General features: G+C 46.4%; 3 protein-coding genes across 3 annotated transcripts in view; all 3 read right to left on the bottom strand.

The window, feature by feature from the left end:
• LOC123429992 (peroxidase 7-like) overlaps positions 1 to 309 on the bottom strand; it is a 1,296-nt gene extending 987 nt beyond the window's left edge. The window contains exon 1 of the mRNA XM_045113949.1: positions 1 to 309. This exon is cut by the window's left edge and continues 58 nt beyond it. Coding sequence (XP_044969884.1) covers positions 1 to 212 — 212 coding nt within the window. The 5' untranslated portion in view covers positions 213 to 309.
• A 30,625-nt stretch (positions 310 to 30,934) lies between these two features.
• Positions 30,935 to 51,269, bottom strand: LOC123426029 (protein trichome birefringence-like 13). The gene is made up of 6 exons (XM_045109811.1): positions 50,829 to 51,269; positions 50,108 to 50,285; positions 49,580 to 49,720; positions 41,208 to 41,328; positions 34,178 to 34,312; positions 30,935 to 31,405 (listed from the first exon to the last, which is right to left on the bottom strand). The coding sequence occupies exons 1-6, from the start codon at positions 51,208 to 51,210 to the stop codon at positions 31,154 to 31,156; spliced, it is 1,209 nt and encodes a 402-aa protein (XP_044965746.1). The 5' UTR covers positions 51,211 to 51,269; the 3' UTR covers positions 30,935 to 31,153.
• LOC123426030 lies at positions 46,333 to 49,573 on the bottom strand. The gene is made up of 2 exons (XM_045109812.1): positions 46,762 to 49,573; positions 46,333 to 46,649 (listed from the first exon to the last, which is right to left on the bottom strand). The coding sequence occupies exon 1, from the start codon at positions 48,078 to 48,080 to the stop codon at positions 47,130 to 47,132; it is 951 nt and encodes a 316-aa protein (XP_044965747.1). The 5' UTR covers positions 48,081 to 49,573; the 3' UTR covers positions 46,333 to 46,649; positions 46,762 to 47,129.
• Positions 51,270 to 72,089: the final 20,820 nt, after the last annotated feature.

Genomic DNA, 72,089 nt, shown 5'->3' with positions numbered 1-72,089 from the left:
GCGGCGAAGGCCTTCTTGACGGCCCTCTGGACGATGCCCTCCATGTCGGGGCACGACTTGCCGTAGTATCCGGCGACAAGGCCGTCCGCGGGCTTCCTGTAGGCCGGCGGCTGGTAGTCTTGCGGCTGGCTGTAGCCGTCCGCCATCGCCATGGGGGGCAGGATAAACATTGAGACGGCGAGGAAGGAGAGAAGCGACGACGCCGTCCTCATCGTGCTAGGTAGCTCTTCGGAGAAATGAACTGTCGAGAGATGGATTGACCTGAGATTGGTTTCGGTGCTGGTTATATAGTGTTGCGCGGCAGGGAGCTGGTTTGATTTCTTTCGTCCTACACGCGAGCACGTTGCTTGAGACGACGTGAGGAGCAATACATGAAGGAGATTGTAAATGGGTTGCACGTAGGGGAAGGAAGGAGATGACTAACCAGGTCAGTGTCTGCTAATCATCAAATAATCCACTAGCAAAAAAAATTATCAAATAATTGCACTCGGACATGTAATATAATCAGCAAAAAGATCTCGTACCTTCCAATGTCTGAAATAAGTAAACAAATCTGGACTAGTTGTACCTTTTTTTAGAAAAGGAGGATTCCCTCCAGCCTCTGCATCGTAATGATGCATGCAGCCATTTTATTTATAAAACAAAGTAATGTTCAAAGGTTCCGACCAAGTTTTAAAAAGGCAGCAAAAAGATAAAAAGTACGGAGTATAAAAATATGCCACAACCGGCAAACATAGGCCTAGATGGCTAACCATCTATCATATTACTCGACCGCCATCCAAACCGGTTCCCGAGCTACCATCTCCCATCGGATAGACCCAGTAATCAAAGGCTCCCTGTTTTGCGCAGGAGTGGGTAACGACCACGTACGGATCAGCGCCGATGCCCTGTAGAGTGCCTGCAAGAAATTTATATTTGATAATTTGTTAAACGTGACATCATTCCTGCAGTTCCATATAGCCCAAATTAATGCACATACTCCTATACGAATATATCTCACAATAATTAGGTCAATCCCATTTAGCCACGTCCCAAACAACGTGTCAATGCTATCCGGTGGTGTAATGTTAAATGCTATACGGACTGTTTGCCATAAGATTTTTGCTAACGGGAAGTAGAGAAAAAGGTGTTTGATAGTCTCATCATGGTCACACAAAGAACATCGTTTACTTCCCTCCCAACTTCTCTTTGCCAAATTATCTCTGGTAAGGACCACCTTCTTGTGGACAAACCACATGAAGACTTTGATACGCAAAGGCACTTTCATCTTTTAGATATAATTGGACTTTGGCAATGTTCTTGTATCAATGAGACTCAAGTACATCGACTTGACAGTAAAGATGCTAGTAGACGTTAGCTTCCGCTCAAGCCTATCGGTCTCCTCCGATAGCTGGATATACATAAGTCTTGTGACTAAGTGCAACCATGCGTCTCGTCTATGCCCTACTAAAGCTCTCCGGAATTGAATATTTCGAGGGTTAGAATGCAATATTGTGGTAGTGTATGCCTCCTTACATTGAACAATATTATAGAGAGATGGATATTGTATGGCCAGAGGCGTCTCTCCGAGACATGTATCCTCCCAGAATCTCGTAGACTTACCATCTCCAGTGATAAATTTAGCTTTGTCGAAAAAGGTCGCTTTCATTTTCGTCAAGCCTTTCTAGAAAGGAGAATCATTGGGTATCACTGTTATCTCAGCCAAGGTTTTAGATTGTAGGTACTTATTACGCAGAATTTGTACCCACATGCCCGCCGTCTCCACGGATAGTCTGAACAGCCATTTTCTTAGCAAACATCTGTTCTTTACTCGAAATTTTCAATTCCCAAACCTCTCTGATCTTACGTCTACAAATAATGTCCCACCTAGTAAGCCGGTATTTCTGCTTAACTTCATCGCTCTGCCAGAAAAATCGAGATCTATAAAAGTCTAGTCTTTTCCGTACAGGTACCTCAAAGAAGGACAGAGGGAACACCGGCATGCTCGTGAGAACCGAGTTGATCAGTATGAGTCTTCCACCATATGACAATAGCTTACCCTTCCAGCAGCTAAGTTTTTTTCTCAAAACAGTCCTCAACACATTTCCATTCTTTGTTTGATAACTTAAGATGGTGAATCGGTATACCTAAATATCTAAACGGTAGGCTTCCGAGTTCACATCCAAACAGTTGTTTATACGTGTCTTGTTCATCTTTGGCTCTACCAAAGAAAAACAATTCACTCTTATGGAAATTAATCTTCAGTCCCGACAACTATTCGAATAAGCACAAAATAAGTTTCATGTTTCTGGCTTTTGCAAGATCATGTTCCATAAACAAGATAGTGTCATCAGCATATTGTAAGATAGACACACCACCATCCACTAGATGTGGTACTAGTCCACCGATCTAGCATTCCTCTTTGGCCCTCCATATTAGAATTGCCAACATGTCAGCAACTACTTTGAATAGGATGGGGGCATTGGGTCTCCCTGCCGGAGCCCTTTGTGCATTTGGAAGAAATGTATTATATCATCATTGACTTTAATTCCAACGCTACCTTTTTGTACGAATGATTCGACATTCTTCCTCCATACCTCATCAAATCCTTTCATACGTAAGAATTGTTGTAGGGAAGGCCATTAACATTGTCATACACTTTCTCAAAATCCACCTTGAAGATCACCCCATCTAGCTTCTTCGAGTGAATTTCATGCAGTGTTTCATGTAAGAAGACCACACCCTCTAGTATGTTTTTGTCCAGCATGAACACCGTCTGACTAGGCTGCACTACTCCATGCGCAATTTGTGACAATCTATTCGTCCCAACCTTTGTAAAAAAATCTTGAAACTCACATTGAGAAGGCAAATAGGATGAAACTGTTCAATACGCACTGCCCCCTCCTTCTTTGGCAACAACATAATTGTCCCAAAGTTAAGGTGAAAAAGCTGCAGGTGGCCATTAAACAAATTTTGAAACATTGGAAGTAAATCACCTTTAATAATATGCCAACATTTCATATAGAACTCAGCCGGAAATCCGTCCGGACCTGGTGCTTTATTGTTTTTCATTTGTGAAATTGCCTCAAACACCTCTTTCTCCGTAAATGGCACGGTTAATATCTCATTCTCATCATCCCCAAGCTGAGGTATATCACCGACCATCTGCTCATCCATGGACACAAAGTTGTCATCAGGCTCTCCGAATAAACGCTTATAATACTCAGAGATGTACAACTTTAGATTTTTGTGTCCAACGATCGTACCCTCATCTTGCTCAAGTTGGTAAATCTTTTTCTTTATATGTTTTCCATTCGCAATGAGATGGAAATACTGCGTATTGTCATCACCATAAACCACCTGACGCACTTTTGCTCTAAGTGCCCGTTTGAACTCCTCTTCTAGAAGAAGCTGCTTAAGACTTAATTCTCCATTTGCTCTAGATGTTCTCTCATTGTCATCTAACAACGTGAATTCGGCTTTTAAGAATATATCATTAATAATATTGAGAAGTCTTTCTTTCTCCTTCTTATATCTCCCGCTCTCATGTTTAGCCCGTCCCCTTAGGAACTGCCTCACGTGTCTAATTTTATTTTGCCAACGATCGACATTACATGCTCCCTGAGTGTCCTTAGCCCATTCTTTGTCTATTAGGTCCACAAATCCTTCTTTCTCAAACTAAGCTGATTCGAAAGAAAATAATTCGTGTTGCCTGCATCTGTAGCATCACCCGAGTCAACAAGCAAAGGGGTATGATCAAAAATCGCTCTCGGTAACACCTGTGCTATTACGAGAGGGAAATTCTGCTCCCACTCCACACTAGTGAGAATCCTATCCAACTTCTCCAAATTTAGGTTAGGCAAAGCATTATACCAAGTAAATTTTCTGCCGATAGCTCTATCTCTCGCAGATCTAAGCTTTCAATAATTGTGTTAAACATAAATGACCATATGCCATCAAAGTTGTGGTTATTCTTTTCCTCTCTTTGCCTAATGATGTTGAAGTCCCCCCCCCCCCAAACCAAAATCGGTAGCCGCTCATCCCCACAAATTCATACTAGATCAGCTAAGAAATCCATCTTTAACTCGGGTTGGGCAGCACCATACACAGCCACAAGTGCCTAAAGGAATCTGTCCTCCTTCGAGCGCACCCTAAATTTTACAGTGAAGTCCCTGAACACTACGTTCCGGACTTCGAGCGTCTCGCACCTCACCCCAAGTAAGATCCCACCGGATCTACCTCTCGGCGGTAGACAATGCCAATCAAACTCAATACCACCACAGAGAGTACTAAGAAATTGTGACGTGAAATTATCCCTTCCGATTTCCATTAGTGCAATAAAATCTAGTTTGTGATCTAATGTTGCTTCTGCTAGAAATCTTATTTTAGACAAGTCTGTTAGCCCTCTGCTCTTCCACAAGATTCCTTTCATTTGTCACCATAAAAAATTGCAGTCTTAACTCTCGGCGAACCGCAGATTCGGGATAAACCTTGCGCTTCCAGATGCATTTTGGTTTATCATGTTCATCCATTCGGTCCATATAACCGGTCTTAGACTGTGCGCAAGCAATGAGTTGCGAAGGGTCCACATAACCCTCCGAACATGTCTCTTAATCCTCTTCAGGCAATAGTGATGGTGGCCTAAGATCCTCACAGAGACCCTCTAAAGCCTCCGTCCCTAGTGCGTTAATTTTAGAATCATTCAAGGGTTTAACACCCGCAATATTCCTAAGCATCTCCATAGCCCTCTCAGCCTCTAAATCTAGGAGATCATTCACAGATTTTGGTACTTCCTTCCCACTATTATCCAAAGAAACCCCTATTTGGTTTGCACGTAATATAGTATCATCATCGGAAAAATGCAAGATGGAACAATCTGTATTAACCGACATACCTGTAGTTGTCTCAATGTCAGGAGTTGGGTCGTCCGCATGGCACGGCCCAACTGAAGATCGTCGACGTTCGGTTGAGCTTGGAGACGGCTACTCGACAGCCTCTCTCCTGCCGCCAGGTCAGGAATCCCTCCAAAGTTGATGATCTCCTCGGTGGTATGCCCATGTAGACTGTGGCCTCCCGCCTCCTGCCTCATGGGGCTCGAATACCCGCCGCCCGCAGACACACGATTGTCTATCATGTGCTCTGTCGAGCAGTCGTGCCCACCATGGTTGCACCTAGCAGACATGACCATGTCTATGCAATGGTCACTAGAGTCGCCATGAGCAGAGAATGTCGTCACCGAAGCCGTTGGTGTGTGGCCACCTGTCAGCTTCCCAACCACTTCCAAAGACCGGGAGTCCCTAATAGGGGTAGAAGTGACTGACATAGCTCCATGCTTCATGGATGCCTCCAACTCAGAAGCAGCTATCCGACGTGTCTCACTTCAGTCCCCAGATCTGAAGACCATCATCGGCGATGTCTCCTCCAAGAGGGCCCTCATAGGCGACACTGGCTTCTCCATGACCCCCAGTGTAACCAGTGGTGAAATTGGTGGCAGCTCCTGCTCCACCGGATCGTCCATCTCCACCCTAACACCCTAAAGTCTGCACGCATGGAAGAAGACTCGAATGACCCATATCTCAACTGATTCCTTGGGGTTGTTTTATGTGGCTGCTCCTTCGTAGAGCACATAACAACTTGCTTGGTGGTGGGTGTTTTACCGCTATGAGTATCCTCACCCATATTTGACCCACCATCTTGTTGCCCATCTTCATTGTTACCATTCTCCGTGTCCATATCAACGTGATCAGCCAGCTCCTGGAAATGATTACTCTCGTCTATCTCAATGTCCAAGTCAAAACTCCTGCCATCATAAGCCCATCTCACAGTATCTGGAATATGCTCAATGCTAGTCACACTAACCAGTAGCCGAGCTACCCCTTGTGCACGAGTGAAAGGCATATCCACCTTCTCTGTTTTACCAATCACAGAACCAAGAGTCCAAGCCACCAAAAAATCATCAATCGTTGTGCGCGGAGAACCCAAGAGACCTGACCCACAACTGAGACAAAGGAGTTCCCTCGGGCACCTTCTCGGTCCAAGCCTCAAACTCAAGAACACGGCTGTTGTTTGGGACCTTGCTCATCTCGAATTTCAGCAGCCTCGCAAGATCCTCCTTAGTAGGCAATCCACTCTGAAAAGATGCTGGTCAAGTATCACTGGATCCCACTGGAAGCTAGGTGAAACCAACTCACGCATGCGCTGCACCACCTGATCTGAAGTCAACGAACCACGAGTCACCCTTGATGACGAGTTAATGGATATACTTCTTGCCCCTCGTTGGTTACCCCAAGTGGAAGGTGGAGATGTAGTCAGCGGCAGATTTCCCTTACACGGGGACTGTAAGGTTTATCGAACAAGGAGGACTCCGAGGATCAACAAGTAGGTGTCCTCTACTCTGGCGCTAGCAGAAGACGTGGACATGCACACACAACAAATAACTTTTCTACCAACGATTACACAGAGGTTGTCAATCTCTCCGGCCTTGTAGTTTGCAAAGGATCAAAACACAAGCGCGAATAGTGATAATGATTGCAATGGAAAATTAAATGAAAGTAGTAAATGATGGAGGTTTAAGCAATGGTGGTAATATGGACCTGAGTCACATGATGTTCACTAGTGATGTCTCTCTTCCAAAAGATGATAAACAACTATGCATGGGTAAACAAATTACATCTAGCAATTGACAGAATTATAAACGCACCGCAATGCTAATCATGTTATTAGAAAGTTAGAGGCTCAATAGTAATGTGCAATACGGCAAGACAATTAGACCGTTTATTCATTAGCATCTACTTACTAATCATCCACCTTGAGATATCTATCCAGAACATCTCGCTGGTATTAAGTTGCGAGCCCCAGCCAAAGCGTAAACTCAAAGCAACGGACAACTGCATTAACGAACTTTGCGTAAATTGAAAAATCCTTGCAACTGCGGCCACAAGCACCGTTGTTTTCTCCCTGGTGGCAACATCACATCCCCTAGTCTCATGTTTCTGTCACTCAAGCTAGACATCACGGGGCATGAACCCACAATCATGAATAATGCTCCCTATTGGAGTTACAATCTACTACTCGGCCAAAGCAATAAAGAGCAACGGAGAACATGCATGAATCACTAAAGAACATAATATAAAAGAACAACCAAATACTCATCACAATATGAACATAATCTCATAATCCATCGGATCCCAGCAAACCGAGCATAGCAATAGTAGGAAAATTACATAGATGCCTTGATCATGTAGGGCAGCTCACAAGGGCTAATCATTGAAGCACAAGATTGGAGAGAATACATCACATAGCTACTGGTCATGGACTCATGGTCCAAGGAGGGCTACTCACGACACGTCCGGGAAGCGTCCATGACGGTGGAGAAGCTCCCGGAGATCAATCCTCCCTCCGTCAGGGTGCCGGGAAGAGGTCTACTCGTGCTCCCGATCTCGGGAGCGCTGCGGCGGCGGAACAATGGAGAAATTCGCGATTCTGGATATTCTTGAAGGGTTTCCGATCGGAGGGGTAAATATAGGCCAAAGGAGGGCGTCAGAGGAGGTGGGCCCCACCCAGGCGACCTGTGGGCGCGGCCAAGGGCCAGGCCACGCAGGGAGGCCGCCTGGGCAGGCCCTGGCTCCCCTCTCGCCCACCTTTGGTGCTCCGGAAGCTTCCGTCACGCTGATTTTTATATATTTTTCTCGTGATTTTTGGGGCTCCGGAAATTTGGGTAAAAGTCCCTGCAAAAAAATACATCATCAGACAAAAACTGGCACTGGGTGCACTAAGTTAGTACGTTAGTCCAAATATGTGTAAAAAGATATAGAAGTGTAGCAAAACATATAACAATGTCACCCAAAAGATCATGGAACAAGCAGAAATTATAGATACGTTTGGGACGTATCAACATCCCCAAGTTTAATTCATGCTCGTCCTCGAGTAGGTAAATGATAACAAAAATAATTTATGTGGTGACATGCTAACACACATATAAGAACTTCAAAGTAAAGCAAGTAAGATATGCAATTCAAGTCAAGACAATAGCAAGCAAGAGTCTATATTTAGTATTGAAATTAGCAAAGTAGGAACATAAAGGTGCAAGAGCTCTCGCTGTCCGTGACTCGAATGTCTCCAAATGGTGTTTGCGTGCAAGAAGTGGGAGATCCGTTTAGTGCATAAAAATATTTTTTTAATTGAGAACTCAATCTACTAAAACTTCACACTTGGTCTCCTTCGGAATCTTATTTTGACTCATCTCCAGACCACTAGTCAGGCACAAGTCAAAATGATCCTCTCCCTTTCGACTTTGAGAACTCATGCAATGGATGAGCGCAAGCAATATATGTTGGCACTTAGGATGGCAAAGAGAATAATGATGGGGAAGGAAGACAAAAAGGTGTGAAAGGCTCACATCAATGAGGACAACCATAGGCGAGAGAAAGCCAAATGATAGATATGGTGTGAGGAGTAGGGATTGCCATGCAACGGATGCACATATGAACTAAGGTAAGCTCTCCAATGGAACTAATGGGGGTGCATCCAACTTGCTTGCTCATGAAGACCTAGAGCTCATTTGAGGAGGCTCATCATTGGAATATACAAGCCAAGTTCTATAGTGTAAGGGCCCCCACATAGGTATGCATGAATGATAATCTATATGGAGTACAAATATAACAATGGAGTACGAGTGTAGATCTTTCAAAAGGAATAGTAGTGTTGCCCCCTTCTCTCTTTTTTTTATTTTTCTTTTTTTAAATTTTTTTGTGGCCTCTTTGGCTCTTTCTATTTATCTCTCATTTTCCCTCTTTGGGATCTTTTCATTTGTCCTCTTTAAGATCTTTTAATTTGTCCTCTTTGGGATCTTTTCCTCACTTAAGGGCAACACTCTATGTTTTACAAGAATAAAAAGAAGATCATCACACTTTATAAGAAGTACTCAACATAAAGACAAATGAAAACTATCATGATGTATGCAAATGTATGCCTCTGCCAGTGTAGCAGGATATGCAATGATACTAGCACGTCATGTAGCAATAATAAGGGCAAGGCCCAAATAGCATGCGCTCCTCGATCAAGGAAAAGCATGTATGACATGAAGATCAAGTCGTGAGATGGTGGATGTTGCATGGCAATGTATCTCGGAAAGGCTATGGAAATGCCTTAATAGGTAGGTATGGTGGCTTTTTTGAGGAAAGATATAATGAGGCTTATGATGACAGAGCGTATCATGACAAGGGTTTGGATGCACCGGGGAAGTTTGCACCAACTCTCAAGATGAGAAAGGGCAATGCATGGTACCGAAGAGGCTAGCAAAATATGGATGGTGGAAGTGCCAACAATCGAATACTCGCATTAGTCCGAAGAACTCATACACTTATTATCGGTAACTCTCTATCTAGTCAGGAAATTCACAAAGAGACAAGTACCCCGAGGAGGAGTGTTTGGGGGTTTGGTTATCCTTGCGCATCCTTGACCCATGGTAACGTGAGGGTACTCTATATATTCCAACCCCTCCAGAGGTTAGCGATCCATCTTGTAGCTAGAGTTCTCAACTATTTATTTTTTATTTTTGAAAAACACACGGATTTCCCAAAATATGACACATATCACTAATAGGCTCAAGCTCTTGGCACCAATAGTCCAAACATTACTCAAATCAATACTTCAAAACTATTGCAAGTTACTGCTATACTTAAATAGCAACCTCAATTACCTACTCATGCAAGACACACAACTCAGTGCAACAAGCAAACTCTCTAAACAAGATAAGCATGATAACTCAAGAGAGTTACAAAATCAACCTAAATAAAAGCTCTTAAAAAGATAAAGCATGAAAAATAAGAGCTAAGCATGACAGTAGCTATGAAAAAATAAAGAACACACAAAAAAGATATGCATGAAAACCTATGTTGTGTTCTAGGGTGGAGTGGAGCGTGTTTCTCTCCCAAACAAGGAAGGCTAGGTTCCAACATTTTATGAACAGCAAGCAAAACTAAAACAAACTAAAAGGTAAAGAGCGGGACGCTCCAAGCATAGCACATAACATATGAAGTGATAAAAATATAGCATGGAGATGGACGAACTGATGATTGTTGATGGAGAAGGGGATGCACGGCGCATCCCCAAGCTTAGACGCTTGAGTCTCCTTGAATATTTCTTGGGGGTGCATGGGGGCATCCCCAATCTTGAGTGCTTGACACTTCTAGATCTTCTTTCATCATCTTGCATCGCATACTTAAAAACTCCCTTCATACGAAACACATCATAAGCTAATTAGAGTGGTTAGTGCCCATAATAAAATAACTTATTCCCTACTGGAAATAAAGATTTTCATGAAAATCAATTGTTTATCATGATTGCCAAAATATTTTTGCAAAGGAAAAGCAAGCTTAAGATTTGCAAAACAATGAAAACGCAAAACGTGGCAGAATTTGTGAAAAACACAACAACAGGTAGTAAATAATTTTTTTGGGACACTTCTGCAACTCAAATCAAAAACCTCAGAACAGATGCCAAAAATAAAATTATATAGAGCATGCTGTCAAACAAATTTAGATCAAAAATATGATCTCGTGAGTTTTGGCGAATTTTTTCGTCAAGCAGACAGAATCTGTTTCTGGACAGCATGTCATAACTTTTGAACTTTCTTGCAATCGTAGGCTAAAACTTGGCACAAAGCTTGAAAATAAAGATACAATGATGTTACTACAGTAGTAACAAGCATCAAGACCACTAAAACTGAAAGTAAAAAACAAATTGGGTTGCCTCCCAACAAGCGCTTTCTTTTATGCCTTTGAGCTAGGCATGATGCAAAAAGATCAAGTATTATCAACTCCATAAGAATAACTTGCCCGAATAACGGACTCATAAGGTAACTTAATCTTCTTTCGAGGGAAGTGTTTCATTCCCTTTTTAAGGGGAAATTGGAATCTAATGGTCCCTTCTTTCATGTCAATGATAGCACCAACGGTGCAGAGAAAAGGACGTCCCAACATAATTGGGCATGAGGGATCACACTCAATGTCCATAATAAGAAAATCAACGGGGACATAATTATCATTGACAACAATAAGAACATCATCAATTCTCCCTAAAGGTTTCTTTATGAAAGAATCAACAAGACGAATACCAAAAGAACTTTGATCAAAAGGTTTCAAATCAAGCATATCATACATTCTTTTGGGCATAACGGAGGCACTAGCTCCAACATCACATAAAGCAAAGCAAGAGATATTATTCAATTTAATCTTGACCATAGGATCCCAACCATCTTCTAGTTTTCTAGGAATAGAAGTCTCTAGATTGAGCTTCTCCTCCCTAGCTTTGATAAGAGCATTGGTAATATGCTCGGTGAAGGCAATATTGAGTGTACTAGTGTGGGGGTCTTTAGCCATTCTTTGCAAAAAAAGTGATAACATCGGAAAGACTGCAATTATCGAAATCAAGATTACTACCATTAATTAAAGTGGTGGTGATTTCATCTAAGCTCATTCTTTTGGTAGTCTCTAAGTTCAAAGGACCTTCTTGTCCTAAAGTTGAGGTATTAGCATCACCATTAATAGGTCCATTGGGACTAGGGGTGCGATGGGTGCTAAAAGTTTTGAGATCCTCAACAACTTGTATAGTAGCAAGGGTTGTGTGTGTATGAAGGCTCCTAATCCTATCTTCCTCTTATTTTTCTCTAGCCCATCTATCCTTAAGTTTGGCTAGCATTCCTATGTTCTCATTAATTTGGACTTGGATAGCATTCATGGGTGTGGTTTTCCTTTCCTCAAGGGGGGGAGTTCTAATTTTAAGCATCTCTACATCATGAGCTATGTTGTCTACCTTCAAAGAGAGACTATCTATTTTTTCTAATTTCTCTTCTACACTCTTGTTGAAGGCTTTTTGAGAAGTTATAAAGTCCTTAAGCATGCTCTCTAATTCAGAAGTGGATTTTTTGGTGCTAGGATAAGTGTTGTTGTTCCCATAGTTGTTGGGTGGGAATGGTCTAGGATCGCTACCAAAATTACTCCTATAGGTATTATTATTAAAGTTGTTCCTGGAGATAAAATTAACATCAACATGCTCTCTTTCTTGAGCAACCAAAGAATTTAAAGGAACATCATGAGGATCAATAGGAGCTTGCTTAGTAAGTAAAGTCATGATCATGTCAACCTTATAATTAAGGGAGGAGATCTCCCCAACAGAGTTTACCTTCCTACCTGTTGGAGCTCTCGGTGTGCCATTGAGAATAATTTGTCATCATCTTTTCCAATAGCTTCGTGGCAGCACCAAGTGTAGTTGACATAAAGGTTCCTCCCGCGGCCGTGTCTAACAGATTCCGCGAGGTAAAGTTCAATCATGCATAGAAAGTTTGTATAACCATCCAAGTAGTCAAACCATGTGCAGGGCAATTCTTAACAAGAGATTTTATACGTTCCCAAGCTTGGGCAACATGTTCATTATCCAGTTGCCTAAAATTCATAATGTTACTTCTTAACTGGATAATCTTAACAGGCGGGTAATACTTCCCAATAAAAGCATATTTGCACTTCTCGCAAGAATCTATGCTATTCTTAGGCAAAGATTGAAGCCACACTTCAGCTCCTCCACTCAAGGAGAAGGGAAAAATCTTAAGTTTAACAATATCACCATCTACTTCCTTATATTTTTGCATAACACTAAGCTCAACAAAATTATTCAAGTGCAAAGCAGCAGCATCTCTAGCACCGGAGAATTGATCTTTCATAACAAGGTTCAGTAAAGCAGGTTTAATCTCATAGGAGGTCGCCTTAGTGGCGGAGCAGCAATAGGAGTGCAGATAAAGTCATTGTTGTTGTGACTAGTGAAGTCACACAACTTGGTGTTCTCAGTGGAACCCATAGCAACAGCAACAAGCAAGAACAAAGCAACTAATTTTTTTGTGGTTTTTCGTATAAGACTCTCAAGCAAAAACTAGAAAGCAAACTAACAAGACTAAAAAACAAAGGTAAAAGATAGTGTGCAACTCCCCTATCTTGAAGACTGGAGTCCCGGGCAACGGCGCCAGAAATTTTCTTGATGACGAGTTGATGGATATACTTCTCGCCCCTCGTTGGTTACCCCAAATGAAAGGTGGAGATGTAGTCAGCAACAGATTTCCCTTACACGGGAACTGTAAGGTTTATCCAACCAGGAGGACTCTGAGGATCAACAAGTAGGTGTCCGCTGCTCTGGCGCTAGCAAAAGACGTGGACCTGCACACATAACAAATAACTTTGCTCCCAACGAGTACATAGAGGTTCTCAATCTCTCCGGCCTTGTAGTTTGCAAAGGATCAAAACACAAGCGGGAATAGTGATAGTGATTGCAATGGAAAAGTAAATGAAAGCAGTAAATGATGGAGGTGTAAGCAATGGTTGCAACATGGACCTGAGCCACATGATGTTCACTAATGATGTCTCTCTCCCAAAAGACGATAAACAACTATGCATGGGTAAACAAATTACAGCTGGGCAATTGATAGAATTATAAACGCACCGCAATGCTAATCATGCTACTAGAAAGTTAGAGGCTCAATAGTAATGGGCAATACGCCAAGACAAGTAGACCGTTTATTCATTAGCATCTACTTACTAATCATCCACCTTGAGATATCTATCCAGAACATCTCGCTGGTATTAAGTTGCGAGCCCCAGCCAAAGTGTAAACTCAAAGCAACGGACAACTGCATTAACGAACTTTGCGTAAGTTGAAAAATCCTTGCAACCGCGGCCACAAGCACCGTTGTTTTCTCCCTGGTGGCAACATCACATCCCCTAGTCTCATGTTTCTGTCACTCAAGCTAGACATCATGGGGCATGAACCCACAATCATGAATAATGCTCCCTATTGGAGTTACAATCTACTACTCGGCCAAAGCAATAAAGAGCAACGGAGAACATGCATGAATCACTAAAGAACATAATATAAAAGAACAACCAAATATATAACTCATCACAATATGAACATAATCTCATAATCCATCGGATCCCAGCAAACCGAGCATAGCAATAGTAGGAAAATTACATAGATGCCTTGATCATGTAGGGCAGCTCACAAGGGCTAATCATTGAAGCACAAGATTGGAGAGAAGACATCACATAGCTACTGGTCATGGACTCATGGTCCAAGGAGGACTGCTCACGTCACGTCCGGGAAGCATCCATGGCGGTGGAGAAGCTCCCGTGGGTCAATCCTCCCTCCGGCAGGGTGCCGGGAAGAGGACTCCTGGTGCTCCCGATCTCAGAAGCGCTGCGGCGGCGGAACAATGGAGAAATTTGCGATTCTGGATTGCTTGAAGGGTTTCTGATCGGAGGGGTAAATGTAGGCCAAATGAGGGCGTCAGAGGAGGTGGTGTTGGAAATATGCCCTAGAGGCAATAATGAAATGGTTATTATCATATTTCCTTGTTCATGACAATTATCTATTGTTCATGCTATAATTGTATTAACAGGAAATAGTAATACATGTGTGAATAAATAGATCACAATGTGTCCCTAGCAAGCCTCTAGTTGGCTAGCTCGTTGATCAACAGATGATCATGGTTTTCTGATCATGGGCATTAGATGTCATTGATAACAGGATCACATCATTGGGAGAATGATGCGATGAACAAGACCCAATCCTAAGCATAGCGCTAGATCGTATTGTTCGTACGCTAAAGCTTTTCTAATGTCAAGTGTCTTTTCCTTCGACCGTGAGATTGTGCAACTCCCGGATACCGTAGGAGTGCTTTGGGTGTATCAAACGTCACAATGTAACTGGGTGACTATAAAGGTGCACTACGGGTACCTCCGAAAGTGTGTGTTGGGTTGGTACGAATCGAGATCGGGATTTGTCACTCCGTGTGACGGAGAGATATCTCTGGGCTCACTCGGTAGAACATCATCATGAGCTCAATGTCACTAAGGAGTTAGTCACAGGATGACATGCTACGGAACGAGTAAAAAGACTTACCGGTAACGAGATTGAACAAGGTATAGGCATACCGACAATCGAATCTCGGGCAAGTTCTATACCGACAAACAAAGGGAATTGTATACGGGATTGATTGAATCCTTGACATCGTGGTTCATCCGATGAGATCATCGTGGAACATGTGGGAGCCACCATGGGTATCCCGATCCTCCTGATGGTTATTGGCCGGAGAGTGTCTCGGTCATGTCTGCATGCCTCCCGAACCCGTAGGGTCTACACACTTAAGGTTCGATGATGCTAGGGTTATGGGGAAATGTTATACGAGGTTACCGAAGGATGTTCGGAGTCCCGTATGAGATCCCAGACATCACTAGGAGCTCCGGAATGGTCCGCAGGTAAATATTGATATATAGGATGGATGGTTTTCGACACCGGAAATGTTTCGGGCGTCGCCGGTAGCGTACCGGGACCACCGAAAATGGTCTCGGGGGTCCACCGGGAAGGGCCACCAGCCCCAAGAGGCATCATGGGCTAAAAGGTGGAGGGCAACCAGCCCAAAGTGGGCTGGTGCGCCTCCCACATAGAGGCCCAAGGCGCAGGAGGTGGAGCGGGGGCAAACCGTAGGCGCAGGGGAGGCCCAAGGCCCACCTAGGGCGCCCCCCCCCCCCTTTCCCTGCCCTGGCCGCCGCACCTCCCATCTGGGGCGGCTGCCGCACCACCTAGGGTGGGAACCCAGGGGTGACACCCCCCTCCCCTCCTCCTATATATAGAGAGGGTTTTGGGGCTGTTTTGCACACGGTTTTCTCACTCCCTCGACGCAGCCCTGCTCCCCTCCTTCCTCCTCTCCCACGGTGCTTGGCGAAGCCCTGCCGGGAGACCTCGTCTATCCATCGACACCACGTCGTCGTGATGCCGGAGATCTTCCCCAACCTCTCCCTCCTCCTTGCTGTATCATGGTGCGGGAGACGTCACCGGGATGCACGTGTGTTGAACGCGGAGGTGCCATAGTTCGGCACTAGATCGGAATCACACCGCGATCTGAATCGCCGCGAGTACGACTACATCAACCGCGTTCTAGCAACGCTTCCGCTTAGCGATCTTCAAACGTATGAAGATGCTCTCACCCCTCTCTCGTTGCTGGTCTCTCCATAGGAAGATCTGAATATGGCATAGGAAAATTTTTGAATTTATGCTACGTTACCCAACAGTGGCATCCGAGCCAGGTTTTCTATGCGTAGTTCTATGCACGAGTAGAACACAAAAGGTTGTGGGCGATGATTTATCAATTGCTTGCCGCTACTAGTCTTATTCTTTTCCGGCGGTATTGTGGGATGAAGCGGCCCGGATCGACCTTACACGTACGCTTACGTGAGACTGGTTCCACCGACAGACATGCACACCGTGCATAAAGGTGGCTAGCGATCTGTCTCTCCTACTCTAGTCGGATTGGATTTGATGGAAAGGGTCCTTATGAAGGGTAAATAGCTTTGGCATATCATCGTTGTGGCTGTCACGTAGGTAAGAAGGCGTTCTTGCTAGAAACCCAAATCAGCCACGTAAAACTTGCAACAACAATTAGAGGACGTCTAACTTGTTTTTGCAGGGTTTGACATGTGATGTGATATGGCCAAAGTTGTGATGTTGCATGTGTGATGTATGAGATGATCATGTTATTTTAATAGGATTCACGACTTGCATGTCGATGAGTATGACAACCGGCAGGAGCCATAGGAGTTGTCTTAATTTATTGTATGAGATGCAACGCCATGTGTTTACTACGTTTACTTCATTGCTAACGGTTAGCTATAGTAGTAGTGGTAGTAGTAGTTGGCGTGACGACTTCACGGAGACACGATGATGGAGATCATGGTGTCACGCTGGTGACAATGATGATCATGCGATGCCTGAAGATGGAGATCGAAAGAGAAAAGATAATAATGGCCATATCATGTTACTATATGATTGCATGTGATGTTTATCATGTTTTTCATCTTATTGCTTAGAACAACGGTAGCATAATAAGATGATCCCTCTTAAAAATTTCGAGAACGTATTCCCCTAAGTGTGCACCGTTGCGAAGGATCGTTGTCTCGAAGCACCACATGATGATCGGGTGTGATAGATTCTAACGTTCGCATACAACGGGTGTAAGCCAGATTTACACACGCGAAACACTTAGGTTGACTCGGCGAGCTTAGCATGTACACACATGACCTAGAATACAAGAGACCGAAAGGTCGAACATGAGTCATATGGTTGAAAACGATCAGCATGAAGTTGCTCACCATGACGACTAGTCCATCTCACGTGATGATCGGACACGGGTTAGTCAACATGGATCATGTATCACTTAGATGACTAGAGGGATGTCGATTTAAGTGGGAGTTCATACTTAATTTGATTAAATGAACTTAATTGTCATGAACTTAGTCTAAAAATTGTCTTTATAAATATTGTAGATGGCCAACGTCAACCTCAATTTCAACGCATTCCTAGAGAAAAACAAGCTGAAAGATGATGGTAGCAACTATGCGGACTGGGTCCGCAACTTGAAGCTCATCCTTGAAGCAGCTAAAAAGGCTTATGTCCTTGATGCGCCGCTAGGTGACCCTCCTGCTCTTGCAGCAGCCCAAGACATTCTGAACGTCTGGCAAACGCGGAGTGATGACTACTCTCTGGTTAAGTGTGGCATGTTATACAGTTTGGAAACGGGGCTCCAATGGCGTTTTGAGCAACACGGTGCATGTGAGATGTTCCAAGAGCTGAAACTAGTTTTTCAAGCTCATGCCCGTGTCGAGAGATATGAAGTCTCCGACAAGTTCTTTAGCTGAAATATGGAGGAGAACAGTTCTGTCAGTGAGCACATACTCAAAATGTCTGGGTTACACGGTCATCTGACTTCACTTGGAGTCGAACTTCCGGATGATGCTATAATTGACAGAATCCTCCAGTCTCTCCCACCAAGCTACAAGGGTTTTGTGCTGAACTACAACATGCAAGGGATGGAAAAGACCATTCCCGAGTTGTACTCGATGCTCAAGTCTGCAGAAGTAGAAATCAAGCAAGAGCATCAAGTGTTGATGGTCAACAAGACCACCAGTTTCAAGAAGGACAAGGGTAAGAAGAACTTCAAGAAAGATGGCAAAGCCGTTGCCGCGCCTGGTAAGCCATATACCGGGAAGAAGAAAAAGAATGGACTCAAGCCTGAGACTGAGTGCTTCTATTGCAAGGGAAAAGGTCACTACAAGCGGAACTGCCCCAAGTACTTAGCGGACAAGAAGGCCGGCAACGTTAAAGGTATATATGATATAAATGTTATTGATGTGTACCTTACCAGCGCTCGTAGTAGCTCCTGGGTATTTGATACCGGGGTTGTTGCTCACATTTGCAACTCAAAGCACGAACTGTGGAATAAGCGGAGACTGGCCAAGGACGAGGTGACGATGCGCGTCGGGAATGGCTCCAAGGTCGATGTGATCGCCGTCGGCACGCTGCCTCTACATCTACCATTGGGATTAGTTTTAAACCTTAATAATTGTTATTTAGTACCATCTTTGAGCACGAATATTGTATCAGGGTCTTGCTTAATGCGAGACGGCTACTCATTTAAGTCAGAGAATAATGGTTGTTCTATTTATATGAGTGATATGTTTTACGATCATGCTCCGCTGGTGAATGATTTATTCTTGATGAATCTCGATCGTGATGCTACACATATTCATAGTGTGAATACCAAAAGATGTAAAGTTGATAATGATAGTCCCACATACTTGTGGCACTGCCGCCTTGGTCATATCGGTGTTAAGCGTATGAAGAAGCTCCATAATGATGGACTATTAGAGTCTCTTGACTTTGAATCATTTGACACATGCGAACCGTGTCTCATGGGTAAGATGACTAAGACTCCATTGTCAGGAATAATGGAGAGAGCGACCGACTTATTGGAAATAATACCTACTGATGTGTGTGGTCCAATGAACGTTGAAGCTCTCGGTGGCTACCGTTATGTTCTCACTCTCGCCGATGATTTGAGTTGGTATGGGTATATCTACTTGATGAAGCACAAATCTGAGACATTTGAAAAGTTCAAGGAATTTCAGAGTGAGGTTGAGAATCAACGTGACAGAAAAATTAAGTGTCTACGATCTGATCGTGGAGGAGAATATTTGAGTCACGAGTTTGGCACACACCTAAGGAAGTGTGGAATCGTTTCACAACTGACGCCGCCTGGCACACCGCAACGCAACGGAGTGTCTGAACGTCGTAATCACACTTTACTAGATATGGTATGATCTATGATGTCTCTTACCGACTTACCGCTGTCATTTTGGGGATACGCATTAGAAACTGCAGCATTCACTTTAAATAGGGCACCGTCTAAATCCGTTGAGACGACACCGTATGAACTATGGTTTGGCAAGAAACCTAAGCTGTCGTTTCTTAAAGTTTGGGGTTGCGATGCTTATGTGAAGAAACTTCAACCAGAGAAGCTCGAACCCAAAGCGGAGAAATGCGTATGTTGGAGCATATATCTCCATATGTGGTTTTGGTACTTGATGACAATTCCTATGGACTAATGGTTGCCTTAAGTTACATTTATAGGATTTGTCCATATGCACTTCTTGAAGTCCATCTGTTGGTTTCAAGGAGTTTATATGATGACCAAGATGGTATTCAAGGTATTATCCAAAGAATGGTCATAGAGACACATGGTTGATCAAGATCTCAGACAAAGAGTAAATCAAGATGATCAACACACAAAGCATACAAGATGTACCGAGAGGGATCAAGTGATCCCATGGTATGGATTTGTCCATGGGCACTTCTTGAAGTCCATCTGTTGGGTTCAAGGAGTTTATATGATGACCAAGATGGTATTCAAGGTATTATCCAAAGAATGGTCATAGAGACACATGGTTGATCAAGATCTCAGACAAAGAGTAAATCAAGATGATCAACACACAAAGCGTACAAGATGTACCGAGAGGGATCAAGTGATCCCATGGTATGGTAAGCATTGTCCATTACGTGTTTGTGTACTAACCCATGGTTTTCGTGAGAGTTCTATGTGGGGGTTAGGTGTGTTTACATGGGCTTGCGTCAAAGGGAAGATCTCATACAACCCATGGAGTATGACGTCAAGTTGTGATCATCATCAATGGTTGATCAAGATCTCAGACAAAGAGTAAATCAAGATGATCAACACACAAAGCGTACAAGATGTACCGAGAGGGATCAAGTGATCCCATGGTATGGTAAGCATTGTCCATTACGTGTTTGTGTACTAACCCATGGTCTTCGTGAGAGGTCTATGTGGGGGTTAGGTGTGTTTCCATGGGCTTGCGTCAAAGGGAAGATCTCATACAACCCATGGAGTATGACGTTAAGTTGTGATCGTCATCAAGATTTCGATGTGCAAGTTCAAGTGGATCAGCACGAAGATAGCATGCTTGAAGCTTGCCGTCCATTGTGGTGGCAATGGACTTGTGAAGATATGCTGAAGAGTGGCTCACCCATAGTGAGTATGGGGGAGCAATCAACTAGTCTTCATCAAGCCAACACAATCAAGAAAGGTGGTCCATCTTGAGGAAGCCAAGATCATCATCATCTAGCTCAAGAGGACGAGGTGCAAGGTATAGGTTTGCCCTTGATAGGTTTTCTGGTTAGGATAGATTGCTGTTCTATCAAGGGGGGCTCTCAAGTGAGTAGCTTGATCGTATCGTTCGTTGAGAGCTCAAACCATTTGCATCCTTGCATCATACTTCTTGGTTCTTGTTTGGTGTTTCTCTTTGTGAGTTTTAGAGCTTATGGTCATCTTCGTGACAAGCTCGAGTTCATCGAAAACGGAGTCCATATGCATCTACTATGATGTTTTCGATGTTGGAGTTTTTGCCGGTTCTTCATTCATAGAGATCTCACATCTCTATATCTTTGGCATATTCATAACCGCATGGTCTTAAGATTTCCCTTGTCGTCCTGAATCCAATAAGCTTGGGTTTGCTCGATTCGGAGCTCGTATGCGAAAGTTATGGCTGTTTCAGTGGCGAGCGGTAGTGTCTGGACCTAGCAGTAGTACCGCTGGACCTAGCGGTAGTACCGCTAGAGTTGGCGGTAGTACCGCTGGCCCTAGCGGTAGTACCGCTGGATGGCGGTAGTACCGCCCCTGGTCAGCGGTAGTACCGCTCCAGGAAGCTTAGTACCGCCTCCCTAGCGGTTGTTCGTGGACGGACCTTTTTGCGAAGACTTTCTTGGCGGTGGTAGTGCCGTTGCACTACCAGGGGCCAGCGGTAGTACCGCTGGAGTGCCAGCGGTAGTACCACTAGCTGGCGGTAGTACCGCTAGCTGGCGGTAGTACCGCTGGAGTGCGAGCGGTAGTACCGCTGCAGCCAGCGGTAGTACCACTGGAGCTCGGGCAGAAAGTGGGGGTAACGGTCTGATTCCTTCCCCCACTATATAAAGGGGGTCTTCTTCCCCCTTGGTCTCATCCATCCGTTGAGCTCTTGTTCTACCTCCATTGTTGACATTCTTAGAGCTCGATTACTCTCAATCCCTCCAATGATTCTTGCTTGTTCTTGAGGGAAAAGAGAGAGGAGATCTAGATCCACATCTCCACCAATCACTTTCTCCTCTATGTGAGGGGAACCCCTTGGATCTTGATCTTGGAGTTCTTTGTGAGCTCCTTGTTCTTCCTCTCATATTTCTCCATAGCTTTTGTTGTTGTGGAGGGATTTGAGTGTGAGGGACTTGACCACTTCGTGTGTTCTTGCCATTGCATTAGTTGCATCGGTTTGAGTTCTCCACGGTGATACGTGGAAGTGAGAAGTTGAGAAGCTTACTACCTTTGGTACTTAGTACCCTTGATATTGTTCTTCGTGGATGCTTTGGCGTCCTAGAAGCTTGGTGGTGTCTCGGAGCTCAATCATTGTGGTGCGAAGCTCCGGGAAGCGTCGGGGTCTCCAATTAGGTTGTGGAGATTGCCCCGAGCAATTTGTACGGGTAACGGTAACCGCCCCCAAGGGTTGCCACGTGTACGGGTTCGGTGACCGCCCCCAAGGGTTGCCATTTGTACGGGTTCGGTGACCGCCCTCAAGGGTCCCTTAGTGGAATCACGGCATCTTGCATTGTGCGAGGGCGTGAGGAGATTACGGTGGCCTTAGTGGCATCTTGGGGAGCATTGTGCCTCCACACCGCTCTAACGGGATACATCATCGTCTCCCCGTGCCTCGGTTATCTCTTACCCGAACCCTTTACTTATGCACTTTACTTTGTGATAGACATATTGTTTATTGTAATATATCTTGCTCTCACTTAGTTGTTTATCTTGCTTAGCATAAGTTGTTGGTGCACATAGGTGAGCCTAGTTGTTTGTAGGTTTTGTGCTTGACATATTAAACGTTAGTTTTATTCCGCATTTGTTCAAGCCTAAACCTTAACTATTTTAAAGCGTCTATTCACCCCCCCCCCCCTCTAGGCGACATCCACGTCCTTTTCAGCGTATTCATAGGATACCCTAAGGAAACTATTGGGTATACCTTCTATCTTAGATCCGAAGGTAAAACCTTTGTTGCCAAGAACGGATCCTTTCTAGAGAAAGAGTCTCTCTTGAAAGAAGTAAGTGGGAGGAAAGTAGAACTTGATGAGGTAATTACACCCCCTCTCGAACCGGAGAGTAGCGCAGCGCGGGAAATTGTTCATGTGGCGCCTACGCCAACTGAAGAGGAAGTTAATGATGATGATCATGAAGCTTCGGATCAAGTTGCTACTGAACCGCAAAGGTCCACAAGGGTACGCTCCGCACCAGAGTGGTACGGCAACCCTGTGATGGAAATCATGTTGTTAGACAACGGTGAACCTTCGAACTATGAAGAAGCAATGGAGGGCCCAGATTCCAACAAATGGCTTGAGGCTATGAAATCCGAGATAGGATCCATATATGAGAACAAAGTATGGACTTTGGTGGACTTGCCCGATGATCGGCGAGCCATAGAAAATAAATGGATCTTCAAGAAGAAGACTGATGCAAACGGTAATGTGACCGTTTATAAAGCTCGACTTGTCGCAAAGGGTTTTCGGCAAATTCAAGGAGTTGACTACGAAGAGACTTTCTCTCCCATAGCGAAGCTGAAGTCAGTCCGAATCATGTTAGCAATTGCCGCCTTTTATGATTATGAAATTTGGCAAATGGACGTCAAACAGTGTTCCTTAACGGAAATCTTAAGGAAGACTTGTATATGATGCAACCAGAAGGTTTTGTCGACCCTAAGGGTGCTAACAAAGTGTGCAAGCTCCAGCGCTCCATCTATGGGCTGGTGCAAGCATCTCGGAGTTGGAACATTCGCTTTAATGAGGTGATTAAAGCGTTTGGGTTCATACAGGTTTATGGAGAAGTCTGTATGTACAAGAAAGTGAGTTGGAGCTCTGTAGCTTTCCTCATACTGTATGTGGATGACATATTATTGATGGGGAATAATATAGAGATGTTGGAGAGCATAAAGGCCTATTTGAACAAGAGTTTTTTTATGAAGGACCTTGGAGAAGCTGCATACATATTAGGCATCAAGATCTATAGAGATGGATCGAGACGCCTCATAGGTCTTTCACAAAGTACATACCTTGACAAGATATTGAAGAAGTTCAATATGGAAAACTCAAAGAAGGGGTTCTTGCCAGTTTTGCAAGGTGTGAGATTGAGTAAGACTCAGTCACCGACCACGGCAGCAGACAGAGAGAAGATGAGTATTGTCCCCTACGCTTCAGCCGTAGGATCTCTAATGTATGCCATGCTGTGTACCAGACCTGATATAAGCCTTGCCATAAGTTTGGTAGGGAAGTATCAAAGTGATCCCGGTATGGAACACTGGACAACGGTCAAGAATATCCTTAAGTACCTGAAGAGGACTAAGGAGATGTTTCTCGTTTATGGAGGTGACGAAGAGCTCGTCGTAAAGGGTTACGTCGATGCTAGCTTCGACACAGATCCGGATGACTCTAAGTCACAGACCGGATACGTGTATGTTTTGAATGGTGGGGTAGTGAGCTGGTGCAACAGCAAGCAAGAAGTCGTGGCAGCATCTACATGTGAAGCGGAATACATAGCTGCTTCAGAAGCGGCTCATGAAGGAATTTGGATGAAGGAGCTCATCACCGACCTTGGAGTGGTTCCAAGCGCGTCGGGTCCAATGACACTCTTCTGTGATAACACTAGGGCCATTGCCATAGCCAAGGAGCCCAGGTTTCACCGGAAGACCAAGCACATCAAACGCCGCTACAACTCCATCCAGGACCATGTCCAGAGTGGAGTAATAGATATTTGTAAAGTACACACGGATCTGAATGTTGCAGACCCATTGACTAAACCTCTTCCTTGAGCAAAACATGATCCACACCATAATGCTATGGGTGTTCGATATATCACAATGTAACTAGATTATTGACTCTAGTGCAAGTGGGAGACTGTTGGAAATATGCCCTAGAGGCAATAATAAAATGGTTATTATCATATTTCCTTGTTCATGATAATCGTCTATTGTTCATGCTATAATTGTATTAACAGGAAACAGTAATACATGTGTGAATAAATAGATCACAATGTGTCCCTAGCAAGCCTCTAGTTGGCTAGCTCGTTGATCAATTGATGATCATGGTTTCCTGATCATGGGCATTAGATGTCATTGATAATGGGATCACATCATTGGGAGAATGATGTGATGGACTAGACCCAATCCTAAGCATAGCGCTAGATCGTATTGTTCGTACGCTAAAGCTTTTCTAATGTCAAGTGTCTTTTCCTTCGACCGTGAGATTGTGCAACTCCCGAATACCGTAGGAGTGCTTTGGGTGTATCAAACGTCACAACGTAACTGGGTGACTATAAAGGTGCACTACGGGTACCTCTGAAAGTGTTTGTTGGGTTGGTACGAATCGAGATCGGGATTTGTCACTCCGTGTGACGGAGAGGTATCTCTGGGCCCACTCGGTGGAACATCATCATGATCTCAATGTGTCTAAGGAGTTAGTCACAGGATGACGTGCTACGGAACGATTAAAGACACTTACCGGTAACGAGATTGAACAAGGTATAGGCATACCGACAATCGAATCTCGGGCAAGTTCTATACCGACAAACAAAGGGAATTGTATACGGGATTGATTGAATCCTTGACATCGTGGTTCATCCGATGAGATCATCGTGGAACATGTGGGAGCCACCATGGGTATCCAGATCCCGCTGATGGTTATTTTTGGAGAGTGTCTCGGTCATGTCTGCATGCCTCTCGAACCCGTAGGGTCTACACACTTAAGGTTCGATGATGCTAGGGTTATAGGGAAATGTTATACGAGGTTACCGAAGGATGTTCGGAGTCCCGTATGAGATCCCGGACGTCACGAGGAGCTCTGGAATGGTCCGGAGGTAAAGATTGATATATAGGATTGATGGTTTTGGACACCGGAAATGTTTCAGGCGTCGCCGGTAGCGTACCGGGACCACCGGGACCACCGGAAATGGTCCCGGGAGTCCACCGGGAAGGGCCACCAGCCCCAAGAGGCAGCGTGGGCCAAAAGGTGGAGGGCAACCAGCCCAAAGTGGATTGGTGCGCCTCCCACATAGAGGCCCAAGGCGTAGGAGGTGGAGAGGGGGCAAACCCTAGGCGCAGGGGAGGCCCAAGGCCCACCTAGGGCGTCGCCCCCCTTTCCCTGCCCTGGCCGCCACACCTCCCATCTGGGGGGGCTGCCCCACCACCTAGGGTTGGAACCCTAGGGGTGGCATCCCCCTCCCCTCCTCCTATATATAGAGAGGGTTTTGGGGCTGTTTTGCACACGGTTTTCCCTTTCCCTCGGCGCAGCCCTGCTCCCCTCATTCCTCCTCTCCCACGGTGCTTGGCGAAGCCCTGCCGGGAGACCTCGTCTCTCCATCGACAGCACGCGTCGTGCTGCCGGATATCTTCCCCAACCTCTCCCTCCTCCTTGCTGGATCAAGGTGCGGGAGACGTCACCGGGTTACACGTGTGTTGAACGCGGAGGTGCTGTGGTTCGGCACTAGATCGGAATCACACCGCGATCTGAATCGCCGCGAGTACGACTCCATCAACCGCGTTCTAGCAATGCTTCCGCTTAGCGATCTTCGAAGGTATGAAGATGCTCTCATCCCTCTCTCGTTGTTGGTCTCTCCATAGGAAGATCTGAATACGGTGTAGGAAAATTTTGAATTTATGCTACGTTACCCAACAGGTGGGCCCCACGAAGGCGACCTGTGGGCGCGGCCAGGGGCCAGGCCGCGCAGGGAGGCCACCTGGGCAGTCCCTGGCTCCCCTTTGGCCCACCTTTGGTGCTCCGGAAGCTTCCGTTATGTTGATTGTTATATATTTTTCTCGGGATTTTTGGAGCTCTGGAAATTTGGGTAAAAGTCCTTGCAAAAAAAGACATCAGCAGACAGAAACTGGCACTGGGTGCACTGAGTTGGTAGGTTAGTCCAAATATGTGTACAAAGATATAAAAGTGTAGCAAAACATATAACAATGTCACCCAAAAGATCATGGAACAAGCAGAAATTATAGATACGTTTGGGATGTATCAACCCTCACAACCACCGTGCGTGAAGTCTTCGTAGACGGCATGGTCGAAGACGAGCGCGGAGACTCGAAGAACATAAGTTCCAGACAGCAAGCCCCATACATAGTGATCACTAGCTTCGGCCTAAGGAGCAAGCGGCACTCTCCCTTTTTGTGTTTCGGCTTACGGCATATGTCACAAAGCTCTACAGAACACTCAGCCACAAAATGCCCCGGTCCACCACAGCAGTAACACGTCATCTTTTCTTTCTTCTTAGCCCATTTCGTGACTCTCTCCCCATCAGATTTGTCACTTGATTTATCAGAACCTATATTCCGAAAAGCAGTCGTCTTGGCATCAGGCACACGGACCTTGGCAAGAGCCCGGACTGCTTCCAATGCCTCGCCCGAAAGTGGTGCAGGAGCAGCAGCTGCACCATCAGCAACATGTGCCAGCTGTGCACCCACCTCCACACGCCCCAAAGGTGGAGGTGGGTCATGCGTGATTGGGTCCCGACGCCATTGTGGTCTTCTTCCACCTCCCCGCCCGCCATGATTCAACCGGAAGGGTTGCCTGTTCCGATTCAGCGGCCCCGTTGCTCCCTCGATGAAAGGACCCGGAGGAGCGTCGAAGCCCTGGCCTCCTCCATCCCCACGACCACCGCCGGTAGAGGAAGATCTGCGATGAGTCCCATCTCCATAGGCACCATAGCCATCATCACCCCAGCGAACGCGAGCGAAGTTTCAACCATCGATATGCGTTTGAAAGTTTCGCCCACCGCCACCAAAATCGCCTTGTCCTTTGCCGCCAAAGTCACCCCGGCCGCCTCCGCCGAAGTCACCGGGGCCCCGAGCACCTGTTTGTCCATCGTTCTGCAGTCCACGACCTGCACCTCCTCCCGTCTCAGCCCCTGCCTGGTTCGGTTTTTGCGGCGGCTGCTGGTTGTCGCGGCCGGCCATGGCCGTCGCTGACAAAGGAGGCGGCCGGACTCTCGTCGCCCTGCCCGCCTGCGCAGCAGGAAACCCAGGACAATTACGCCTGGGAACACTAGACACAGCCTCAAACGCAACAAGAGGACTCGGTGCAATTGAACTACTCGATGCCTGCTTTGAGAGATCGAGACTGTGACCAGCTTGGGCTCCAGGCTGGGCCACATACCCAGCCCCCTCGAAGCCCACCACTGACACGATCTGATCTGGCCCATCTAGGCCCAAGAGCTTTTTCACACGGCTTGATCTGATCTCAGCGATCGGTCTCGCTGGTGCCGCAGCTGCCGCCGGCCGTCGCCGGTGTTTCTTGTTCCGGACAACTTGCCACGAAGAAGGACACAAGAAATCTGACAAAGTCAACTTCGATAGTCGTACCTTGGGAAGAGGCCCATGCCATGGCCGGATTGTTGTCGCCGCCGTCCAGCGATGAACCAGCCGCCTCGCCACCTCGACCTTGTCATCGGACACAAGCCCCAGCCTCGCTGGATTGTCCTTTTGAACCACCACGTCCACCATGTCGGCGACCTCCTCCTTCGAGTATCCCACCTAAAATGCCTCGCAAATATAGTCAGAAGGAGTGGGAGATGCAATATGTAAGCCGACTTACCTCCGACGGCTATCACGTCTTCATCCTCCTCCTCGTCGCTCTCAGCCAACACACAGAATCGTCCCCTCAGTCTGGCTCTCGCATCGAGGCCTGGAGCAGTGTCGGTTGTCGTGGCGATCACCGGGATCGCCTTCCCAGTCGCCCCTCCACTTATTTCGCTCATCCGTTTAGTCTTCTCCTACTAGTTGTACTTACAAAAGGGAAAGGAAAATTTGCCTGAGCTTCACGATGGGGGACTGATAGGCGTCGGCGTGCCGTTCAAAAAGTTTCGGCCGGTCGAGCCCCAGCCGTCCAAATCTGGACTAGTTGTACTTACAAAAGGGAAAGGAAAATTTGCGTGAGCTTCACGGTGGGGGACTGATAGGCACCGACGTGCCGGCCAAAAAGTTTCGGCCGGTCGCGCCCCAGTCGTCTGATTAGCCCACCCGAGCCGTTAGATTCTCATCCATCCACGTCATTTTCTTTCTTCTCATCCGTTCGCGTTCAGATCTGAAGAAACACCGTAGGTAAAGGCGGCTGCCCACCATCACCGCAGCACGATCACGGGACCCCCGCTGACCCCGCCCCTCCCCCACCATGGATGAGCTCTTCGCGGGCCTTGAAGCTCTCCTCTGCTCGCCATGGAGCAGTTGAGAGAGGGGATGCAGCTAGCCATGTCGTCGGTTGTAGCAAAATGAAACACCGGTTTTAGCAAAAAATTGCGACGCCACGTGCGATGTAGCAAAATGCGACAGTGGTGGTAGCAAAATGCGGTGCCGGTTATAGCAAATTTCGATGCCGGTTGAAGCATGTAGCAAATTACGTCTTAGGTCATGGACATAACTTCGCCGGTCATACCCGTTGTAGCTTCGTTCGCCATGGAGCAGATGAGATAGAGAGAGGGGATGCAGCTCGCCATGTTGTTGGTTGTAATAAAATGAAACACCGATTGTAATAAAAAGACAACGTGGTAGTCACACATAAAAAGGCAAGGGAAGGCAAGCTAGAGCATAATATGGTGCAACGTGAAAAAGGAAGAGAATTGGAAGGTGTCCAGATGGCATGCACCAATATTTCCATAGCTGATTGGTTTCCAAGATTTAAAAGATCTAATATTTGTCTATTAATTGAGCATGAGAATCAAGTCTCGTACATGCCAACACATGATATCATCTTGGTTACGTTCAGGGAAGATTAATTTGGCTATTTTTTTGGAAGGGCTCGGTCATCAGATTGCATGGATCCATTTAAAGAGAAACATGAACGTATATGTGTACACGGCAAAGGAGATACGAATCAAAAAGGTGTCCATGGTTGCAACTAATTTTCACGCGCACGACCTCATGAGCTACATGTGCTAACTCGAAGACCACGACCAAAGGATTTGATGTGTTTATGTGCTATAGGGTGAGGGGCGGACCTACATTGTGGTGAGTGGGGCCGGCTCAGGCCCCACTCAAATTTTGAAACTCCAGCAATATTTGTTTGTGGTTTTTTTTTGCGGTGTTTTTGTTTGTAGTTTTTAAAAAATATGCTTAAATTCGTTGACTTTTTGAAGAACATGCCCCCACTTAAAATACTCTTTAGGTCCGCCACTGGACCTCACCTGCTAAGCACCGATTATGCAGGATTATATTATCACAGGTTTGTTTTCAGATCTATATACAGATTACGAGTCAAACTATAAGGCGTGTCATCTATTTATTTTAGAGAGTCCAGCTTAGATTTTATTTCCTTTTAGTTGAAAGATATAGATAGAAAAGTTTGAGTCGGCCAACTTGCTGGTCAAGATAGGTTATCTAGTATTTATGTTTTGACCGGTGCACCATGTAAAGAAGGTTATTTTTAAGATGAATTAGACACCGCGTGTGTTTCGGTCATCGGTCATTATTGAGTTTAGAAAAACCTTGTTCAAAATTCTCTATTGACGTGTGAGTTTATACGACGCGACGCGTCAGAGATTACATGCTGAGCCTATACAGTTCGTCCATGTTATTCCTTCCGATCGAGGGGTTGGCGTGTTGTTTTTGTGAGATTTTGCGAACATCTTCGTAAACCTGCATCTTGTTCTTGCTGTGATGGAGTTTTGTGCCGTGAAAAACCAGGCCAACAACGAATCGACCCTTGTCTCGAGGTTCACTTTTCATATGCGGGTTGGGTGAAGGATCTGTGATGCTGTCATTATGCACGGGTGGTCAGAGCTGCGACGATGCCATGACATGCGCTGGGAGGGCTGCACGTGGAGGAGGAAGGGGAGGGATGTGCGATGGATGACGATGAATCCCACGGCCCGCATGCGTCCGGAGTAACAGTTTGACCGACGAACCGGGTAAAAAGGGTAGGGGATCATGCAAGCATCCCAAAAAATATGGCAGCACCTATATGTCAGGTACCTGGAAAAAACGAAATTGCACTCAGTTTTTCGGGCTATTGAATCATCATCGATCGTACCCTCAAAAGAAAACATCACCGATCGCGCAGCCACGTTTTATGTTTTTTTTCTCCACCGCCGGCGACGGTTGCTCCTCCCCACGACCTGTCCAGTCCTAACGATCTGCCTCCGCACCCTGCGGCCGACAGGCGCTACCGCGCACCGCCCCACCCTTCCTTAACCTTCCTCCATCATCATGGACATCCCTCAAAGCCCCTGATCTGTCAAGTTCCTGACTCACTCTTGCCGGTGCACGGCTCGAGCTCGCCATGGCCGGCGCTCCTTACATCGTCCCCACCTTCAGCCTCGTACGAAGCAGAAGAAGTGACTTGATGCCTGACATGTAGCAAATGCACAAAAACATTGACATGACATTAAAAGTCAGTATTTGTACAGCCACGACAACATGGAGTACTTTCCAGTTAGATCTTGCAAATATATTTTCGCAAAATAATGCAGTGCCCCTTTCAGTGTCGGTGTGGCATGGAAAGATAAGTCTGTGCGAGAAAACTTTACTCTGTTTGATCGTCCAACAAACAAATCCAGTTAAGCTATTCTAGGATTCAAGAGTACAAATCGATAAAACTCTAATATTTGGTTAAATCTACAGTTTGGTATTCGGAGGAAATCTCTTCTGTGCCAACGAATAATGCTCCATCGTATTCATACCCCAAGAAAAAAAGTTGGGGAAATTTTTTCACAAGGCTATCTCTAAATTGCCGAAAGACTTGAGGCTAGCAAATCGTTCCATACATCGGTTGGTCCTGGTAAACACCAATGCATGCAGTCGTCGTGCTTCTTTCCTCCTGTTGTCGCCGGATGAGCGTCAGCTCTGAATTCGCTCATGTGAGTGACGTTCAAAACTCTGAAGGTAGACTGCTCCAGAGCCTTCATCAAGTGCTGGTTTACCAAGCGTACTTCTACGTTCGTGCCGTTGTTGTCCAAGGAGAAAAATTCTTTGACCTATACCAGTTTTGCTCAACATATTAATCTCAAAAGCTCCAAACAATCACCAAGCTTCTATTCTCTCCATTTCTAAATACAAGTCTTTTTACAGATTTCAATATGAACTACATACAGATGTATATAGACATATTTAGAGTGTAGATTCACTTATTTTGCTTCCCATGTAGTCCATATTGAAATCTCTAAAAGGGCTTATATTTAGGAACGGAGGGAGTACAACCCAATATTTGGTATTCAGACCAAAGCGAAAAACATAATGTTGCAGCAACACTGAAATATAAACACATTCAGTAACTTTCAAGAGATTGATTGCATGTTCAGCAGGAAAGTATTGTTCCAGCAGAGGTAAATAAATATACGAAGATCAGATTGTCTGCCAGTTACTGCATATTTTCTGGGGAAAAAATAACTGTGCATTTCAGGTGCAAATGCTATGCTATGTTGGAATGCATGCAAGGCATTGATGATCACAGATGAGATATGTTGACAAGTGAAACTCTTTTTTATGTCATACAGATGTTAGTTCTCTTTAGTCGAGACGTTTAAGCTTCAGATGGCAGAATCATATAAAAGCGCACATAGAAAAAATTACAAAGCAGTTTTTTTCCTTGTTGAAAGTGACTGAAAGCGATTGGAGTACTTAATGGAAAGGTTCAATGTCAGGCAACCAGAGGAATCAAATTCATGTTTCTTCACTTTGGGGTGAAACAGACAGCACCATTGTTCAGATACATGTGTGTGATAGCTTATGTCCTTACAACTACTTTGACAACCTAACACATAGGCATGCATATGCTTTCGGTAAACAAGGCTATGGTGCAGTCCTGGTATCCCCTTGTTAGAACATTTGTTTCACTCCATATTACAACTGTGAGTTCTGATTTATTTAACTTCTGTCATTTAACACATTAAGACTACCTACTGTTAGGAAGTATTAGTATTAGTCTAGGAGTCCTTATTAGTCTATGTTTACTTTCCTTGCACCTCAAGTCATGTGTAATATATATATGCCCCTTGGGCCTTTAATAAAAATAAGTTGCTTTTCTAACATGGTATCAGAGCTTAGGTTAATTTTTTAGCACGCGCAAATCGTGCAGATCCAATTTCGCGATGCCGCCATCGTCCTCTGGCCGTCTCGTGCTGCCCTCCCCGATCGATCTCCAACCGGGCCTCCCCGATCGATCTCCAACTGGGCCTCCCCGCTCGATTCTCCTCCCGTCCTGGGAGCGCCGGCTCGCGTCCCCGCTCTTCCGTGGCGCACGTGGCCGCCCCTTGCCGGATGTCGGGGATCTTCGTCCCCTTTGTCGGGTTCCTCCCGTTCGACGGGCCGGACGACGACGTGCCATCCCCGACGCTCGCCTTCACCCCGGCCTCGGAGGAGGCCGCCGCGCGCCTCCGCCTCGGTGCTCCTCGTCCAGGCCGTCCGCCGCCGCCGTCCGCGTCAGATTGCACCACGGGACCAGCCATCAGCCGCCGCCTCATCCCGCTGGATCCAGCCGCCATCCGCCTCCAGCCGCCAGATCCCGCCGCCTCGATCTTGCAGGTCTCGTGCTGCGGTGGTGGCGCCGCAGATTCTCCCAGCAGTATGTACGTCGTCCCGCGTTTCCTCACTGCTGCGCCAGATCGGGATTGCCCCGCGTGTGGCTCTTCCTTCAACTGGTGCTACTCCTGCTACTACGTGGTGCTCCTCTTGACCGCTCGTCCGTTCCATCTGCATGCTCTGTTCCCGCTGCACCCCATGTTGCCTGCTGGTGCTAGCTGCTACTCGCTACCACCTGGTGTTGCTTGCTGCTACATGGTGCTATCTGTTGCTAGCTGCTTACTGCTACTGCTAGCTGCTTGCTGCTACTGCTAGCTGCTTTCTGCTGCTACTTCACAGCTTAGCTTTAAAAAAAAGTACAATGTCTTCTGCATACACGATGGATTTTGCATCTTTGTGTCGTGTATGCTTCCTAGCTTTTAGCTTTCTTGTTTTCCGCTGCGTCCACCAAATCCGTTGATATTTTGTGTTTTCTCATGCCATGCGAGTCCACCATACCTTAGTCCGTCAGCCTTTCTCCGGTCCTGATCCTTTCTATGCAACTTTTGTGGCCTACTTGCCCTTGTTGTTTTCTACAGGATTTTCTGGACTTCTTTTGCATTGTCGATCTACGTCCATCGTGCCTTAACCGCCGAGCTTCTTTCGCCATCGGTTGTCGTGGACTATGATTTTCTGCGCAATGCTTTATTCTCTTGATGTGTCATCTTCTTTTGACAACCCATCTTCTCTTTGATACTTATCTTGTATCTTCAAGTGATGTGGTGTCTATCTCTGATGTGCCATCTCTTCGTTATCTCCTTCGGCGACTCGACAAGTTTTGAAGACTCTTCATGCTACGATGACACTCTCAAGACGCGGATTTGGATTATCATTTTTTTATTATTACACTTCTTCAAATGCAATGCTATTGCATACGCTTTGCATTTGAGGGGGGGGTGTTAGGAAGTATTAGTATTAGTCTAGGAGTCCTTATTAGTCTATGTTTACTTTCCTTGCACCTCAAGTCATGTCTAATATATATATGCCCCTTGGGCCTTCAATAAAGATAAGTTGCTTTCCTAACACCTACCAACCAGTTCAAAAAAAAAACGACTACCTACCAACAATTCAACATGCTAAAAAGAGTGTAACAATAATATGTATGGTTTCAAAAGAAAAAAAGGGAAGAAAGCATGCAGCAGAAGATGAAAAGGCGCAATCCAAGTATCAATGCACTCTTGTTTCGATACCTCTTTAGAGGACAAGGGTTGGTCACGTTGACAAGATCCACCTTCATTCCAGTCACCACCTTCAAAATGTCTAGGAGATTGAGTGCTGAAGAATTTCAATCCATTGGGTCTCATTGCTTTGTCCACAAATGTTATCTGATGAAAATTGTTTATTCATAGTGTGAGAGTGAAATTGAATATCATGATGATATTAACTAGCAAGGCAGATATTTTCCTTCTATGCTAGACTTCAGGGGATATTTAGACAAGTCATTTAAGCATAATGCAGTGTGAAAATATTTAAGTCAAAAGCAACCCCAATATTTTTTCTTGAGAAAACACAAAACATTTGTGTTTTCATTGCAGGACAGCTATTTGAAGTATATCCAACTCTTATAGACTATTTCAATGAGTGAACTGGTCAAGAATGACTCACCGCTTCGTTGGTCTAACCGCCGATTTAATGCGTAAAAAAAATCACATCTAATTGATTTTCAAGTCAGTGAAGCTTGACTTCATATATACTTGGAAACACATCATAACAGTTATACATGGTGACTTAGTCACAAAAGGAATGCAGCCCAGCAGGTACTGGGCATCACATGCCTGCGCAAATGGTGGCGAGAGGTCCTGAGTTCCCTTGCCTGCTGCTTATATACGATGATTTTTCCTGGGTTTGTCACCCCGCATCCCCCTGATGCGGTGGACAGTGACGCATGGCCCGTGGGGTGGCCCCACTGGTCAAGGTTCGGGTTATAAGTAGGTGTGTGTTGGCCTGGGAGAGGCATGTGTAATGTATGAGGCTCTCATTCATCCCCTTCTACCTCTCCCCTCACCTAACTTTCTTGTATCCTCACCTACCTCTGAAATAAAGCATGCTGAACTCATCCCCAATTCCCTGATGTACCGATCCTAGATCCCTAGGTCGTTACAAACTGGTACTCAGAGCTAGATATGTTTTCCCCGATCCGCCCAGCTCGTTGCTCTCTCATCCTCCCGATCAGATCGTAAAATCCACCGCTGCGGGTGCGGGCTCACAACGGTGGCCGGCGCGAAATCCCCAGCGGGGTTGATCTGGTTTGAAGCGAGGCAACCGCGCCCCCGACCAAGCCTTCCGCCCAAACCCGTCAGATCCTCCACGCCATGGCTGAATCTGCCGGGGACATCAAGTCCCTGCTCGAGTCGCTGATCAAGCAGGTGGACGCGGGTCAACGCACCGTCGACAAGCATGTCGAGGCGCAGCTCGCCTTCATCGAGCAGGTCTCCAGCGACCTCGCCCATCTGCGCAAGCAGACGCAGATGGATCTCACCCAAACCGACGTCGAGGAGGTGCGCCACCATCGCGACCAGCAGAAATCGACCGCGCCACCGTCCCCGCACCACCAACCGCAAGCATCCACCGCCGTTCCTCCTCCGGAGCAGCCGTTTGCGCGCCTAGCCAACATCGGGCCACCGCTCATCGGGACGCGCCAGGCCACGTCGCTCTTCGGGGCGGCGCAATTGCGCACCCAGCAAGAGGCGTACCAGGAGAAGGCGCGGGACACCTACACGGTCAAGCCGCCCAAGCACGATTTTCCCAGGTTCGACGGCTCGGCGCCCTACTTGTGGATTGATCGGTGCGAGTCCTACTTCGAGCTGTACCGCGTGCCACCGCACAGCTGGGTCACCACGGCATTGCTCTACATCGAAGGGCACGCGGCGCACTGGCTGCAGGCATTTCATCATGCACGTCGCGCGCTCGGCTGGCAGGAATTCTGTTACCGCAGTCAAGGAGGAATTCGGCCCCGACGAGTTCGAGTTGGAAATGCACAAGCCGATGCAGCTATGACTGACCGGCACCGTGGGTGCATACCGGGAGGAATTTGTGGGCCACATGTACCACCTGCTGGCACTGGACACGTCGCTCAGCCCAAAAAATTTCATCACTCGGTTCCTGCTTGGCCTGCGGGATGATCTTCGGGCAGCGGTGCGATTGCAAGCACCGTCCAGCATCACGCGTGCCTTTGTGCTCGCGCGGATCCAAGAGGAGGAGATGGACATGCCCAGACCGCGCCCGCGACCACACCCTACGGGCCGGCCACCACCACTGCCAGCACCAGCACCAGCACGCCTGCTGGGTGCTCAACGACCGGCCGCGGCGAACGACAAGTTCGTGCGGGAGCGCCAGCTGCGGGATCACAGGCGTGCTCATGGCCTCTGCTTCAAGTGCGGTGACCGCTACTCGCGAGAGCACAGATGCAAGCAACCTACTCAGCTACTGACCATTCAATTGGGAGACCATGGCGAGGTACTCACCAATGATGCAATTCATGCCATGGACCTGTTGGAGAAACCTCCTCCCCCAGCGCCACCAGACCAAGAATGCTGCATGCTCTCGACGGACGCAGTTTCCAGAGGCGAGGCACCACGCACAATACGTCTCCAAGCACTGGTGGGCAACCAAATCATGCTGCTGCTAGTGGATTCCGGCAGCACCCACAGCTTCATCTCAGCATCATTCGCCAAACGGAACGCAGCAGAATCAGCTCCAATTCCACCGGTTGAGGTCCGGGTGGCCAACGGTGACCACATTGTCTGCGACAAGATCGTGTCGGGCGTCCAATGGTGGTTGCAAGGACACACATTCACCACTGACATGCGCCTCCTCGAGCTCGGCGCTTACGACGGGGTATTGGGCATGGACTGGCTTGAACAGTTCAGCCCCATGACCTGCCACTGGCTCAACAAGACACTCACGTTTGAACACATGGGCGAAATGGTGACGCTACAAGGGGTGCAGATGCAGGCTGTGCACGCGGCTGAACCACTGGAGCCGGAGCAGTTCAACAAATGGCAGGGGAGGAATGAAATCTGGTACATGGCATTGATTGACAGACAACAATGCTGAACCAAGCCACCAGAGAAGCTGCCAGCAGCCATCAAGCAAGTCCTTGCTGAGTACAGTGATATGTTCAAGGATCCTAAAGTTCTGCCACCACACACAATATGATCACGCAATCACCTTGGTTGAAGGTGTCCAGCCAGCCAACACCAGGCCGTATCGGTATTCCCCACTTCAGAAGGACGAAATCGAGCGCCAAGTTTTTTTTTTCGAGAAAACCCAAAAGACTTTGGGTTTCATTGTATTGAAAAGAGGGAGAGACAACCTCCTAAGAGGCTAGTACAAAGGTGTTACAAACAGATCAATGCACGTCCCAGGAGGGTGGCAGGGTGACCCTAAGCCCTTTGGCCCCTGCCTTCGCCCAATTCCTGGACTCGTCCTTGATCGCATCGGCGAGCTCAACTAGCGATGGGGTTACATGGTCAAATACACACACGTTCCTATGCTTCCAGATCATCCAAGGCACGAGAAGCGCAATCGAGACCAGCGCTTTGCGGAGCGGGTGAGGCGTGGCATCGCGAGCGCGCAGCCACCAGTCCTGAGGCGAGGCGTCCTGGTCGGGCACTGGTGCCGGTAGTCGCAGCCAAGACATAATCCCGTGCCAAGTCTGCTTTGCGAATGGGCCCTGAAGGGAGCGCCAAGTTCAGGAAATGCTCGAGTCAGCCGTGATCGAGCACAGCATGAGTCTCTTCGCGGCTCCAGTGCTCTTGGTCAAGAAGAAAGATGGCTCATGGCGATTCTGTGTCGACTATCGCCGTCTCAATGACCTTACTATCAAGAACCGATTCCCACTACCTATCGTCGATGAATTACTCGACGAGCTGGCCGGCGCAAAGTACTTCTCCAAGCTCGAGTGACGAAGATCTTCTACAAACATGTCCGCCGCTTCGTCAACATCTTCCTCGACGATATCCTCGTCTTCAGTGAGACCCTGGAGGATCATGAAGAGCACCTTCGCGCAGTTTTTGAGCTACTCCATCAACACCAGCTCTATGCTAAGCTCTCCAAGTGCTCCTTCGCTACCGAGAGCATTGACTACCTAGGGCATGTCATTTCCAGCGAGGGAGTGGCAACTGACGCAGAGAAGACTCAAGCAATGCTGGGATGGCCGACACCATCAAACGCAACAGAGCTTCGCGGCTTTCTTGGTCTCACCGGCTACTATCGCAAATTTGTGGCACGCTACGGCATCATCGCCAAGCCTCTAACAGCTCTTCTGACTAAGAAAGGATTTGAATGGACTGATCAGGACCAAGCTGCGTTCGACCTACTCAAGAGGGCCATGGCCAGCGCACCAGTCCTCGCCTTGCCAAACTTTGACAAGCCTTTTAGCATAGAGACTGACGCCTGCGACACGGGAATTGGAGCAGTGCTCGTGCAGGAGGGCCATCCAGTGGCATACTTCAGCAAGGCACTGGGCGTTCGCAACCAAAAGTTATCATCTTATGAGAAGGAGTTCCTGGCCGTCATGATGGCTGTCGACAAATGGTGCGCTTACCTGCAGCGGGGGCAGTTCACCATTGTCACAGATCACAGGAACTTGTGCAACCTGGGCAATCAAAAGTTGGAGACGGATCTGCAGCGCAAGGCCATGTCCAAGCTCGTGGGACTTGAGTTCAAATTCCAGTATCGCCGCGGCGTCGACAATGGTGCAGTGGACGCTCTATCGCGCATGGGCGCGTCGCTGGACTTGAGCGCACTATCCCTGTGCCAGCCAGCCTGGGTGCAAGAGGTGGCCAATTCTTATGCCACTGACGCGGACGCACAGGAGATGCTATCTCGCCTGGCCATCCAGGGCCCACCGACGCGGGATTCGAACTGCACCAGGGTCTCATCCGCAAGCACAACAGGCTGTGGATAGGCAACAACACAGCCCTGCGCACCAAGCTCATCAGCGCCCTTCACGACAGCGCAGTGGGAGGCCATTCAGGTAACACAGCAACTTATCAACGCATCAAAAAGTTGTTTCTATGGACAGGAATGAAACGGGATGTCAGCGACTACATCAAGCAATGCGCCGTCTGCCAGCACGACAAGCACGGGCATCGTCGACCCGCGGAATTGCTCGAACCACTGTCGGTGCCAGCGGCGCCTTGGCAGGACCTGGCGGTGGACTTCGTGGAGGGCTTGCCCAAGTCGGAAGGATTCGACTCCATCATGGTGGTTGTCGACCGCCTCACCAAATTCGCGCACTTCATTCCCCTGCGACACCCATTCAACGCAGCGCAGGTGGCGCGCGCATTCTGGGACAACATTGTCAAGCACCACAGCATCCCCAAGTCCATCGTCTCCGTCCGCAATCGCGTCTTCACCAGCGCGATCTGGCGCGAGCTCTTCACCAAGGCCGACACAAAGCTGCTATACTCGACAGCGTACCATCCCCAGACTGACGGCCAAAGTGAGCGCGTCAATCAGTGCTTGGAGATGTATCTCCGCTGTTCCATCCACGACACTCCTAAGCGCTAGCATCGATGGCTTCCGTCGGCAGAATTCTGGTACAACTCGTCCTTCCACTCCGCCATCAACTCAACTCCCTTCAAGGCCCTCTACGGCGTCGAGCCCAACATTGGCGGGATGGCTCTCTGGGACGACACATTGGCACCCACCCTCGACACCGAGCATTGGGATTGGGGCGCGCACACATCACGGCTACGGGAGCAGATGCAACGAGCCCAGGCCCGCTTCAAGAAGCAGGCCAATTGACATCGCACAGAGCGCTGCTTCCATGTGGGCGACTCCGTGCTCCTGAAGTTGCAGCCGTACGCGCAAACTTCAGTCGTCAACCGGCCGTGCGCCAAGCTCTCCTACAAGTTCTACGGACCATTCAAAATCCAAGACAAGATTGGCTCTCTCGCCTACAAGCTCGAGCTTCCCTCGGACAGCCGCATCCACAACGTCTTCCACGTCTCTCAGTTGAAGTCGTTCACCCCCAACTATACACCGGTCTTCGCAGAGCTGCCACGCCCTCCGGACTTGGCCTCTGACGACAGCGAACCCGTGGAGATCCTAGAGAGACGCATGGTCAAGAAGGGCAACAACGCCATCGTCCAGCTGAGGATCCGTTGGTCTACTTCTTCATCCAACTCCACTTGGGAAGACTACGACACACTTCGGCGACGATTTCCCACAGCTATCATATGGCTGCACCAAGACGAGGGCGAGCAACAAGACACTACAGCAGACGTCGCGCCAGCAACACCTGAAGATGAGGCTTTCTCTGAAGAAGAGGGGAGTGTCACACCCGCATCCCGCTGATGCGGTGGACAGTGACGCGTGGCCCGTGGGGGTGGCCCCACTGGTTAGGGTTGGGTTATAAGTAGGTGTGTGTTGGCCTGGGAGAGGCATGTGTAATGTATGAGACTCTCATTCCTCCCCTTCTACCTCTCCCCTCACCTAACTCCCTTGTATCCTCACCTACCTCTGAAATAAAGCAAGCTGAACTCATCCCCAATTCCCTCATGTACCGATCCTAGATCCCTAGGTCGTTACAAACTGGTACTGTGAATATGGTGACTTCATATATACTTGGAAACACATCATAACAGTTATATATGGTGACTTAGTCACAAGAGGAATGCAGCCCAGCAGATACTGGGCATCACATGCCTGCGCGAATGGTGGCGAGAGGTCCTGAGTTCCCTTGCCTGTTGCTTATATACGATGATTTTTTCCTGGTTTGTCACACCCGCATCCCCCTGATGCGGTGGACAGTGACGCATGGCCCATGGGGGTGGCCCCACTGGTCAGGGTTCGGGTTATAAGTAGGTGTGTGTTGGCCTGGGAGAGGCATGTGTAATGTATGAGACTCTCATTCCTCCCCTTCTACATCTCCCCTCACCTAACTTCCTTGTATCCTCACCTGCCTCTGAAATAAAGCAAGTTGAACTCATCCCCAATTCAATCATGTACCGATCCTATATCCCTGGGTCGTTACATGGTTGTTACCGGCAAAACACTCTTTTAAGGTTTAAGCGAACCCGATCGGACGAGGGCATAACTTCCGGTATTTCCGGTTGGACAGACAGTCTGATTCAACATTATCAGGCAAGGAACAGTAAACAGGAATTTTCAGAAAAACTAAAGAGACAACCACAGGTATTTTCAGAAAAAACTTAAGCGACAACCACAGGAATTTTCAGAAAAAACGTAAAGAGACAACCACAGGCGTACCATGTGTTTAAGAGTCAAATCCAGTCCTTCAGGTGGCAGTAAAGGAGGTATAATCGGCTTCCCTTCCTCAAAGAAGAGCATCGGTGACTGTGTTGGATCAAACTTTGAAGAGGACCACCACCTGTATAAAACAGAGGAGGATGAGCGTAGTAATTTGAAATACAAATGCACACAAAAAACAAGTTTCAGGAATTAGCTTGGTTATTTTGCCCTTTATATGTGCTAGACTGGTCATAGATTCGTCTAGCTCAGCACATAAAAATAGTTAGCAAAATAAGCCAGGAAATATAACATACTCCCTTCGTCCCAAAATTCTTGTCTTAAGTTTGTCTAGAAATGAATGTATCTAAATATTAAAACGTGACTAAATACATTTTGGGCCTGTTTGGGACTGCTTCACTCCATCAAAATCAGCTCCGCTTCATCAAATCCACTTTAGAGCAGTTTCATATAGGAGTTGCAACCATTTCAAGAGAATGTTTGGCTCTCATTTAGCTCCAGCTTCACGGATGGAAAATTTGGTGAAAAGGATCTATTTGATTGGATGAGAGGTAAGAAACGAAGGGGTATCCACTTACTGGTGGCAGTGGTGGGTAATTTTCTTTCAACTCCAGCTTCTATAATTTTATGGAGCACCTCCTAGGGAGCTTCACAAAAAACAAGGAGTTGGACCCGAGATTCTAGTTTTTTTGCGGAGCGGTATATCGTGGAGCTACCCCGTTTGGCTTACGTTTTCTAGAGCGGAGCTGAATTTTCTGGAGCAGAGCAGTCCCAAACAGGCTCTCATATCTAGACAAATTTAAGACAAGAATTTTGGGACGGAGTGAGTATCTAATAACAATAGTCAGGAAACACCACATATCCTTCTCCATCATTACCATCAATAGGTTAATCAAAATATTTCAATACCACTAATCAGATCATTAAAGCAATCTATCAAAACAATCATTTTTTCTGATGTTATGTGCCTTGGTAGAGCAGCACATATTGCGAATGATACCTTCTACTCCCTTTGTACCTAAATACTTGTAGTTATGGAAAACTAGTCTAGTTCTTATTGAATATACGAACAAATTACTATGAGATTTAATCCGAACAAGCATTAAATAAATCATGATGACAGACAGGGAGATTAAACTAATCAAACGGACTAGCATAGTAGACGAACAGAGGGCACAAATTTGCATACGGTGCGGCGGGAGTCGAACCGCCAGTGTTGATGTTGTAGCCCATGTTATTGAGGAAGAAGTTGTCGAGATTGGGGAAGAGGTCGTCGTTGAGGAAATCGTCGCTGACAGCAGTCGCACGAATGCACTCCCCAAAAACCTGATCGCCCGTCTGCCGTACAGGATCACGAGAGGCGGGGTTCCGAAGGCCTGCTGTCCCTTCCCCGATACACGCCGGAAGGAGGGATGGAGAAGACTTGGATGACGGTGCAATGATTTGGAACGGTGCGAAACCATATGTTGTGACGGCGGCCAGGGTTGACAGGGACCTTGCGTGTATATATATATATATATATATATATATATATATATATATATATATATATATATATATATGTGCGATAGGGTGGAGAGACGTGTACTGGACCCATGTCCGAGTCGGTTACAGCCCACGATCCGATGTCTCGGATCGTGGCGTGTCTGTTACGGACTCTCTGTTCCTGGCCGGCAAAAATAAGCGTGTAGGTATGAGCTCGGCTCGGCTCAAGCCCGCAATCCGCGGTGCGTCGTGACGAGGCGTGGCGTGACGAGCGAGGAGGAGGAGTGCGCGAGGGCCTCTTCTCTTCTCACTTTCTTACAAGTGCTAGAAGAGCTCACCTTATAAGGTGGTGTAACTCTCTCCCAACTAGCGGTATGGGACTAAACTTTAGTCCCACTCACACCACACACACAGCCAAGTCACATGGGTCATGAGAATTTCAGATTCTAGTTGGGCTTTGGGCCAAAGGCCTACTAGCAAAAATCCAACAATCCCCATAAAGTCTCATTGGCACATCTCATCTCTTAGTTCCAAAACATTGTTTATATACCGGTTCTTGATGGAGACTGCTAAGTTGAACTTCCATTTAGAATTTTATGCTATACTAGATCATAACTTGAATAGTGGACTATGCCTTGAACTACAAGCTTTCTGTGAGACTAGTTTCACACAAATCCTTGACCGATACTGGGCTGCCGCAAGGCTTTCCCTCGGGTGGAGCATATACGTCATACTCCAGGGCCTTTCATGAATTTATTAGAGAACACCCAATTCTCATAGACTGCGACGGTTAACAATCAAATTCATATAGGTGTTTTCCTCAGGAGATGCTCTCCAGGACAACATCTCTGCTTACCCAAATAAGCCACTTGGAACACATTAAGATAAGTATCAACCTGCCATGCAGATTATGAGGATATTGCATCTTCACGGAGTGGGATAACAAATATAGGGATACTCTCCTTCCAGCTGCCCAACAGCTTGTCTCATACTTCTACTTCACAGGATCTCCGATCACATAGAGTGGGTTACCACTATGGACAACTCATACGGTGGGTCTCAAACCCATCTCCATCGATCCATTTTCTATCACATTACGTGATAAATCCTTTGTGAAGGGATCTGCCAAGTTTTTAGACTTTTGGATATATCCAAAGTAATAACTCCGGAGTTCTTCATTTTTCTGACAGATTTCAATCTCCTCTTCAAATGCCTTGAGGACTTCATACTATCCTTAGAACTGTTTATCTTTATGATCACGGTTCATCAGGATAGTGGATATTGGTTTTTCAACCACAGGTAACTCCATCAAGAGCTGACGAAGCCACTCTGCTTCAACAGTGGTCGTCTCTAATGTTGTGAGTTATGCTTCCATAGTTGACCTCGTTAAGATGGTCTGCTTACAAGACTTCCAGGAAACAGCGCCACCACCAAGTGTAAAAACATAACCACTTGTGGCCTTAATCTCATCAGATATCCAGTTTGAGTCACTATAACCCTCCAGTACCCACGGGTACCCAGTGTAGTGAATCCCATAGCTCGTAGTGCCTTTCAAATAGCGCATAACTCTCTCAAGCGCATGCCAATGATCATCTCTGTGGTTTGACACAAACCGGCTTAGTTTGCTCATAGCAAACGAGATGTCAGGCCTCATGGCACTCGCCAAATACATAAGCGAGCCAATAATCTGAGAATACCTCGCTGATCTCTAGCAATCTGTCGATTCTTTCGAAGCAACACACTAGCATCATATGGAGTTGGAGAAAGCTTGCAGTCGCTATACCCAAAACGAATCAAGACCTTTTCCACATAATGAGATTGAAGCAGTGTAATCCCACCATTCCCATCTCTCAACAGCTTGATATTCAGAATAACATCAGCTACTCCTAGATCCTTCATCTCAAAACACCGAGATAAGAAATCCTTAACCTCCTTGATTAAATCAAGGTTGGTTCCAAAGATCAGTATGTCATGGACATACAGACAGAGAATAACTCCTTCGCCCCCACCATGGTGATAGTACACACACTTTTCAGCTTCGTTTACGACAAAGCCTGCAACAGTTAATGTTCTTTCGAACTTCTCATGCCACTGCTTAGGAGCTTGTCTAAGACCATATAAAGACTTCAATAACTTGTACACCTTTCCTTCCTGACCAGGTACTGCAAAACCATCGGGCTAATCCATTAAATTTCCTCATCCAACTCTCCATTGAGGAAAGTCGTCTTAACGTCCATTTGATGAACGAGAAGACCGTGTGAGGCAGCTAATGATAGTAGCACCCGAATAGTAGACAGTCTAGCCACAGATGAGTAAGTATCAAAGAAGTCTTCACCTTCTTTCTGGGTATAACCCTTGGCCACAAGCCGTGCCTTGTACTTTTCAATTGTACCATCAGGTCTAAGCTTTTTCTTGAACACCCACTTACATCCCACGGGTTTGCACCCATAAGGACGATCAGTGACTTCCCAGGTTCCATTAGCTAAGATGGAATACATCTCACTGCGGACAGCTTCCTTCTAGTAGTCAGCATCAGAAGATGCATAGGTTTCTGAAAGAGTCATGGGTGTGTCATCCACGAGGTACACAATGAAATCATCACCAAAGTACTTTGCAGCCCTTCGTCTCTTACTCCTTACAGGAGTTCCATTCTCATCCTCCTCAGGATTCTCAATGTGTTGGATCACAATGGTGGGTTCAGGAATTAGGTATCTCCATATTTGATGAGTCAGGCATATCCTTCATAGGAAATGTCCTCAAAGAAAGTCGCATCATTCGACTCCATAACCGTACCAACATGCATGTCGGGTACCTCAGATTTTATTATCAAAAATCTATATCCAATGCTATGAAAAGCATAGCCCAAAAGAACACAATACACGGTTTTTGGTCCAAGCTTGCGCTTCTTGGAAATTGGTATATTGACTTCCGCAAAACAACATCAAGTACGTAGATAAGAGAGTTTCAGCCTTTTCCTTTCCCATTCCTGAAATGGAGTAATGGTTTTATGCTTTGTGGGAACTCGGTTTAGGACATGTCATGCAGTCATTAGCGCTGCCCGCCACCATGCCTTGGAGAGACCCTATGTGTCTAACATGGCGTTAACAAAATCAGTTAGAATTCGGTTCTTTCTTTCGACCATCCTATTTGACTGAGGTGAGTAGGGAGACGTCCTCTCATGGATTATCCCATGTTCCGCACAAAATCTTCTGAAATCAAATTCATTGCAAAAATATTCTCCACCACGATCAGACCTAAGCCGTTTAATTTTCCGATCAAGTTGGTTCTCTACTTCAGCTTTATAGTTTTTGAAGAAGTTTAAAGCCTCATCTTTTGATTTCAGAAGATACACATAACAATATCTAATGGAATCATCAATCAACGTCATGAAGTATTTCTTTCCACCTTTTGTCAACATGCCATTCATCTCACAAAGATCAGAATGTATAAGCTCTAGTGGCGCCAAGTCTCTCGCCTCTGCAGTCTTACGAGACTTACGAGGTTGCTTAGCTTGCACACACACACTTGGCACTTGGAGCCCTTGACAGTAGTGAATTTCGAAATTAAACTCATATTGGCTATCTGCGTCATGCAACCGAAGTTAATATGACAAAGTCGCGAATGCAAAATATTAGACTCATTATCATGGCAAACATTATTATAAACGGTAGTGCAAATATCTGACAAAGACAGGTGGAACAAGCCTTCGCACTCATAGCCTTTTCCAACAAATTGTCCATACTTAGAAATTACAACTTTATTGGACTCGAAAACCAACTTAAAACCATCTCGACACATACGGGAACCGTTGACGAGATTTTTATTGATGGAGGGCACATGATGAACGTTCTTCACGCGCACGATCTTCCCCAAAGTAAACTTCAGATCGGCCGTACCGACACCTCGAACAGAGACATGTGACCCGCTCCCCATCAGCACAGGAGAAGTCCCTGTGACCTGATAAGAAGAGAACATGGAGGCATCAGCACAAACATGTACATTGGCACCAGTGTCAATTAAACAATCTGGAGAATGACAAACTGAAAGGATGGTAGGAAAAATACCGTACCCAGAATCCTTCATATCAGTATCACCGATGACAGCACAAGCGGACTTGCCGCTCTTCTCAAGTTCGCGCTCCTCATAGCGGTTAGGACATCTCGGATCTCGGTCATTAGGATCACCGCAGACATGGCATAGTCCCTTCCCCTTCTTATGGGAATTCTTCTTGAAGTTGGTAGAGTGTGACGGCTTGTTCTTTGCTACAAACTTGCCATTGCCCTGAGTTTTGTTCCTGTTGTTTTGGGGCTTGTTGAGATGGAAGTTCTTCTTGTGTACCATGTGGGCACTAGAAGTTTCCTCAACAGCTCGAGCACGTGTCTTTTGCTCTTGCCTTCTCTTCACATCAAGAGATCCAATGAGATCCGAAACAGAAAACTACTGTCTCTTGTGTTTCAAAGAAGTAGCAAAATTGTTCCACGAAGGTGGAAGCTTGGCGGTGATGCCTCCGGCCACAAACTTGTCTGGCAACACACACTTGAAGTACTCAAGCTCCTTCGCGAGTGTCTGTATCTCACGAGCTTGTTGAACAAGAGAGCGCTCATCAGTCATCTTGTAGTCATAGAATTGCTCCATGACGTACAACTCGCTGCCAGCGTCCGAGGCCCCAAACTTGGCCTCGAGTGCAGCCCACATGTCCTTGCCGTTCTCAAACGACATGTACGAATCCACAATGGAATCGTCAAGAACACTCAGAAGGGCGCCCTTGAAGGGGGTATTGATCTTCTCAAGAACTTCCTGCTGTGCAGGATTAAGATCGCCCTCAGGCTTGACCTTGGTGGTGTCATAGCAATACATGGTTTGAAACCAGTAGACTGCTCTCGGGCGCCACCTCTTATATTGCACCCCCTTGAAGGTGGGCGGCTTCAGATGCGCAGCAAAACCACTTGGAGTAAATTGCCTATAATCAGGTTTTTGAATTGTTGAATATATGAGCAAACTACTATGAGATTTAATCCGAACAAGCATTAAATAAATCACGACGATAGACACGGAGTTTAAACTAATCATGCGGACTAGCATAGTAGACGAACAAAGGGGACAGAATTGCATACGGCACAGCAGGAGTCGAACCGCCGGTGTTGATGTTGTCGCCCATGTCGTCGAGAAAGAGGTTGTCGAGATCAGGGAAGAAGTCGTCGTTGAGGAAATCGTCGCTGCCAGCAGTCGCTCCAGTGCGCTCCCCAAAAACCTGACGCCCCTCTCCGGTACAGGATCACGAGAGGCAGGGTTCCGAAGGCCTGCCATCCCTTCTCGCGGTGCACGCCGGAAGGAGGGGTGGAGAAGACTTGGATGGCGGCGCAATGATCTGGAACGGTGTGAAACCATATGTTGTGACTGCGGCTAGGGTTGGCCGGGCATATGTCGTGGTATTTCCGCGATAGATGCCAGGGAGTGGCTTATATCGTGGTTTGGGGACGACGGGCGCCAGCTGCGTCTGGGAACGGATGAAGCCGCAAGACACATGATGCCGATCTATCCAGGTTCAGGGCCCTCCGATGAGGTAAAACCCCTAGTCCTGTTGGTGTGACTATAGGTGATCACAGTACAAGGATGCTCCTCGCGTTGTTCATGAGGAAGGAGATGGAGCTCTTGCTATCGGTCTCGCTACCTCTGTGGGGTTCAGCTTTATAGGCTAGCCGAAGGTGTATACTAGTGGGGGAAAGGAAGGGGTAGACCCGGCTGCCAGCCTCTCCGGCTGGCCACGGGGCCCGCCGGCTGTCGAGTCATGTCCGACGCGGGGCCCGCCGGCCGAGCACCAAAGTGGTCAGTACGCCGTTCGTCAGGGAGTTGGTAGGCGCAGGCTTTGCTACAAGGCCTCCTCGGCCGGTCAACCTCGGGAGTGACCGATGGCCCTGTAGCCTTGCCTTGCTCGCATCATGACCGCTTAGCCTCGCCGGACCTGTCAATGTGCACTATAGCCATGCGCATCCCTGCGTCATGGGTCTCGTCTTGTCGTCGTATGCCGGTACGGGCGGATGGGACGGGGCGCTGACCCGCCAGTTGCCGTTAGGGCCAGCCGGACGGGCCAGTTGTAGACAGCCGGCCAGCAACACGACGGCCAGACGGGCCACCTATCGCCAGTCGGCCCCCAAATGTCTTGGAGTGAGGTTTCCTCCACTTTGGTATACCCAGGGGCCATTACCCTGTTAGCATATATATATATGCGCGGTAGGATGGAGAGACGTGGACTGGACCCACCTTCGAGTCGGTTAAAGCCCATGATCCGACGTCTCATATCGTGGTGTGTCTGTTACGGACTCTCCGTTCCTGACCTGCTAAAAAAGTGCGTAGGTATGAGCTCGGCTCAGCTCAACCCCGCAACCTACGGCGCGTCGTGACGTGGCGAGGCGAGCGAGGAGGAGTGCGCAAGGGCCTCTTCTCTTCTCACTCTCTTACAAGTGCTAGAAGAGCTCACCTTATAAGATGGTGTAACTCTCTCCCAACTAGCGGTAAGGGACTAAACTTTAGTCCCACTCACATCACACACACAGCCAAGTCACATGGGCCATGAGAAGTTCAGATTTTAGTTAGGCTTTGTGCCAAAGGACTACTAGCAAAAATCCAACAGTTCTCCCCAACTACAAGTATTTAGGTACAGAGGGAGTAAACGTCTAGTTGAGTGCACAGAGGTCGAGGAACAGGCACATTACAAAACAACAATATATGTAGGAGTAACAACACAGTATTGAGCTATTAACTGATTACTCGGAGAGTATAAATAGTAGGATTCAGGATCACCAATGATTAATGCGGAGCTAACATTGGACAATTGATCAGCGACTGATTTAAAGCCTATATGCCTTAAGAATTGTCATGTCACGTACCAATGTCCTGTATTGAAAATAAGAATATTATGGAAGCTTGGTGCCTCTGCCCATGTTTGGTCGGCAATATCAACATCAATCCTGTGGCCTTGCTTGTATCCAAGAGATTCTAGGGAACCTCCGTTTGGACTGGCTGACCAGCTACAGAACCAACAGTATGGTTTTAATCAATGATAACCAAATAGATGAGTTACAACATCATCCATGAAAAGATCTATGTGTCACCCTCTAATGCACAGAAAAAGGTTAGTGAAACAGTAGACTGTCTAAAATATTAGGCAAACAAAGCAATTTAAAGGAAAATGGTGAACCTGCAAGAGAAAAGACTATTAATAGTAACCTTTTTTTTTTAAATCAGGTAGCAAGAATGGTCTAATGGAAGCATTGCAATACTACCAAGTTAGAACTAGAGTCCAAAACTGAAAGCAACAATCCACGTTGCGGAATCTTACACAAGTCATATCAATAGAAGTTACACCCATCTCCGAAGAACTAAATTTTGGTACTAATACAAATGACACTCCTTACCTGCCATAGCGTACCAAAAGATTAGTTCTATGGTATGCGAGGGTGAGGTTGTAGTGTAGGAATGTGAAACCTCGGTCTGCCCCTGCTGGACGCCATTTGCGAACCTCTCCGCTCACTCCCCTGAGCATGCAGACCAATGAGACAAACATGTTTCGATTCAAAGAATCACCCACAAATCCTACAACAAAGCATTGAACATATATCAATGTGTAATAGCATATTCAAGGGGTCACTGAAATAACTGAATACACTACACCTAGACAAACAGATAAATTTGAACCAAGAAGCTGCATCACTTAAGGAACGCATTGACACAATTTTCTCTTATACCGTTATTATCATTATTATGCAGCAATAGTCGTAATAACTGACCATGCCCCAACATGACCACACTACAAGATGACATTCGCACAGTTATACATATGTAAATTTCAACACATTCAACAGTACAGGAAACAATCACATATCTATCCTATCCACATACGATACTACTACCTTAGTTAGTAGACCAAGCAAAGCATCGAGACATCTCTTGAATGCTGATCTATGACAATGGGCAGTAAGCACTGCAACTATTACCACGTTCTATAGAGAAGATTTTTTCAAAGACGCCAAAAACTCCAACTCTACAAGGAGGCCACACCAGAAAGGCTTCACTCTGCACACGGAGTCACATCTCAAGCACTAGCTAGTAAACACAGCGAAATGGGTAAGTACGAACCAATATTGGTGTTTCTGTGATGCTCTAAGAACCGGAGCGGGTCGAGCCTGGGGAGTAGCTCGCACCCCGCGGGCTTCCATCGCCAGCGGAGGAGGGCGTGGCCGTTGTGCTTGCCGTTGGCGATGCAGTTCCACCCCTTGAAGATCTCCTTACACGTGTGGTCGTACCGGAGGTGGGACTCGGCGGAGGAGTCGGGCACCCATCCGCCGGCGGCGTAGTCGCAGGTCTGCTGCGACCTGACAGCTGCGTCGCGGAGCGCGGAGATGGAGCGAGATGGGAAGATCAGGATTAGGGTCAGTAGAATAAGGGGGAGAAGCAACACGAGAGGGAGGCAGACTTTGCGCCGCCGCAGGCCGGAGGCCGGGCTCTTCGCCGGCGGCATGGGAGACCCGGTGAGGCGAACGGGATCGAGTTTTGATTGGGCTTAAGAAAACAGTGGGCCTAAACTAGTCTTAGGGCCAGTTCTTCGTCACGATTCTCCATAATCTTTTTTTTTTACGATGACGATTCTCCAGAATCTGATTCCGGGAAACTGCGTGGCCACAGAATCAGTTATCCAGTTTTTCTTTTTTGTGATTCTAATATGTGATTGTTGTATAAGTTGTATGATGAAATGACAATAACATTTTTAGATTGAACTGATATTTCTGATAGTTTTAGGTTTAATATGAATACGAAAACAAGTTGTAAATTTCATAAAGTATTTAATATTACAATATAAATGAAACACAGCAGCATGAAGATCCATCTTCTACAAAATTCACAGCGAAGTAAACAACAACTTCAGAAACAAGCAAAACAGGCTGCTAGCCACACGCAGCGAACAAGCAAAATAACATCCTAGTTGTTGGCCACACACAACGAAGTAGCAACAGCGCTAGTGTGTTGCATGCCAAAGTGCAGCGGTGGCGTGACTGAAAGGCACACAGTCCGTCCGTCGTAAGGGACCATTCGCCGGCGGATCTGACGACGCCACGGCGGGGCATCCGGCTAGCGACGCCCTCTCCTCCTCCTGCGGGTAGGCGGCTGGTAATCGAGGAAACCCTATCGGGTGGTGGCCGGGGAGTCGAGCAACAGAGGTCAATCAGATTTGTTTTCGCTCATGAGCTGTTACTTAGCCCGAGTGGCATTTTGCATGTAATTCGATGCTCCAATAGGGGTAGAGATCTAAAACAAACCGTTACCTTTTGAGGGAGTGATCAGAATCGTGAGAATCGTGGTTTTCTCGTGATTATCGTTTGCACTATCGATTCTGATGATTCTCGGATGATTTTGAAGAAGCAAATTGAGTTCTTTCGCGATTCTCGATTCTCCAAGCGTGATTGTTGAGAATCACCTCAAAAGAACTGGCTCTTAGCCGATGATGGCGGCGAGTTTGGTTTTGGCTAGGCCTCACTTCACGTGAATCCTATTTGGCGGGAGCCACTAGTTAGCGAGCACTCCTTCCCAGCAAGCATTACCGTGTGCCGCCACTTGGCGCATTCTCATCCACCCCCACGTGTCGCGTTTTGGGCGCTTCCTCTGGATTTCGTTTTTTTATTTTTTTTCGCACGCGCTTTCGGCTTTTTAGATTGGTTTTTTCTGATTTTTTTAGTGTTTTGGTTTTAACCGGTCTTTCTTAGGTTTGTCACGATTTTTGTTTTGCGAACAAACGTTTTTTTTGTTTTTTTTACGAGAGGCATGGTTTTGCCTTCACGAGAGGCACGGTTGTAATGCCCCAAGAGTGTAACTTGCCTTATTTGGAACCTCTGTATGTGGGTCCATCTTGTCATTGCAATGAGAGTATATTCCATGTGGTATTTCATGTGCTCATGTCTTGTTTCCCTTTGCATGCATTCATCCATTTCATTCCTTGCTATTGTTGTGTTGTTGTTTTGTGGGTTCATGGTGTGGTGATGAGGTGTGATGATATGTGATGGTATGTGTTGTGTTGATTGTGGGGTGCACTTGTAAATTTTCAAATAGGATTCAAACTCCCCCCCCTCTCTATTTATCTCAAGCTCAAGATTCACTTGCTCCATCCCTGTTTCAAAAATGCCCCGGCTTTAGTATGATATGTGGTGGATGTGATGATATGGTTTTATTGTTTTGAAACTATGTTTTAGTGGTGAAAATATTCACAAAACAAATCAATTAAATTTTGTTTTGTAAATTTTTTTATGCTCCAAATATTCCTTTTCCATTTTATTTAAATAGGTCATAATTTCTTATGACCAGGGGCATTTTTGTTTTATTTTTAGCCTCAACAGGTTTGCCTGTGCATTTAGTTTTGTCTCTGTTTGTTTTAAATAGGAAAACCCCGGTGGGTTTTCCTTCTTCTTATCTGGCGCATCGAGCGGGCCTTCTCTCCCTGGCTGGCCCATCTCCTCGTCGCGCGCAGCCTATCCCTGTAGACGACGTCTCCTTCCTCCTCCTTCTCCCGTCAGTTTCGTCAGAGGGGAGCCGAGACAGAGAGCGACGCCATCACGGACGTCGAGGCTGCGCGTCCCTCGCCTCCTCCTCCTCCATAAATAACCCTTGGCGTCCGTGCAAGGCCTAGGGTTCCTCCCTAGCCGCCGCCACTCTTTCCCCATCTCCTCCTCCCTCTCCCTCGTCGGCAGCAGGTAAGTAAGCGGGCTCCCCCATCATGGTTGTGACTTGAGGAGGTCCTCGCCGTTGCTGTCGTGCCCCTATGTCCTCTCCAACCCTTCGGCGAGCACGCGGGACCTCCAGGGGACCCGTTCCCGCAGCTAGGAGTAGCGGATCTGCACTGCTTCCCCTACTTCGACGACGGCGGCTTCCTCTCCGACGATCTTCCCCGCCGCGGCTTCTTCCACTTCTTCCTCTACTTCATCTTCGGCAGGCACGACGTCCTCGTCCAGTGGGTGAGCAAGCTTCTTCCTCCCCCTTCCCTGCCGGTAGATCTAGCTCATAGGGTCGTGTCTTCGTCGCCGTTCCTCTTTCTGTCGCCGGCGCCGCCGCGCAACGTCGAGCACTAGGTATAGGCCTCCTCGAGGGGATTTAGCTAGTGAAATGGAACCCTGAGAGCCCCTACTCCCTTTCATCGACGAGCCACGGTACAATTTGGTGTATATCGCCGGCAAGGTGCTTCCCCTGTTCCGGCCACCGTCGGGCAGAGGAAATACCAGAGGGGTTTCTCAATAGGGCAACCTCCTCTACTCTGTTAAGATCCAAGCGCACAGCGTAGTGGTAGGGGGCTTTTGTGGCATCAGGTGGTCGTGGGTTCGAAACCCCTCGGCGCCACCCCTTTTGTTTTGTGATTTCTGGCACAGTAGCATCAGTAGTAAGATTACCCTGCTCCCTTCCTTGTTCCTGTTGAGCCAGGGCAGCCTAGCCTAGTGGTGCTAGTTGCTGTTAGTGATCCAGGCGCACCTGGGTTTGAATCCCCCCAAGATCCTTTTTGCCATTTCTTTTCTGTTTTGCATTTGTTTGCTTGCATAGTTGTTGTGGTATGCTAGATCACCTTGTGTGGTATTTTTACCTCACAACCAGTAGGTTGTCTCTGATTATTTGCTAGCATGTGTAGAAATGCATGTGTAGGTATTTGTGTGCTAGTGTAGGTGGAGCAAGCTACCATGTATGTGTGTGTGTATTAGCATGTGTGTATTGCACTAGGCTAGTGATGCATGTGGTGGTGTTCATGAGTGATGATCTAGAGCATTAGTTAGTGCAAGTGTGTGTATGTGTGTGTGGGTGGGTTCCCCCCCCACACACACATACTTTGTGGTGTGTGCATAGATGAACATGTGGTGTTTGTGTGTGCATGTGGTGAGTGACACCCACAAGCCCAAGGCATGGTGTGCCTTGATAATCACTTATGTGCAAGCATGTATGCGTAGGTGTAGGAGTGCATGATGTGAGTGTAAGTTAGTGTGTGTGTTCTAACTAGCATGTGTAGGTGTTGGAATAGTTGTGCTTGATGTAATTGTGTGTGTGGTGGTGTGCTAAGGCACATGAACATGAGGTCTACCCCTCATGTGCAGCATTGGATATGTGAGAGTGTGCAAGTGCATGTGTAGATGTTGATCTAGTGAGAAGCACATGTGATATAGCACTATTTACCTCTTTGTAATTCCATGTATATTTTTCTTCTTAGCTTTGTGCCCTTTTGTTCTATGCAAGTACCTAGGTATTATATATGTTTTTGGGGTAGAATCATCCCAGGAATCCAATGGTGGAATCAGTTTTGCCTTTGGAACACTTTCTGGGAATGTCATATTTCTGTTTTGTTCAATGTTTAGAGCTTGGTTCCATGTGATGTGATGAGCCCAAGAGGTTGATTCCTTGTTGTGGCAGTAGAGGGTGAACCTCTCTACAGCATGGTGGTGTTGTTTCATGCTTAGGAGTTTATATGTGCAAGTTGTGCCTAGTCAAAGTAGGCATGTGGCTGAAAATTTCAGCTTAGTGAAAATATGTGATTTTCACTAAGTCTGAGAAATTGCTGTTATTTTCTTCCCTTGTAGTTGTGCTTGCAAAAGTTCATGTGTTGGGAATCAGCCCCTGCAATCAACTGGGAAGTTGTAGCTTTTGTGTTTGTCTAGCTCTCTGTCAATTTTCATTCCATTTGGCTTCCTGTAGATATTGTTTTGGGTGTTGTCGAAATGCTTCAGAGCATAAACAGCTAGTGAGAATCTGAGAATTTCACTAAGTCCCTGAAAACTGATATTTTTGTCCAAGTTAGCAGCTGTAGAATTTTCTGTGTGAAACTCCTTTGTATTATATTTTTGCTCATGCTTGTAGAGCTTTTGAATAGCTTCTACCACATATCTTATTTGGCACATTTGGGTGGCTGTAGGTGCTTTGCATGTAGCTCTCAAACTGCTATGATATTGTTTAGGGCAGATTTGTATAGTTTTGTTGTTTTGATGCTTGTGAGTGCATAGTTGACTGTGTGGTGAGTTTCCTTGCACCACCCCATCTATACTTGCTTGTTTGGTGATTTGTCAACCTGGGAATACCAGGAGTATTCCATTGGACTGTGTTGGTGACGGATTTGATCTGTAGAACTTTGTACCATGTTTCGTAGTTTCCGGTTGATCCGTAGCTCCGTTCGTAACGTTCTTTATATGTTTTTTCATTGTTTTGGCGCGATGCATCTGTTCATGTGATCCTCATGCATGTCAAGATAGCTTAGAGTGCAGTTTTGTCCAGAAGTTTGTATTATCTTCTCATGCATGTGCAAGTGACTAGAATAGAGATGCATGCTACATTTTCATCTCATGCATCATGTGTTTGTTGCATCTTGTTGTGCTGTTGTTCATTGGATGAAATTTTTATGTTGGGTAGCACCGGGATAGGAGAGCGATTACGTGGATCCGTGAGAGTACGTGCAGGATGAACAAGAGCAGTTCCAAGCTGAAGACATCATAGGCAAGATGATATGACCTTGATACCATCTCTAGACTTGTTATGCTAGATTCATGTTTCCTTCGTCATATGCTCGCTGCCTACCACTAAAATAATTGCCTCTTGATATTTGCCATGAAACCCAAACATTTTCCCCTCCTAGCAAATATTGAATGGCTAAGTAGGCTTGCTCAGCTTCTAATGTTAGCATTGCTAGTTGCATGTGCAATTGTCTCATGTGATAACATGAGTTTGATATCATTATGTTAAATCTGTTATTTAATTAATGCACCTATATACTTGGTAAATAACGGAAGGCCTAGCCTTTTGCCGGGTGTTTTGTTCCGTTATTGCCGCCATAGTTTCCGGCTACCGGTGTTTGATTCCATAACTGATCGCTCCTAACACGTTCGGGGTTGTTATGGGGACCCCCTTGATAAATCGTGTAGTGTTAAGACTTGTCCGGCAGGACCCAACATTGGTGTTAATTTGTTAATCACTTAATAATAATCTGCATAGGGAATAGCTACCCCGAGGAATTAATCAACAACCCGGGCCAGTGCTCCTCATGAGTGTTGGTCCAAACTAGAGCACCGTGCAGGGCCATCCCGGGGCAACTCGGGAGATTTCTCTGGCCACTGTACGCTTCGCTTATCCAGTGTGTCCTGAGACTGTGATACGCGACTCTTATCAGGGTCGTCGACACGTCGGGAGGTCCTGCTAGTCTTGTCTTACATTAGCGATATATCTTGCGTATAGGAATCCCGGTGAAGCTTTGGTTCTCCCCAGAGTTGAGGTTTTCCTCTAAGGAATCAGACGAGATCACGAGATTCGTGATAGAGGATTACTTTGCGGCCCGTGACCGTTTGTGATGGACTAGTTAGAGAACCCCTGCAGGGTTTAATCTTTCGGAAAGCCGTGCCCGCAGTTATGTGGCAACTTGGAATATTTGTTAACATCCGGTTCTATATAACTTGAACTTAATCTAATAAAATTGCCAACTGAGTGCGTAACCGTGATTGTCCCCTTCGAAGTCCTCTCTTCGATCAGGAACACGGTGGGGTTATGATTGACGTAAGTAGGTGTTCAGGATCACTTTTTGATCAGTTAGTATTCGCCCGCTAGTATAGACCACCATCAATAACTTGTTCCACGTAAGTTAGCCACCATAAATGCTTAGGATGCTGCAACCTATACACTGAACCTACCTTGCCTAATAACTTGACTAGTTCTGGCACCGAGGTCATAGATTGCTGAGTCCCTGTGGCTCACAGATTACTTCAACACACCAACAGGTATAGGTACGCCCGACACGGATGATCCCGATGGCACGCAGCTGGCATGGCAGTACGATGAGGAGAACGACCGCTTGTACGTGAACTATCCAGAAGACTGAGGCATGGTCGTGATCGTGGGCAAGCATGCAGGGTAGCATAGCCTGTTCTCATGTTATGTAGTCTGTAGCGGAACTACCTTGTCTGAATAAATGTGTGATGTAAACTCTGATATTATCTATGAGATGGCAAACGATTCCCTTTTGTCATTCTTTTATTATGTATGTGCTATGTTATCGTGCTTGCGAAACGCTTAGATGCGCTTCTTTCCATTTTGGGGCCTTGTTCCCTAAATCGGAAAGGACCGCATCTTAGTCGTTACAACGGTCGTGCCTATGAGAATGGAAAAAAACATGTTTTTTGTTTTTGTGCAAGAGGCACGATTTTGCTTCTGCGAGAGTCACGGTTTTGCCTTTGCAAGAGGCACGGCCGTGCCACTTGGAAAAGAAAAAACGTGTTTTCTTTTTTTCGCGAGAGGCGTGGTTTTGCTTCCGCAAGAGGTACGGTTTTTGCCTTTGTGAGAGGCACGCCCGTGCCTCTCGGAAAGGAAAGAACGCGTTTTTTCTGCGAGAGGCACGATTTTGCTTCCGATAGAGGCACATTTTTGCCTTCATGAGAGGCACGGTCGTGCCTCTCGAAAAGGAAAAAAGCAAAAAAGAAACATGTTTTCTGTTTTTTCTATCGCGAGAGGCACGGTTTTTTGGTCCGGTTTTTTGGTGAAAAAAGTTTGTCAAAACATATCAACATGGTATGTAGTTTTGAAGATCTCAACGAGAGAAGTCCAACGCAGGAAACAGTTCAAGATTTGGACGCATGGTTTAGGAGATAAGATGTTTTGAAAATACGAATCTACGAAAAAAGGAAAACTCGGAGGATGCGACAAGTGGCACGCATGCAGTGCACCACTTGTTTCAACTGGGAGAGGTAGGAGTGATCTTTGAAACGAGTACTCCCTAATTAGTGATTTCGCTATTTGGCGCTCCACATGCTCGTTAATGTGTATTCTGCAAACAGGCGCGTGCAACGCCCAACTTTGGGTCGGCCCATATTGTTGTTTGACTAGTTGATCCCTTTTTATCTTGTTCTTTAGTTTTGTTTATTTATTTATTACTTTTTTCTTATCCTTTTATATTTCTTCTTTTTATTTTCTTTAATGCGTACTTTTTAAATAGAAAGATCAGAATGTATAAGCTCTAGTGTCGTCAAGTCTCTCGCATGTGTAGTCTTATGAGACTTACGAGGTTGCTTAGCTTGCACACACACTTGGCACTTGGAGGCCTTGACAATAGTGACTTTTGGAATTAAACTCATATTGGCTACCCATGTCATGCAACCAAACTTTATATGACAAAGTCACGAATGTCAAATATTAGACTCGTTATCGTGGCAAACATTATTGTTGGAAATATGCCCTAGAAGCAATAATAAAGTTGTTATTATTATATTTCTAGTTCATGATAATTGCCTATTATTCATGCTATAATTGTATTAATCAGAAACCGTAATACATGTGTGAGTATATAGATCACAATGTGTCCCTAGTGAGCCTCTAGTTGGCTAGCTCGTTGATCAATAGATGATCATGGTTTCTTGATCACGGAGATTGGATGTCATTGATAACGGGATCACATCATTGGAGAATGATGTGATGGACAAGACCCAATTCTAAGCATAGCACTAGATCGTGTCGTTCGTCTGATAAAGTTTTTCTAATGTCAAATATCATTTCCTTAGACCATGAGATTGTGCAACTCCAGGATACCGTAGGAGTGCTTTGGGTGTATCAAACGTCACAACGTAACTGGGTGATTATAAAGGTGCACTACAGGTGTCTCCGAAAGTGACTGTTGGGTTGTACGAATCGAGACTGGGATTTGTCACTCCGTGTGACAAAGAGGTGTCTCTGGGCCCACTCGGTAATCCATCATCATATTGAGCTCAGTGTGACTAAGGAGTTAGCCACGGGATGATGTGTTATGGAACGAGTAAAAAGACTTGCCGGTAACAAGATTGAACAAGATATAGGGATACCGACGATCGAATCTCAGGCAAGTATCATACCGGTAGACAAAGGGAATTGCATACGGGATTGATTGAATCCCCGGCATCGTGGTTCATCCGATGAGATCATCGAAGAACATGTGCGAACCAACATGGATATCCAGACCCCGCTGTTGGTTATTGACTGGAGAAGTGTCTCTGTCATGTGTGCATGTGTCTCGAACCTGTAGGGTCTACACACTTAAGGTTCGATGACGCTAGGGTTATATGGGAATAGTGTACGTGGTTACCGAAGCTTGTTAGGAGTCCCGAATGAGATCCCGGACGTCACGAGGAGCTCAGGAATGGTCCAGATGTAAAGATTCATATATAGGAAGTGAGAATTTGGAGTCCAGAAGTGTTTCGGGCGTCACCGGTAATGTACCGGGACGATCGGAAGGGTTCCGGGAGTCCACCGGCAAGGGCCACCAGCCCAAAAGGGTTACGTGGACCAAAAGGTGGAAGGGAACCAACCTAAAGTGGTATGGTGCGCCTCCCTCTCTCAACCCAAGGCGCACAAGGGTGGAGAGGGGCAAAACCCTCGGCGGGAGGGCACCTTTGGGCCCAAAGGCCCACCGTAGGGCGTCTGCACCACTTTGGTCGCCACCCAAACTCATCTAAGGCTGCCGCACCCCTTGGGGTGGGAACCCTAAGGGTGCGCATCCCCCTCCCTCTCCTCCTATATATATATGGGAGGGGTTTGGCCTTTTGGATACACACAACTAATCTCTCCACGGCGCAACCCTACTCCTCCTCCTCCGCATAGCTTGGCGAGGCCCTGACGGAGTACCACGTAGCTCCACCATCACCACGCCGTCGTGCTGCCGGAGCTCTCCCTTAACCTCTCCTCCTCCTTGCTGGATCAAGGCATGTGAGACTTCACCGGGCTGCACCTGTGTTGAACACGAAGGCACCGTCGTTCGGTGCATAGATCGGAACCCACCGCGATCTGAATCGCTGCGAGTACGACTCCACAACCGCGTTCTAGCAACGCTTCCGCTTAGCAATCTTCAAAGGTATGAAGATGTTGTACAACCTCTCTCGTTACTGGTTTCTGCATAGATAGATCCTTGTATGGCGTAGGATTTTTTTGAAAATACTACGATCCCCAACAATGGCATCAGAGCCAAGGTTCTATGCATAGATTCTATGCACCAGTAGAACACAAAAGTTGTGGGCGCTGATTTTGTCAATTGCTTGTCGTTACTAGTCTTATCTTGATTCGGTGGCATCATGGGATGAAGCGGGCCGGACCGACTTTACATGTACTCTTACGTGAGACTGGTTCCACCGACCGAAATGCACTAGCTGCATAAGGTGGCTGGCGGGTGTTTGTCTCTCCCACTTTAGTCGGATCAGATTCGATGAAGAGGGTCCTTATGAAGGGTAAATAGCATTGGCATATCAACGTTGTGGCTATCACGTAGGTAAGAAGCATTCTTGCTAGAAACCCTAACGAGACACGTAAAACTTGCAACAACAACTAGAGGACATCTAACTTGTTTTTGTAGGGTATGCTATGTGATGTGATATGGCCAAAAGGATGTGATGTTCCATATGTGATGTATGAGATTGGTCATGTTCTTGTAATAGGATTCACGACTTGCATGTCGATGAGTATGACAACAGGCAGGAGCCATATGAGTTGTCTTAATTTATTGTATGAGATGCAACGCCATGTTGGCTACTTTACTTTATCGCTAAATGGTTAGCTATAGTAGTTGAAGTAATATTTGGCGTGACGAATTCACGGAGACACAATGATGGAGATCATGGTGTCATGTCGGTGACAATGATGATCATGGTGCCCCGAAGATGCAGATCAAAGGAGCAAGATGATATTGGCCATATCATGTCACTATATGATTGCATGTGATGTTTATCATGTTTTTCATCTTATTGCTTAGAACGATGGTAACAAAGATAAGATGATCCATCATTAAAATTTCGAGATATGTATTCCCCTAAGTGTGCACCGTTGTGAAGGACCGTTGTCTCGAAGCACCACGTGATGATCGGGTGTGATAGATTCTAACATTCGCATACAAGGGTGTAAGCCACTTTACACACGCAAAACACTCAGGTTGACTCGACGAGCCTAGCATGTACAGACATGGCCTCGAATATGGGAGACCGAAATGTTGAACATGAGTTGTATGGTTGATACGATCAACATGGAGATGCTCACCATTGATGACTAGTCCGTCTCATGTGATGATCGGACACAGGCTAGTCGATGTGGATCATGTAACACTTGGATGACTAGAGGGATGTCGATCTAAGTGGGAGTTCATTAGTAATTTGATTAGATGAACTTAATTATCATGAACTTAGTCCAAAATTGTCTTTACAAATATTGTAGATCCAATGGCCAACGCAAATGTCCCATTCAACTTCAATGCGTTCCTAGAGAAAACCAAGTTGAAAGATGATGGGAGCAACTATGCGGACTAGGCTCGTAACTTAAATCTCATCCTCATGGCTTCCAAGAAGGCATATGTCCTTAATGCACCGCTAGGTGATCCTACCGTTCACGTGGCATACTAGGATGCTAGGAACGCCTGGCAGTCGCGGAGTGATGACTACTATCTCGTTCAGTGCGGCATGCTTTACAGTTTAGAACCGGGGCTCCAAAGGCGTTTTGAGAAACATGGAGCATATGAGATGTTCGAGGAGCTGAAACTTGTTCTTCAAGATCATGCCCGAGTAGAGAGATATGAAGTCTCCGAGAAGTTCTTTAGTTATAAGATGGAGGAGAATAGTTTGTCAGTGAGCACATACTCAGTCTGTTTGGGTTGCACAACCGCTTGACTCAGTTGGGAGTTGAACTTTTGGATGATGCGGTCATTGAAAAAATCCTCCAGTTGCTTCCACCTAGCTATAAAGGCTTCGTGATGAATTACAACATGCAAGGGATGAAAAAGACTATTCCCGAGTTATATTGGATGCTGAAATCCGCGGAGGTAGAAATCAAGAAAGAACACCAAGTGTTGATGGTCAATAAGACCACCAGCTTCAAGAAGGGAAAGGGTAAGAAAAGCTTCAAGAAAGACGACAAAGCAGTTTCCGCGCACAGTAAGCCAGTTGCCGGGAAGAAGCCAAAGAAAGGACCTAAGCCTGAGACCGAGTGCTATTATTGCAAGGGAACCGGTCACTGGAAGTGGAATTGCCCCAAGTACTTAGCGAACAAGAAGGCCGGCAACATCAAAGGTATATGTGATATACTTGTTATTGATGTGTACCTTACCAGCGCTCGTAGTAGCTCCTGGGTATTTGATACCGGTGTTGTTGCTTACATTTGCAACTCTAAGCAGGAACTGCAGAACATGCGTAGGCTGGCTAAGGACGAGGTGATGATGCACGTCGGGAATGGTTCCAAGGTCGATGTGATCGCCGTCGGCACGCTAACTCTACATCTAACTTAGGGATTAGTTATAAACTTTAATAATTATTATTTAGTACCAGCTTTGAGCATGAACATTGTATCGGGATCTCGCTTGATGCAAGATGGCTACTCATTTAAATCAGAGAATAATGGTTGTTCTATTTATATGAGTGGTATGTTTTATGGTCATGCCCCGCTGGTCAAAGGTTTATTCCTGATGAATCTCGATCGTAATGTTACACATATTTATAGTGAGTACCAAAAGATGTAAGGTTGATAATGATAGTCCCACATACCCGTGGCACTGCCGCCTTGGTCATATCGGTGTAAAGCACATGAAGAAACTCCATACAGATGGACTTTTGGAGTCACTTGATTTTGAATCATTTGACACATGCGAACCATGCCTCATGGGCAAGATGACCAAGACTCCGTTCTCCGGAACAATGGAGCGAGCAACCAACTTGTTAGAGATAATACATACTAATGTATGCGGTCCAATGAGCGTTGAAGCTCGCGGTGGCTATCGTTATGTTCTCACCCTCACTGATGATTTAAGTAGATACGGGTATGTATACTTAATGAAGCACAACTATGAAACCTTTGAAAAGTTCAAGGAATATCATAGTGAGGTGGCGAATCAACGTGACAAGAAAATAATGTTTCTACGATCTGATTGTGGAGGAGAATATTTGAGTCACGAGTTTGGCACACACCTAAGGAAATGTGGAATTGTTTCACAACTCACGCCATGTGGCACACCGCAGCGTAAAGGTGTGTCTGAACATCGTAATCGCACTTTATTGGATATGGTGCGATCTATGATGTCTGTTACCCATTTACCGCTATCATTTTGGGGATATGCATTGGAAACTGGCACTTTAAATAGGGCACTGTCTAAATCCGTTGAGACAACACCGTATGAATTATGGTTTGGCAAGAAACGTAAGTTGTCGTTTCTTAAAGTTTGGGGCTGCGATGCTTATGTGAAGAAACTTCAACTAGAGAAGCTCGAACCCAAAGCGGAAAAATGCGTCTTCATAGGATACCCTAAGTAAACTATTGGGCACACCTTCTATCTTAGATCCAAACGCAAGATCTTTGTTGCCAAGAACGGATCCTTTCTAGAGAAACAGTTTCTCTTGAAAGAAGTAAGTGGGAGGAAAATAGAACTTGATGAGGTAATTGTACCTCCTCTCGAACCGGAGAGTAGCGCAGCGCAAGAAAATGTTTCTGTGGCGCATGCACCGACTAGATATGAAGTTAATGATGATGATCATGACACTTCGAATCAAGTTGCTATTGAACCTCGAAGGTCGACAAGGGTATGTTCCGCACCATAGTGGTACGACAACCCTGTCATGGAAATCATGTTGTTGGATAACAGTGCACCTTCGAACTATGAAGAAGTAATGGCGGGTCCAGATTCCAAAAAATGGCTTGAGGCCATGAAATCCGAGATAGAATCCATGTATGAGAACAAAGTATGGACTTTGGTGGACTTGCCCGATGATCGACGAGCCATAGAAAATAAATGGTTTTTTAAGAAGAAGACTGACGCGGATGGTAATGTGACCATCTATAAGGCTCGACTTGTCGCTAAGGGTTATCGACAAGTTCAAGGGATTGACTACGATGAGACCTTCTCATGCGTAGCGATGCTGAAGTTGGTCCGAATCATGTTAGCAATTGCCGCATTTTATGATTATGAAATCTGAGAAATGGATGTCAAAACAACATTCCTGAACGACTTTCTTAAAGAAGAATTGTATATGATACAGACGGAAGGTTTTGTCGATCCTAGCAATGCTAACAAGGTATGCAAGCTCCATCGCTCCATCTATGGGCTGTTGCAAGCATCTCGGAGTTGGAACATTCGCTTTGATGAGGTGATCAAAGTGTTTGGTTTTGTACAGCCTTATGGAGAAGCCTGTATTTACAAGAAAGTGAGTGGGAGCTGTGTAGCATTTCTCATATTATATGTGGATGACATATTGTTGATGGGAAATGATATAGAACTATTGGAAAACATCAAGCCCTATTTGAATAAGAGTTTTTCAATGAAGGACCTTGGAGAAGGTGCTTACATATTAGGCATCAAGATCTATAGACATAGATCGAGACGCCTCATAGGTCTTTCACAAAGCACATACCTTGAAAAGATATTGAAGAAGTTCAATATGGATAAGGCTAAGAAGGGGTTCTTGCCTGTATTACAAGGTGTGAGGTTGAGTACGACTCAATGCCCGACCACGACACAAGATAGAGAAAAGATGAGTACCGTCCCCTATGCTTCAGCCATAGACTCTATCATGTATGCCATGTTGTGTACCAGACCTGATGTGAACCTTGCCATAAGTTTGGTAGGGAGGTACCAGAGTGATCCAGGAGTGGATCACTGGACAGCGGTCAAGAATATCCTAAATTACCTGAAAAGGACCAAAGATATGTTTCTCGTTTATGGAGGTGCCAAAGAGCTCATCGTAAAGGGTTACGTCGATGCTAGCTTCGACACAGATTCGAATGAATCTAAGTGACAAATCGGATACGTGTATATTTTGAATAATGGGACAGTTAGCTGGTGTAGTTGCAAGAAAAACGTCATGGCGGCATCTACATGTGAAGCGGAGTACATAGCTGCTTCGGAAGCAGCACATGAAGGAGTCTGGATGAAGGAGTTCATCACAGACCTAGGAGTGATTCCAAGTGCGTCGGGCCAGATGACTCTGTTCTGTGACAACACTGGAGCTATTGCCATTGCAAAGGAGCCCAGGTTTCACAAGAATAATAAGCACATGAAGCGCCGCTTCAACTCCATTCGTGGATACATCTAGGATGGAGATATAGATATTTGTAAAGTACATACGGATCTGAATGTCGCAGACCCGTTGACTAAACCTCTTCCACGGGCAAAGCATGATAAACACCAAAACTCCACGGGTGTTCAATTCATCACAATGTAACTAGATTATTGACTAGTGCAAGTGGGAGAATGTTGGAAATATGCCCTAGAGGCAATAATAAAGTTGTTGTTACTATATTTCCAGTTCATGATAATTGCCTATTATTCATGCTATAATTGTATTAACCAGAAACCATAATACATGTGTGAATATATAGATCACAATGTGTCCACAGTGAGCCTCTAGTTGGCTAGCTAGTTGATCAATAGATGATAATGGTTTCTTGATCACGGAAATTGGATGTCATTGATAACGGGATCACATCATTGGAGAATGATGTGATGGACAAGACCCAATCTTAAGCATAGCACTAGATCGTGTTGTTCGTCTCCTAAAGCTTTTCTAATGTCAAGTATCATTTCCTTAGACCATGAGATTGTGCAACTCCCTGATACCGTAGGAGTGCTTTGGGTGTACCAAACGTCACAACGTAACTGAGTGATTATAAAGGTGCACTACAGGTGTCTCCAAAAGTGTCTTTTGGGTTGTACGAATCGAGACTGGGATTTGTCACTCCGTGTGACGGAGAGGTATCTTTGGGCCCGCTCGGTAATCCATCATCATATTGAGCTCAGTGTGACTAAGGTGTTAGCCACGGGATGATGTGTTACGGGACGAGTAAAGGGACTTGTCGGTAACGAGATTGAACAAGGTATAGGGATACCGACGATCGAATCTCGGACAAGTATAATACCAGTAGACAAAGAGAATTGCATACAGGGTTGACTGAATCCCTGACATCGTGGTTCATTCGATGAGATCATCGAGGAACATGCGGTAACCAACATGGATATCCAGACCCCCGTTGTTGGTTATTGACTCGAGAGCTGTCTCGGTCATGTCTGCATGTGTCCCGAACTCGTAGGGTCTACACACTTAAGGTTCAATGACGCTAGGGTTATATGGGAATAGTGTAAGTGGTTACCGAAGGTTATTCGGAGTCCCCGATGAGATCCTGGACGTCACGAGGAGCTCCAGAATGGTCCGGAGGTAAAGATTCATATATAGGAAGTGAGGATTTGGACACCAGAACTATTTGGGGCGTCACGGGTAATGTATTGGAACCATCGGAAGGGTTCGGAGAGTCCACCGGCAAGGGTGAAAGGACGTGGATGTCGCCTAGAGGGGGGGGGGTGAATAGGCGCTTTAAAATAATTAAGGTTTAGGCTTGAACAAATGCGGAATAAAACTAACGTTTAATATGTCAAGCACAAAACCTACAAACAACTAGGCTCACCTATGTGCACCAACAACTTATGCTAAGCAAGATAAACAACTAAGTGATAGCAAGATATATTACAATAAACAATATGTCTATCACAAAGTAAAGTGCATAAGTAAAGGGTTTGGGTAAGAGATAACCGAGGCACGGGGAGACGATGATGTATCCCGTTAGAGCGGTGTGGAGGCACAATGCTCCCCAAGATGCCACTAAGGCCACCGTAATCTCCTCACGCCCTCGCACAATGCAAGATGCCGTAATTCCACTAAGGGACCCTTGAGGGCGGTCACCGAACCCGTACAAATGGCAAACCTTGGGGGCGGTCACCGAACCCGTACATGTGGCAACCCTTGGGGGTGGTTACCGGTACCCGTACAAATTGCTCGGGGCAATCTCCACAACCTAATTGGAGACCCCGACGCTTGCCTGGAGCTTCACACCACAATGATTGAGCTCCGAGACACCACCAAGCTTCTAGGACGCCAAAGCATCCGCGAAGAACAATATCTAGGGTACTAAGTACCAAAGGTAATAAGCTTCTCAAACTTCACTTCCACGTATCACCGTGGAGAACTCAAACCGATGCAACTAATGCAATGGCAAGAACACACGAAGTGGTCAAGTCCCTCACACTCAAATCCCTCCACAACAACGAAAGCTATGGAGAAATATGAGAGGAAGAACAAGGAGCTCACAAAGAACTCCAAGATCAAGATCCAAGGGGTTCCCCTCACATAGAGGAGAAAGTGATTGGTGGAGATGTGGATCTAGATCTCCTCTCTCTTTTCCCTCAAGAACAAGCAAGAACCATTGGAGGGATTGAGAGTAAGCAAGCTCTAAGAATGTCAACAATGGAGGTAGAACAAGAGCTCAACGAATGGATAAGACCAAGGGGGAAGAAGACCCCCTTTATATAGTGGGGGAAGGAATCAGACCGTTACCCCCACTCTCTGCCCGAGCTCCAGCGGTACTACCGCTGGCATTCCAGCGGTACTACCGCCAGCTAGCGGTACTACCGCTGGCTGCAGCGGTACTACCGCTGGCACTCCAGCGGTACTACCGCTGGCCCCGGTGGTACTACCGCTGGGCCCCTGGTAGTGCAAAGGCACTACCACCGCCAAGAAAGTCTTCGCAAAAAGGTCCGTCCACGAACAACCGCTAGGCAGGCGGTACTAAGAACTTGGAGCGGTACTACCGCTGGCCAGGGGCGGTACTACCACTGGACAGTGGTACTACCGCCAGCTCTAGCGGTACTACCGCCAACTCTAGCAGTACTACCGCTAGGTCCAGCGATACTACCGCTCGTCACTGAAACAGCCATAACTTTCGCATACGAGCTCTGAATCGAGCAAACCCAAGCTTGTTGGATTCAGGACGACAAGAGCTATCCAAACAGCGACCATGCAGATATGAAAATGCCAATGATATAGAGATGTGAGTCCTCTATGAATGAAGAACCGGCAAAAACACCAACATCGAAAACATCATAGTAGATGCATATGGACTCCGTTTTCGATGAACTCGAGCTTGTCACGAAGATGACCATAAGCTCTAAAACTCACAAAGAGAAACACCAAACAAGAACTAAGAAGTATGATGCAAGGATGCAAATGGTTTTAGCTCTCAACGAACGATACGATCAAGCTACTCACTTGAGAGCCCCCCTTGATAGTATAGCAATCTATCCTAAACAGAAAACCTATCAAGGGAAAACCTATACCTTTCACCTCGTCCTCTTGAGCTAGATGATGATGATCTTGGCTTCCTCAAGATGGACCACCTTTCTTGATTGCGTTGGCTTGATGAAGACTAATTGATTGCTCCCCCATACTCACTATGGGTGAGCCACTCTTCAACATATCTTCACAAGTCCATTGCCACCACAATGGACGGCAAGCTTCAAGCATGATATATTCGTGCTGATCCACTTGAACTTGCACATCGCAATCTTGATGACGATCACAACTTGACGTCATACTTCATGGGTTGTATGAGATCTTCCCTTTGAGGCAAGCCCATGGAAACACACCTAACCCCCACATAGAACTCTCACGAGGACCATGGGTTAGTACACAAACACGTAATGGACAATGCTTACCATACCATGGGATCACTTGATCCCTCTCGGTACATCTTGTACGCTTTGTGTGTTGATCATCTTGATTTACACTTTGTCTGAGATCTTGATCAACCATGTGTCTCTATGACCATTCTTTGGATAATACGATCACAACTTGACGTCATACCTCATGGGTTGTATGAGATCTTCCCTTTGACACAAGCCCATGGAAACACACCTAACCCCCACATAGAACTCTCAGGAAGACCATGGGTTAGTACACAAACACGTAATGGACAATGCTTACCATACCATGGGATCACTTGATCCCTCTCGGTACATCTTGTACGCTTTGTGTGTTGATCATCTTGATTTACTCTTTGTCTGAGATCTTGATCAACCTTGTGTCTCTATGACCATTCTTTGGATAATACCTTGAATACCACCTTGGTCATCATATAAACTCCTTGAACCCAACAGATGGACTTCAAGAAGTGCCTATGGACAAATCCTATAAATATAACTTAAGGCAACCATTAGTCCATAGGAATTGTCATCAATTACCAAAACCACATATGGAGATATATGCTCTAACAAAGGGCCACCAGCCCCAAAGGGTTATGTGGGCCAAAATGTGGAAGGGAACCAGCCCAAAGTGGTTGGTGCGCCTCCCTATGTCAGCCCAAGGTGCACAAGGGTGGAGAGGGGCAAAACCCTAGGCATGGGAGGGCACCTTTGGGCCCAAAGGCCCACCCTAGGGCGCCTCCACCACTTTTATCGCCACCCAAACCTATCTAGGGCTGCCGCACCCCTTGGGGTGGGAACTCTAAGGGTGCGTAGCCCCCTCCCTCTCCTCCTCTATATATCGGAGGGTTTTGTCCTTTTGGAGACACACAATTCATCTTTCCACGGCGTAGCCCTACTCCTCCTCCTCCTCGTCCTCCGCATAGCTTGGCGAAGCCCTACCAGAGTACCACGTAGCTCCACCGTCACCACACCGTGGTGCTGCCGGAGCTCTCCCTCAACCTCTCCTCCTCCTTGCTGGATCAAGGTGTGGGAGACGTCACCGGGCTGCACGTGTGTTGAATGTGGAGGCATCGTCTTTCGATGCATAGATCGGAACCCACCGCAATGTGAATCGCTGCAAGTACGACTCCATCAACCGCGTTCTAGCAATGCTTCCGCTTAGCAATCTTAGAATGTATGAAGATGCTCTACAACCTCTCTCGTTACTGGTTTCTCCATAGATAGATCCTTGTATGGCATAGGAATTTTTTTGAAATTACTATGATCCCCAACAATTATTAAAAACTGTGGTGCAAATATCTCACAAAGGCAGGCGAAACAAGCCTCCGTGCTCATTGACTTTTCCAACAAATTGTTCGTACTTATAAATTTAAACTTCATTGGACTCGAAAACCAACTTAAAACCGTCTCGACATAAACAGGGAGAGCCGACGAGATTTTTATTGATGGAGGGCACATGATGAACGTTCTTCACGCGAGCGATCTTCCCCAAAGTGAACTTGAGATCGACCATACCGACACCTCGAACAGAGGCATGTCCCTGTGACCTGATAAGAAGAAAACATGGAGGCATCAACACAAACATGTACATTGGCATCGGTGTCAATTAACCAATCTGGAGAATGACAAACTGAATGTTGGAAATATGCCCTAGAGGCGATAATAAAGTGGTTATTATTATATTTCCTAGTTCACGATAATTGTCTATTATTCATGCTATAATTGCATTAACCCGAAACCGTAATACATTTGTGAATATATAGATCACAATATGTCCCTAGTGAGCCTCTAGTTGGCTAGCTCGTTGATCAATAGATGATCATGGTTTCCTGATCATGGACATTGGATGTCATTGATAACGAGATCACATCATTGGGGAATGATATGATGGACAAGACCCAATCCTAAGCGTAGCACTAGATCATATTGTTCGTCTGTTAAAGTTTTTCTAATGTCAAGCATCATTTCCTTAAACCATGAGATTGTGCAACTCCCGGATACCGTAGGAGTGCTTTGGGTGTATCAAACGTCACAACGTAAATGGGTGATTATAAAGGTGCACTACAACTATCTCCGAAAGTGTCTTTTGGGTTGGTACGAATCGAGACTGGGATTTGTCACTCCGTGTGACGGAGAGGTATCTCTGGGCCCATTCGGTAATACATCATCATACTGAGCTCAATGTGACTAAGGAGTTAGCCACGGGGTGATGTGCTACGAAACGAGTAAAGAGACTTGCCAACAACGAGATTGAACAAGGTATAGGGATACTGACGATCGGATCTCGGGAAAGTGTCATACCAATAGACACAGGGAATTGCATACGGGATTGATTGAATCCCCGACATCGTGGTTCATCCGATGAGATCATCGTGGAACATGTGGGAACCAACATGGATATCCAGACCCCGTTGTTGTTTATTGACCGGAGAGGTGTATCTGTCATGTCTGCATGGTTCGCGAACCCGTAGGGTCTACAGACTTAAGGTTCGATGACGCTAGAGTTGTTATGGGAATAGTATGCGTGGTTACCGAAGGATGCTAGGAGTCCCAGATGAGATCCTGGATGTCACTAGGAGTTCCGGAATGGTCCGGAGGTAAAGATTCATATATAGGAAGTGGAGTTTCGATCACTGGAAGAGTTTTGGAGATCGCCGGTAATGTACCGGGACCACCGGAAGGGTTCCCGGGGTCCACCGGGAAGGGCCACCATCCCCAAAAGGCTACATGGGCCAAGGGTGGAAGGGAACCAGCCCCTAGATGGGAAGGTGTGCCTCCCATCTCAGCCCAAGGTGCACAAGAGGGGAAGGGTGGGCTAACCCTAGGCGTGGGGCTGCCTTGGGCGCCAAGCCCACCCTAGCGCGTCGCCCTCCTCCTGGCCGCCA

The sequence above is a fragment of the Hordeum vulgare genome, chromosome 2H, assembly GCF_904849725.1.
Source record: "Hordeum vulgare subsp. vulgare chromosome 2H, MorexV3_pseudomolecules_assembly, whole genome shotgun sequence".
NCBI classification, from domain to species: Eukaryota; Viridiplantae; Streptophyta; class Magnoliopsida; order Poales; family Poaceae; genus Hordeum; species Hordeum vulgare.
The sequence above is the reverse complement of the archived record's forward strand: the minus strand, read 5'-3'. Positions and strand labels throughout refer to the sequence as shown.

Coding starts and splice junctions, on each gene's coding strand:
- LOC123426029 (XM_045109811.1), bottom strand. CDS start 51,210: ATGCCGCCGGCGAAGAGCCCGGCCTCCGGCCTGCGGCGGCGCAAAGTC. Junction 49,721..50,107: donor CTTTTGGTACGCTATGGCAG/GTAAGGAGTGTC, acceptor TTGGTTCTGTAG/CTGGTCAGCCAGTCCAAACG. Junction 31,406..34,177: donor AACCCTTGTCCTCTAAAGAG/GTATCGAAACAA, acceptor AAACTGGTATAG/GTCAAAGAATTTTTCTCCTT.
- LOC123426030 (XM_045109812.1), bottom strand. CDS start 48,080: ATGGTTTCACACCGTTCCAGATCATTGCGCCGCCATCCAAGTCTTCTC.